Genomic DNA, 72,089 nt, shown 5'->3' with positions numbered 1-72,089 from the left:
TTGTTCCTCCTATGCTTGGCCAAGATTTTTTTTTCTTTTCTTGTATAACCAGTTGATAATGTGATTCCACCAGGGTGGCTTGTCTTTTGAGTTTGTCGTATTCTTAATATGAGTGGGCAAGCTTGCTTTATTCAGCTATCAGTATGGCTATACATATAAATAGCTTGGCATATACTATGAATTTTACTGGGTTTGGGGTGCTTGAAATTTATTCAAGGTGCTGCCTAGTAGAGAGAGGTTAGCCTTGGAATAGTTGCTAAAGAATTTTGGTGTTGCTGGATCCCCAGATTTAAATTTTATTTCAAGCACTACTACATGACTGTCAGATCTAATGAATGAAGACATTACATTGTGTGTAGAATACTGGCCCCCTCCATGTCCATGAGTACAAGGTCAAGGATGTTTGTACCCCTGGTAGGAGAATGGATCAACTCTTTCAAGATGTTGGTATTAACAAAGTTTAGGAATCGCTGGGCTTGTGCGTTAAATGTGGTGTAGGATTCCCAGTTTATAGAGAGGTAGTTGAGATCCCTCATGAACATTGTATTGGGTTGCATGGTGAGGGACTTTAGTACAATGAGATAGGTAGTATCGGTTTCCTGGGACATGGAGGGGGACCTATAGGTTGAAAGGATATGGTACGAGACCCTGTTTATGGTGAGTTGCACATGTATGAGTTTCAGTGGGTCATACAGTTTAACTAGTCTGGATGTGAGGTTGATATTAATATAGATTGAGATTCTTCCACCTTTGGGTTCCTCCTGTGCAGTAGCTGGTCTAAAGTTGTGAAAGACATTATAACCTTGATTGCCAGGTTACTGTCCATATCTGTAAACTATGTCACCATTACAACACATGTCTACACTCTCCAGGGAGAGGAAGGTTTGGAGGGAGTGGACCTTCTTGTTAAGATGAACAGTCCCACCTTCAGATATTCCTTCACAGGTTCAGTTAAGTCAGGAGGTCTATCAGTTTGGCATTACCTAAAAAGGTATTATGGGGGAGGAAAAGGTCTTTACCAATACCTGAAAGCCAGAGGGGATAAGATAAGTGCAGACCATCCCTGGCAAAGCACCATGGTCTGTCAACTGTGTCCCCCCAGGCCGTCAGATATTGTGCTCCCTTGGACTGAAACCAGAAGCTAAGCCAATTGTTAAAATCAATCAATTTCTGTTGGTAAAGTGGCATCATCTTTGGAGAAGGTAGTATGCTGCTCAGTGTTAGGCTCATACCTGCCTGAGACACATAATCAGTGAGCTCGATTATGTCTCACTTCAACAGTCAAGGGAGGTGTGTCTCAGGGCATTAACACCCACATGGACAATGGCAGAGTCATACTGGCACCTGTCATTCAATGACCTGAGTGCTTGTGTGATTTGATTAATCCTAGCCCTGGAATAGCAGATAACTGTGACTCTCTCTATATTCAGGTTTGGTGAGAAAGACATTGGTATTCCTCACTACAGAATTACCAATGACTAAGACATTTGGCTGTGCAGAGGTTTGCCTTAAGGGTGTAGCATTAGAGGCAATGGATACAGTGTCACTATGTGTGGCTGTAGTTGGTGTTTGAATAAAGTAGTTACATGATGGCTGAAGACCCTTTTTTGGTTTTGCTGTGCAGGAGGTCTTAGTGTTACCTGTAAGTGCCTCAGTATAAGCAGTTTTATGTGTAGGGTCTTTACCCTGTGCAGTAGGCATGGTGCAAGAGTCACTGAAAACCTCTATAGGATTAGATTTGATTGTATGAGAGAGTTTTGCTTCCAGCATTAAAGATTACTTACACCACTCATATACTTTATCTGTTTTATTAAGAATAAGTGGGTTGTCAGTATACATGAGGTAATGGCTACAATGCCTCGGAATACCTATTTCAACCAGAATGGCCACAGAGAGTCAGGAAGTGCATATCCATGGCTACTGATCCACTAGGGAGGAGTGTGAGAAATACTGAATAGGTCAATAAGACAAGGGACTTGATAAGAAATACTCGGCTATGTACAAATTAGATGCTCTAGTAGTTAAAAAAATCTGTCAGGACAGTAAGGGTATTTTAAAGGAAACATACACTGTGAGAGATTGGCGCCTACACAGATTACAAGGGGGAATTATGCATAGAGAGTATTTAAACATTGATGTATACAACATATAACTTCTTTCATCCAGACTTTGTTTCTCATAATCAATATAATATCAGCTGCATAAATAAACATGACTGGAATTTTTATTCTTTCATTAGTAATATAAGTAGCACCTTTCATGCAAATTTACATATCTGACTAATATATTCATAACTAATGCAAATGATATACTACTCATAGGACATCCATGACATATAGCTTTCTTAATATTGATTTCTTTGCTTAACTATCCATTCCCTTACATTCTTTCTTTATTTTTATTACATGCAAAACAACATACATTCTTAATTTTCTTACTGTGGTTATACTCTTCCATAATTGTCCACAAAAGTACATGTTGTACTGTATCAAAAGCTTTATTTAAATCTCTTATCATGATCTTTCTCTCATCACTCATGTTTATAATATCATTCACAATTTCCCATACTATGAATAATAATCCCTGATGCCTTTTCCCTCTAAACTATGTATGCTACCTTCCATAATACTTTTCATTTTCCTTTCCATTCTCTTCTGAATTATTTTCATAAAAATCGTATAACCTGTATTGTGCAATACTATGAGTCTCAGATTATCAGTTTTATTTTCTTCCTTTTTCCATACAATTTTAAGCATACCACTGCATAAATCCTTATAGGTTCATAGGTTCATAGGTAGGTACTAGGCTATCGGCCCTAGGGCCTATATAAGCCTAGCCAAACGGTACCCTGGCTTTTGCCACCCAAGAAAATTATTTTCCTGAGCCCCTGTCAAGCAGAGCCACAGAAGTGATCCCCGGAGTGAATTTCCTATCTCCCATCCAATCATCAAGATTTTTCTTGAAGAGTGCTAATGAGGAGCTTTGTTTGATATAGATAGGTAGTTTGTTCCAGAGTATGGGAAGTCTCTGGGACAGGAATCTATCCCTCTAGCATGTCCTGTTTATTGTGGTGACAAGATTTAGATCCCTAGAGCATGTAGCTCGGAGGGATTGGGATTTCTTTAACTGGAGCATGTCCAACAGCTCTGGGTTTGACATAGCTTTGTATGTTAGGCAGAGATCGCTTCTGAGTAGGCGATATGCGACAGAGTAAAACTGGAGTTTTTTGAGACAGTCTGCGTAGGGTATCTGTTTGAGGCTGGTAATCCTCTTTGTGAGGTATTTCTGTGGCCTTTCCAGTTATTGTAGATGTCTTGTGAGGTACATACCAAAAGGGGCATTGTGCTTTATAATGGGTCTAATGAGTGATGAGTAGATGGGAACAATGTGATGGGGTGTGCCAGGTAGAAGGATTTCCTGACTATTGTGGCAATGTGATTATCAAAGGAGAGACTACTGTCCACCTGTGTCCCAAGGTCTCTTATCACACTTTTGGAGTTAAGTAGACTACCGCCTATGTGGTAGTTCATGGGTACAGAGTTTTTACCAAAAGGGATGACAATGCACTTTTTGGCATTGAGCTTGAGGTCATGGCTCTGACACCAGGCATCTGTCTCAGTGAGGCACTTTTGTAGGATGCCCACATCATTAGGAGTTTTGATTATGGCTCCTAGTTTGCAGTCATCTGTGAACTTTGTTACCCAAAGACCTTCTGTGTTAGCCTGTACTTCAGAGAAGTAGATACCAAACAGGAGAGGACCTAGGACTGAACCCTGTAGTACTCCACTTGTCACTGGTCTGAAGTTGGATTTAGAGTATGCTACTTTCACATTGTGGGTTCTGTCAGTGAGCCAGTTGGCAACCCATCTTATGACATAGGGATTTATACCTAGTTTAGTGAGTTTATCTATAATTCCAGAGTGGAGGATGGCGTCAAAAGCCTTGGCGCGATCTAGATAGGCTGTGTGAACCACCTTACCCTCATCTACGGCTTTGGTGTCCGCTTCAAAGAAGTCTATCAGGTTTAGGAGACATGATCTGCCTTTTACAAACCTGAACTGGGTAGGGTCCAGAGTTTGGAGATTACCAATGTCATTGTTTATAAGTTCCATGATGATACGTTCCATAGCCTTGCAGACCAGACTCGTCAGGCTAATGGGGTGGTAGTTCCCAAGGTCTGTGGTGGCCCCCCTTTGTGGAGTGGCATAACCATTGCTGTGCATCATTCAGTGGGCACAAAGCCTGAGGTGAGGCTATGACTGAACATGGTACTTAGGTGGGGTGCCAGTCCGTTCTGTAGTTCATGTAGAACGCGCAGCCTGGGATGTTGTCAGGTCCCATGGATGCTGTGTTCTTGGCTTTGGAGAGTGTGTTTTTTACCTGCGCAGCCATGATTACAGGAACTTTGCATTCTTCTGGTATAGAAATTGGCCCTTTAGGGGGTGAGGGAGGGGTAAAATTAGCACTGAACCTATCTGCCAGGATGTTGGCAATATCAGTGGGTTTTGTATATTTAGTGCCATTGTGCTGTAACTCAGAGCAGATCTGAGTGTTGCCATTGAGATTCTTGACATAGCTATACAATGCTTTGTGGTTGTCTTTAGAATCAGTTGCGATTTTGTTTTTCGTAACTAGCGTTGGAGGATTTTATGAGGGATCTCAGCTTCTTACTGAGGCTGACCACGGAGTTCCTCCAATCATGGGATTTTACTCTTTTTTGCAACCGTTTCTTTCTTCTGTTGTAGAGTTTATTTATGGCAGGGGACCACCAGATTGGCTTCCTTTTTGTACATAAAAACTCCACTTAACCACTTATTTGTAACTTTTAAAAAGTATTTTTTCTGCCAATCTGTAAAATTATTATAAAATTTTTATCCTATTCCATCTGATCCTGAAACTAACTGTAAATAATTATTTATTTACTTATTATTTATTTGACATTTGAGGATAGTCCAACTGAGCAAAAGCCCTTTTTCAGAGGAGGCATGAGGAGAAAAGCTCCACAGTAAAACAAGTTAGTAAATTATAATAGTAAGACACCGTAGTAAAATACAATAGTACTACATGCAGACATTACAGATATAAAACATTGTGATACACATCTATTATACAGAGATTTTTAATTTAAACAGAGGTACAAAGAGTAATATAAATGCAGCTTTGTCATAATATTTGAATAAAGACAAATACAGAGTAAGAAACATACTTAGAATAGTATGCAAGGAAACTGACCTATTAGTAAAGAGGTAGTTGGAAAAAAGGAAGACTGCTGTTAGCACTGGAGATTAATGAGAAGTAAGTATGTTCTGAAGGGGACTAAGGTAGGGTAATAAGAATAGAGGAGGGTTCAGTAAATAATAAGTGAAAGGGGAGATAAAGTAAGTAGGGTGGTTAGATGAAGACAGTAAAGGAGAAGAATAAGGAATGAGCTGGGCTAAGAGGAAATAGATAAGGTAGGAGTTAAGAGAATATAGAACAAGATAAGAAGAGAGTGAGAGTTGGATTACGGAAGAGGGTAAAGAGCTCATGTAGGATATTTACAATGACATGTCCAGGTAGTATTTAGTTAATCTTTTAGAGCTTTCTTGAATTAATGAGTCTGGTTTATTTTCATAGGGACATGGAAAGCTTGTTCCATGAGAGAACTGGTAAGTAGCTCTAAAGTCTTTGTCCACAAGATCTTTTAGGTTTGTAAATTTCTAGGTGATATTGAGCAGAGCTCCTAACTCTTCTGGGGGGTGTATAGGAAGACTAAAGAGGACATGTCAGGGCAAGAGGAGGGTTTGTACAGGATAGAATGGATGATGGTGAGTTGAGAAAGTTGAAGATGGTGAGGGAGTTAAGAGCAAGACAGTGATGTAATTTAGATGGCTTATTTGATGCAAATCTGGCTACTTTATTATCGGTGGTTTCAAGTTTTGTGATGAGATGAGATTGTAGGTTAGTAAGGATTTGTGAACTATAGAAAAGGTTAGGGAGGAGGCAAGCATGGGCAAGTGTCTGTCATGACTCATTGGTTATGAATATTTTATTTCTGTACAGTAGACCTAATTTTTTATGGGTTTTCTTGATACAATGGTACACTTGTAGGTCAAATTTAAGTTGGTCATCTATAATGGCACTGAGAAGCCTAGCCTTAATTACTGTGTTTTTAAAGAATGTAATGATGAATGTGGATTTGTGATGAGACAGTGATTTAGGGAGGAAAGGTAGAAGTTTAGTCTTTTTTGGGTTAATTATGAGTTGGATATTGGAGAGTCATGTTTCAATAAGGTTGAATGATTTTTGTGTAAGGGTATATAGGTCAGGGAGAATATCAGAAGTGGTGATGACTGAAAGAGTGAGCAGAGAGAGTTTAGAATTAGCATGTCTAATTACCTTATCTACTACGTATAAGGAAATCTAGTTTTCCAGTTCTGCAATTTTCTTGTTCTGCAATTTTTTAAGATGCCATTGTTTTTTATACTTTTTTCCTATCTTGAAACATTTTCTTTACATAATTCATTGTGATATATATAATTTGTTCTTGAGATCTTCTTACCTCTCCTCTATCATCTTCCATTTCTCTCATTATACTAGTATTCTCTTTGTTACTCAAATAAGCTGATATTTCGTATTTTACCTTGTAAACAATATCTTTGCTTTAATAATTTATCAATGTACCAGTTCATGTCTCTGATTTTATAATGCGTCTGCACCCCCTATATTAACTGTAATTTGCTTATCTTATGTATCTGCATCCTGAATTGTAACTTTAATCTGAAAATTTAATGTTTACTATGTAAAGTTGGAGCTTTTCTCCCCGGGCTGCCACTGAAAACGGGCTCCTGAGCCCAGTGGACCCCCCCAGTCATCAAACTGAAATAAATAATAGATAATAATGACTTAATTTTCACTTGATTATTTTCATAAATCCTCCATTCTGTCACAGAATATTCTCTATTGTTCCTTTCCAAATAATTTAAAACATATATATTGTTTTACAAATTTATTTTTTCCAGTTTTCCTATATTTAACTGCCATTGTAAAAAAAACATTTTTCATATTTTTTCTTTCAAATCTAGCAACCGCTCAGACTAGTTTTTATAACCCACTCTAATGGAAATGTGATCTTTCCATAAACACATACTTATTTTTTCCATTTTCATGCCATAATTTCTTACTTATTCTTTTTATTCATTTTCCCAATCTGATATATTCATTATTTTTTGTATTTCTATCCATATGGATGAGTGATTTGAAAAGCCTGTTACAAGTGCACCCTTCATTAATTATATTTAAACCTTAATGTATAATAAAATAATCTATTTCCATCGTATATATATGCCTCAACTATATGTCCACAAACTTTTATTCCAAATCTTTAAATTGCCACATTTTATAACTTTAAATTTTTTCTTAATATTATTTCCTATCTTCTTCTTTTTTCCTCTCAAATCATAATTAAAATCTCCAGTTAATATTATACTCATATTAATTACTACATTATCCAAAATTTTATGAAATAAATTTTCCCTTTCTTTACTTGTAACATAGACACGCAATGTTATAATTCTGCATACTTGACTATGCTATCTGAGTTCTACAATAGTTAACCTTTCCATCATTGCCAATGTTATGCTCAATATTTTCACTGATGTTCTACAAAGTACAACTATGTCTGAACATAATTCCTTTCCTAGGTTCCATATTGTATCCCCCAACGTTTCTTTGTTTGTGATCTCTCTTATTGTGTAAAAAATCTTACATCTTCCAATATTATTGCATCACGTCACACTTACTACAGCAATATAGGATACCTATTCATCTACTTATACTTTTGATACTATTCACATTTACTGAACACACTCTAAAGTTGTGCTATGTCTATGTTGTTTACCAGGAATTGTGTAAATTTGAAGTATTTATCTCATTTGCATTATCCATGTCCTTACTTTTTCTCTTTTACACTTATCCATTTAAACTTTCTTTTCTGTCTCTTACTCTTTTGCCAACAGAACTCTTTTTATCTTTCAATATTTTAGAATTTATATCTTCTTCATAACTTATTTCATTACCTTCTTCTATATTCTGTTTCATTTTTCTCTTTATCCTTAGCTTTATTTTTACCCTGATCTTGCTTCCTTCTTCCTCTTTATCTTTTATTGGGACTGTTTGCTCTCTTCGTACACTGTCCTTACTTTCATTTTACTCTTCTTCATCCTTTTTCTCTAGATTATAATCCATCCATAAATACCCAATTTTGTTACATTTATAACATTTCAATTCACACTTTTTTGTATCATGACATGTTTCCCCACAGGTATAACATTTCCTCTTATCACAGTTACTTATCAAATGATCATCTTTTCCACATGAAAAAAAGCATGTATTCAGTTGTCTCCAGTAATTTACAACAACTATATTACCCTCTACAGTTATCATGCTAGGGGATATTAATATTTTTTTCTGTCTCCATTTTCAGTACAATATGACAGCCCCATCTCCCAGTCCATAATCCTCTGTTATCACAAACTTTGCTAATGTCCATAATTTCTTTAGAAAATTTGTTTAAATGTCTGTTTAAAGTCTCCTTTTCAACTTCAGTTTGAAATTGAACATGCACTTTCTTTTTTGCTTCTCTTTGAAATGCTTTAACCACATAAGAATTCCATGGATTACAGTTTTTTGTTCTCATATCTCCCCCCAAAAAAACAATCAGAACAGAACCAGTCTCAAAAATAATGTTGCAAAATGTCTTTTTATGAATAAGAATATCAGCTTGTACCTCCTGAGCTTTCTCTCCCAATGGGAACATTAAATTATCTCAAATGACATATCTACCCATTTCTTTTTCTTCTCTGTTTTGAATTCTTACCATAAATGTCCTTTGATTGTTGACATTTCCTTTTCATTGTTAGTCTTTCATCACTTTCCCTGCAGTTTCTTTAACAGACATGGCATATGATTTCTGTCTGGCAATCTTCTTTCAAAATAGCTTCTGATTCTTCCAACTGAATTTTGTCCATAATTTCACCCCATGAAAATTTTTTTTCACTCTCTGTTTCGCTCTGCAACAATTCACCCAAAATATCATCCTGCAACTCTCCCAAATGTAGGGTTGTAATAACACATGAATCATTGTTTTGAACATTTGCTTCTGATGAAACAAACAAATTCTGCTGAAAACGCTCCCCAGCATCTTGTACAGCTTAGAACACTGCATCAGCATCCACCATCTTGGATCTCCTTTCATACTGTTCTCCCAGCCGCCAGCGAGCTAGGAACAGAACAAGCATATTCCTAATGAGTAGAAGACGTTCCCCAATGTCCTAGACAAATTTCCCCTAATAGTATAAATACTACCTCAGTTCTCCCCTGAAAAGATGCTACTAGATTAGTGGGACTAGCCCAGTCAATTAAATCTACCGCCTAATCCTAGTAATTTAGTTTCTGTTTCTATTGAAGGTTTCATTATCTATATCACTGATATTAACAAACAACTTAAAAGGGCTAACACTTCAATGTATCTGCCCTAATCTTTACTCCTTCCACTCATTTGGAATTGTTTGGGCCTCAAACTTAGCAGCACTAGGGAATTCTATGAAAGTTTTCAAGAGACTAGGTAGATGGTCCTCCAATTCTAACTTAAGATACATACATCCACACAGCAACAACTAATTTAGCAAATGTTATTTTACTCTAGGTAAAAGGATTGTCCTCATCCCTGATTATCCTTTCATTTCCCAAGCTCACCTTCTCACAGAAGTCCACCAGACTGAGCAGGCAGGACCTGCCCTTGTCAAATCAAAATTGGGTTGGGTCTAGAGTCTGGAGACTTCCTATATCATTGTTAATCAGCTCCTTGATTATCTTTGCATATCAGTCTTGTCAGACTTATGGGTCGGTAGTTTCCTGGGGCCGTTGATGGCCCTACCTTGTGTAAAGGGATAACTGTTGCTGTCCTTCACTCTATTGAGACAAAGTTTGTCTGGAGACTGTGTTTAAATTAAGATCTGAGTGGGTCTCCTAAATCATGTTTAATATGCACCCTGGGACTCCATCAGGGTCCATAGATGCTGCATCTGTAGCTTTAGAGAGTGCAGTGATGACTTGTTTGTTTTTGATAACAGGCAAAAGAATTATAGCGGGTATTTCATGGGGAGTGTTCACAGGTGATGAATGGGTGAAATGTGAGCTAAATTTATAGGCCAGCAGGTTTGCTATGTTTCCTGGCTAAGTAATGCCATCTATAGGCAACTCAGCCTACTAGTTTATTTATGCAGGGGTGCAGTCGAATCGTCTATCAGCAGTGTGCAGGGCTGAACTGCAAATGATTCTAGTAATGTCAGGTATGCAGAGTATTTTTCATGGTTCCCAGTTGGGGACATGTAGCTTGCATCAAATGGAGGAGAATGGTCAGCTGGACATGGAGTACCTAGTGTGATTGGTGTAAATGGAACCTCATTTGAACCTGATGCTTTTCCTCCTCCTCCTCTATCATTGTACAGCCTCCTTGTTTTTTTTTTGATAATCAAGGAGCTGATTAACAATGACAAAGAAAATCTCCCAATTTGACCCAACTCAGTTAAGGCAGGTCCTGCCTGCTCAATCTGGTGGACTTCTTTAAGAAAGTGAGCAAGGCCATGGGGGAGGTAAGACAGCATATACCACCTACCTTGACCTGGCCAAGAAATTTGACACAGTATCCACTCAGTTATTATAGATAAACTTACAAAACCGGTTATAAACCTCATCTCCACCAAATCGATCAGAAAATGGATCAGAAACAGAACACTTTGTTAGACTGGGCAAATCCACAATCATCAAGAGGCCAGATCACCAAGTGGCATACCACAGGGCTTAGTGCTGGGACCTCTCCTATATGGGATATACTTTCCAGATGTCAAGGCAAATGTAGATGGCCTTTGGCTGACCAAGTCTGCTGATGACTCCTCAAATGATGATGATATCCTACATAAAGGTCTGTCTCTGTGGGGAGCGACTGGGAAGGGGAATTTGGGTTAGGGAGTAATGGGGAAGTTTTAGGGTTAGGAAATGATTGGAGAATTTAGCTTAAGGGAGTGATGAGGGATTTCAGGCTAAAAATAGGAAGTGGTATTTTAGGGTAATGAAGTGAGGACTCAGTCAGCAAACTGGGTGGGAGTTTAAGGGTTAGAGTTAGGGTTCTAATACGGCTATACAGTTTTATAGGGTCAGGTGCTGAGAATGAGACTTTGAGCTTGTAGGAGTTTGGTCACTTCCTTTCTCGAGCAAGTGTGTCATGAGCTACTAGCATGCAAACACCTGTAGGAAACATATTCAATATATATATATATATATATATATATATATATATATATATATATATATATAAAATGGTGTGATGCCCATGCACTGGCCCAGTATTCAAGGAGCCTCAATCCTTACCACTAGCAACAGTGAGGGGTATGCACATTGGGAAGGATAACAATTATACACACAGTAAAGTACAATTTCCCTTAAGAGCACACAGAGATCACAGTCAGTCTGGGGCTGGTTTCTCCCTTTCTCTCCAGATCCCCAATAAGACTCACAACTGGCACAGCTATAGAGTGAAGTCCTTAGCCAGGGTCCCAAGCCAAGTCCTCACAGCACTCCCTCTGTCCAACTAGTGCTTCGTGTCCCTGCCCAAGTAGCTGACTTAGCCACATCACATACTAATTGGGTTGTAGTGGTTTAGATAGTGAATTCCTGTAGCTTGCGTACAGTGATCACTAACAGTGTTTTTGTACTTTAAATCAGCCAAGCAGTGAATATTCAGAGTTCAGGTCGCAATTGTTTTATTTCTTTTGTTAGCTTAGTTAGTCAGGGAGAGCAGGCAAGCATGTCAGCAGAGGAGTATGCCAAGCTGACAAGGAGCCAGTTGGCTCAGTTGTGCCAGGCTAAGTGGCTGGTGCATGGAAGCCTGAGTAAGACAGACATGATTGCAGCTTTGGTCACAGCTGCATCAGAAAACAGCAATCAGGAGGATGATCAGACTGGCCACAGAGATGTACAACACTCAGAGAATGGACAGCTCAACCTTTCTGCAGAGGACTTAAAAATCCATCTGGAGCTAAAGAGACTTAAGTTGGAGGCTAGTAATTTGGAAACAGAAGCAGCAGAGAAACTGAGACACCTACAGGCTGAGGAGAATGAGAAACTGATACACCTGGAAGCTGAGGAGAAGGAGAGGCAGAGGCAGCACGGAGAGGAGATGCTGATTCTTCACCAGAGTCATGGAGGTAATGGGGAAGGGAGTAACCGGACCCCAGAAGCACAAAAGGTCAGTAAATTTCTTCCGCAGTTTACAAGGGGGAATAATTTTGATAGTTTCATTCATATGTTTGAGAGGGTATGTAAACATTATGATGTTGACCAAAGGCTCTGGGTACAGTTCCCTACCCCCTTACTTCATGGTAAAGCTGTAACTGTGGTGTCTAAATTATATAATCGCAAATTTTTTGATTATATTGCTGTTAAGAATTATTTGTTAGAATTTTTTAAGCTAGCAACTAAAGCTTATAGGAAAAGGTTTCATGAGCATAGACGCAAGACAGATGAAAGTGTGTGTGAATATGTTGATGAACTGAGCACTTATTTTCATAGGTGGGTGAGTGGATATCAGGTCACCACTTTTGAAGAGCTGGCAGACTTTTTGGTGAGGGAACAACAAGTCCTTAGCACCTTGCCTGAGGACATGAGGCTCTGGTTAGCTGATAGACAATGTGCTACTTCAGATGAGTTGGGGAAGAAGGGAGACCTATACCTAGCAAGCAGGGCATCCCTGCACAGGAAAGGGACCCCCAGTACTGCTCATGGGTCTAAAGGAACCCATGGTGGGCAGCCCAGACTGCCTCAACAGAATCTGCCAGTAGCAGGGGAAGCCACTAGTCCAGGTACACATCCAAGACCTAGGGTTAAATGTTTTGAATGCAACCAATGGGGCCATGTGGCATACAGATGTCCACGGAGGCAAGATGGGGAACAAAAGATGAGGGAGCCAGAAAGTAGGAAGGACAAAATGCCAACAGTAGGTTGTCTTGAGACAACAAGGGTACCAAACTACCACCAGATGTTCTATCCCATTGCAGTGAATGGCAAAGAGGCCATTGCTAAGAGAGACACAGCCTCTGACATAACCATTTTGAAGCCTGCAATGTTACAGAGGAGCACTACTTGCCTGGGCAGTCTACTCCAGTCAGAGCTTTAGGAGGGACCCCATTGCAAATATCTTTGTCTAGAGTTCACCTTGACTGGGAGGGTGGAAAAGGAAGCCAGAAAGTAGGTGTGTTTGAGGATATCCCTGCAGATGTTTTGATAGGGAATGATTTTGATAATGCAGTAGCATGTGCTCATGCAGTTATATGCAGTCAGGCTTGGAGACAAGCATGTAGGTCTGGCAGCTTGAGGGAGACCCAGTCAGACCGCATACATGCAGCCAGGACTGGTGAGGTGGTTACTTCAGGGAAGGAGCTACTCTGTAGCAGTGAGACTGGAGGTAAGCCACAGCTGCTTGTGGGTACTGTTGGTCCCTTGGACAGAGTGACTGCATGGGCTGAGGTGAGTAGTAGTACCCAGACTGACACTGAGGCACCACTGTCAGAGGATTACAGACTTCCTGTGAAAGGGGAGTTGGGAAGGGTTACAAAGAGACAGTTGAGACAGGCTAAGCTCTCAGACCCTAAATTACAAGGCCTGATGCAGGGAGCTAATGAGGCACCTGATTTTCAAGGGAAGGGGAATCTGTATACTGGGACAAAGGGTTACTGTACAGAGAGTGGACCCCTGAGGGAGGGCTGGAAGGTGAGGGGATACAGCAGTTGGTAGTGCCTAGAGCCTACCATCTGGTTCTTCTAGCCATAGCCTATGATATTTCCTTTGCAGGTCATATGGGCATAAAACGTACAAAGAGACATATTATGCAGAACTTGTATTGCCTGGAATTTCCAGAGATGTAACAGGGTACTGCAGGACCTGTGAGCAGTGCCAAAAGGGAGGCAAAGCAGGAGACAAGGTGAAAGCTCCTTTGATGCTTTTGCCTGTGATTGAGGATCCATTTCAGAGGGTAGCTATGGATACTTTGGGGCCTCTGAGTATCCTAAATTACACAGGGAAAAAGTATATCCTTGTGGTAGTAGAATATCCTACAAGATACCCAGAGGCAGTGGTTTTGTCTTCCATTGAGACGGAAAAGGTGACAAATGCTTTGTTAGAGATTTTCAGCAGGGTAGGTTTCCCAAAAGAAATACTGACTGATATAGGTGTCAGTTTCATGTCAGACCTGCTGGCTTGTCTGTGGAAGTACTGTGGGGTGAAGCACCTAAAGACCACCCCTACCATCCCCCAGACTAATGGTCTTGTTGAGAGGTTAAACTCTACACTCAAATCGACGTTATGGGCATTTACAGACCGGTTTAAGAGGGAGTGGGACAAATATTTGCCCAATCTGTTGTTTGCTTACAGACAAGTTCCCCAGGAATCCACGGGTGTTTCACCCTTTGAGTTGCTGTATGGGCATAGGGTGAGGGGACCTCTAGATTGAATTTGTGATGAGTGGGAAGGTGAGTGTGAATCTCACAAGGAGTCTGTTGTGGCATATGTCCTAAACCTTAGGACAAGGCTCAGGGAACTCGTGGGCTTGGCCCAGGAGAACCTAGCAGAAGTCCAACAGCAAAAAAAGGTCTGGTATGACAGGAATGCTCAAGATAGAGATTATGCTGTAGGGCAGCAGGTAATGGTTCTCATTCCTGTCAGACACAACAAGCTGCAAGCAGCCTGGGAGGGACCCTACAAGGTGGTAAAAAAGGTAAGTGATGTTAGCTACATGGTCGAACTGCTAGGCAGGAGGCAGGGGCACAAACTGTACCATGTTAACATAATGAAACCTTACCATGATAGGAAGGCCCTTGTGCTGAGTATTTGCAGTGGATTGCAGGAGGAGTCTGAGGGAGATCTGGTGACTGATCTCCTCAGTGAGGCTTGGACTGACACCTCAGTGGAAGGGGTAGCAATGTCCCAGCAGCTATCTCCTACCCAGGTTCAAGAAATCCAAGCAGTGTTACAGGAGTTTGGGGACATGTTTATTGGGAAACCAGGGTGCGCCCACCTGGTGCAGCACCAGGTGGATAGAGGATCCCAAAGGCCTATTAGGCAGGCCCCTTATAGGGTGTCTGGGAGAGTCAAACAGACTCTAAGGGAGGAGATACAGGAGATGTTGGAACTAGGGGTAATTCAAGAATCCAACAGTCCCTGGGCCTCCACAGTGGTGTTGGTGCAAAAAGAAGAATGTAAACACCAGGTTCTGTGTGGACTACAGGAAACTAAATAGTCACACAGAGTCAGATGCTTACCCCATGCCTAGGACAGATGAGGCTCTAGAGCAGCTAGGTGGGGCTAGGTATCTTACCACCACTGATCTTACCAAGGGTTCCTGGCAGGTGCCCTTGACTCCCAGTGCTAGAGAGAGGTTAGCCTTTGTGACTCCTTTTGGCTTGTATGAGTTCACAAAGATGCCCTTTGGGATGAAAAATGCCCCAGCGACTTTCCAGAGGCTGGTAGTTCATATACTAGTAGGAGCCGGTGGGTTTGCCCTTGCTTACCTAGATGATATTGCCATCTACAGCCATTCCTGGCAACAGCACCTTTAGCATGTCAGGGAGGTGCTGGGCAGACTACAGAGGGCAGGATTGACCATTAAGCCCAACAAATGTCAGGTGGGTATGGCAGAGGTCTCCTACCTGGGCCATAGAGTGGGGAGTGGTAAGATCGACCAGAACCTGCCAAAGTGAAATCCATTCAGGTATGGCCTGCACCTGTTACAAAAAGCAGGTGAGGGTATTCACAGGGACAGTAGGGTACTACAGAAAATTCATCCTCAGTTATAGTACCATAGCTGCTCCCCTAACAGACCTGACAAGAAGAACATGCCAGATAAGGTAGTGTGGAACACAGCATGTGGGCAGGCATTCCAGAAACTTAAAGACGTTTTGGGAGGACCCCCTGTGTTAGCCAGTCCAGATTACAGCAAATAATTTGTTGTGCAGGTGGATGCTTCAAACCATGGGGTGGGGGCTGTACATAGCCAGATTTCTTCAAAGGGAGAACAGCACCCAGTGGTTTATCTCAGTCATGGACTCCAACCCAGGGAGGAATGCTATGCAGCTGTCTAGCCATAGTGTGGACACTGCAGACATTTCAGCCTTATCTATATGGAAGGAAATTCACTGTAGTTACAGACACAATCCCTTAACATGGTTGCACCAAGCCAGCCAGCAAAATGCTAAGTTGCTAAGATGGAGACTAGGGTTGCAAGCATATGATATGTCAGTGCAGCACTGCAGTGGGATTAGCAATGCCAACACAGATAGGCTCTCAAGACAGGGAAATGGGTAAGGTATACTCAGACAGACCTAACCCTCTCAAGTAATGTTTCACAAGGGTCACTTGAAAAACTAGCTTGAGTTCTCAGGGAGGGGAGAAATGTGAAAAAAACTGAAAGGTTGCCAGCCCAGCCAGATAAAATCTTGTAAATAATTCTATGTGATTTGTAAATATTAATATAATCCACAGGCTGGTTTTACAAATGTAAAAGAGAACTATATGTTATAATTAAACTATATGCTGTAATGAGCTTCAAAACTGTAACCACAGTGCACTCTGCTGAAGAAAGCTGGTAAGTCGAGTGTTGTATGAGTGTTTGATCTCAAACTTGGAGCTTTGATGTCTGGACCAGCAAATTCTTTCTATTGTTTTGAGACCATAGTTAATTGCTAGATTTTACATGTATAATGTCTTTATTGATGTGGTTTCCTGGAAATGTGCAAGATTACAAAGATATGTTAAACTCTGAGTTTATGTTATCCTGGGAAATTAAACCAGAGAAGTATCAAGAATTATGTAATCTAAAATGCGTCAGCAGTTATGTATTATCAATTTAAGACTTTCTCAGAGAGAGAGAATTAGAGCACTTTGCATTTCTCTTCAGAATGGACAACATCACCAGCACTCTGCCTTTGCTCTATATGTAAGTAGAATTTAGAACAGTATTGCTCTTAGAGGTAGACAGGACTTTAGTCAGAGTTAGTCTAGATATTTTCTATGTTTATGTCAGACTATCCAACAATATTGTTTTAAAGCATTTTCCTGTGATTTCTGAACTCTTGACTAGCACTGTATTGAATTGAAAAGATTTGTCTTATGTTTTTATTTATTATTAAATATTTTTAAACCTTTCAACTGTGGCTGTTTTGTGTAGAGATAATTTAAGCTCTAGAGTACTTGCATGTATTTAGTGATACTGTACTAAGCCACTCCAATAGTCTTAAAAGTTCTGGTCACACTTACTATTTGGTTAATAGTATTGCACAGTAAAATTGGGCACCCTTTGGTAAAGGCCTTATTGGTAGCTGATATTACAGGTTCTGGTGGCAGTGGATTACTAACTTATAGGCTGGGAAGAAGGGGCATACCTAGTGAACCTGTGCCAACCAGTGTCTGTGTGTTTGTATGTAGATCATATCTCAAAGTGTGTGTGTGTGTGTGTGTGTGTGTGTGTGTGTGTGTGTATGTGTGTGTGTGTGTGTGTGTGTGTGTGTGTGTGTGTGTGTGTGTGTGTGTGTGTGTGTGTGTGTGTGTGTGTGTGTGTGTCAGCTACCTGGGCAGGGACACGAACAACTGGTTGGACAGAGGGAGTGCTGGGAGGACTTGGCTGGACACACTGGCTAAGGACTCCACTCTATAGCTGTGCCAGTGGGGAGTCTTATTGGGGATCTGGAGAGAAAAGGAGAAACCAGACGCAGACTGACTGTGATCTCTGTGTGCTCTTAAGGGAAATTGTACTTTACTGTGTGTGTTTACTTGTTATCCTTCCCAATGTGCATGCCACTCACTGGTGCTAGTGGTGAGGAATGAGGCTCCTTGATTACTGGGCCAGTGCACGGGCGTCACAAATGGGATATAATTTTTAAAGCGCAATGGTTAAGGTATTCACCTCCCATGCACAAAGTACAAAGTTCGATCCTGACCTCCGGCTAATGCATGTATGGCCTTTGCATATTCTCCTTGTACTTCTGTGGGGGTCTTCCCCCATATCTAACTCATCTATGAATGGAAGACATGACAAGACATGAAACTGACTGGAGAGAAAATACAAAAAATTACAGAGGGCTCTAGTACCCCATGATAAGGTACATAAGGAAAGCTTACTGTGGAAGTCCAGGAAGTCATCAAAAGAACGGAGGAATACAGTGGGTCATAGAAAAGACAGACTAGACATGGCTAGTCAGTAATACTGGATGGCTAACAAAAAAAGCTATAAAGGGAGTTCTACCAGTTTCTAGAAAGGTGCCATAAAGAAAATATCAGGTTGCAAGGCAAAGGCAGAAAGATAAAGTCAGACACCCTTCTGTTCACCAGGCCCACAGGACATCAACGGTACATAGAAGGCTAATGAGAAAAAAAAAAAAACAGAGAGGCTGTACGATGATAGAGGAGGAGGGAAAGCAGCAGGTTCAGATGAGGTTCCATTTACACCAAACAATCACACTAGGTACTCAATGTCCCGCTGAGCATTCTCCACCATACCATCGCTAGCTACAGTTCCCCAACTGGGAGCCATGAATAAGACTCTGAATACCTGACGTTAGTAGAATCACTTGCAATTCAGCCCAGCACAATACTGATGGATGATTCAACAGCACCCTTGCATAAATAAATTAGTAGGCTGAGTTGCCTGTAGATAGCATTACTTAGCCAGGAAACATAGCAAACCTGCTGGCCTATAAATTCAGCTCACATTTCACCCCTTCATCACCTCCAGACACTCCCCATGAAATACCTGCTATGATTCCTTTCCCCGTTATCCCAAACAAACAAGTCATTGCTGCACTTTCTAAAACTAGAGATGCAGCATCTATGGGCCCAGATGGAATCCCAGGGTGCCCATTAAATAGCTTGAAACATGATTTAGGAGACCCACTCAGATCTCTATTTAAGCACAGTCTCCAGACAAGCTTTGTCTCAGTGGAGTGGAGGACAGCAATAGTCATACCTTTGCACAAGGGAGGGCCATCAACGGACACAGGAAACTACTTACCATAAGTCTGACTAGGATGATATGCAAGGATAATCAAGGAGCTGATTAACGATGACATAGGAAATCTCCAGACTTTGACCCAACTCAGTTTGGCTTCATCAAGGGCAGGTCTTGCCTGCTCAGTCTGATGGACTTTTTTGAGAAAGTGAGCAAGGCCATGGGTGAGGTAAGACAGCATATACCCCCTGCCTTGACCTGGCCAAGATATTTGAAACAGTATCCCACTCAAGTATTTTAGATAAACTCACAAAACTGGGAGTAAACCTCATCTCCACCAGATGGATCACCAAATGGATCACAGACAGGACCCTTTGTTAGACTGGGCAAATCCACAACCATTAAGAGGCCAGTTCACCAAGTGGACTACCACAGGAATCAGTGATGGGCCCTCTCCTATATAGGATATACTTAGGTTCATAGGTTGGTACTAGGCTATCGGCCCTAAGGCCTATGCAAGCCTAGCCATAACAATTCCCTGGAATTTTTTTCCCACAATATTTACTTCTCTGGGCCCCTGTCTAGCAGGGTGACTGACTTGATCCCCGCAGTGAATTTCCTATCTCCCATCCAATCATCAAGGTTCCTTTTGAAGAGGGCCAATGAGGTGCTCTGCTTGACATGTATGGGCAGTCTATTCCAGAGTATGGGGAGTCTCTGGGTCAGGAACCTATCCCTCCAGAATGTTTTGTTCAATGTGATGATAAGGTTTAGATCCCTGGAGCGTGTGGCTCTGAGGGATTGGGATTTCTTTAAGTGGAGCATGTCCAACAGCTCAGGGTTTGACATGGCCTTGTATGTTAAGCAGAGATCGCCTCTGAGTAGACGATATGCCACAGAGTATAGCTGGAGTTTTTTTAGATGGTCAGCATATGGCATCTGCTTTAGGCCTGTGATTTTTTTAGTGAGGTATTTCTGTGGCCTTTCCAGCTGTTGCAGATGTCTTGTGAGGTACATCCCAAATGAGGCATTATACTCTATAATGGGTCTAATGAGGGATGAGTACAGTGGGACAATGACCTCCTTTTTTCTGGATGAAAAGCCCTTAGTGATGAGGTGTGCCACGTAGAAGGATTTCCTGACTGTTTTGGCAATGTGGTTATTGAAAGTGAGACCACTGTCCACTTGTGTCCCTAAGTCTCTCATCACACTTTCGATGTTTAGCATCCTGCCACCTATGTGGTAGTTCATGGGTACATGTTTTTTTCCAAAGTGGATGGCTATACATTTCTTGGCATTAAGCTTGAGCCCATGGCTCTGGCACCAGGCATCTGTTTCTGTAAGGCCCTTTTGTAGAATATCCACATCATTTGGGGATTCAATAATGGCTCTCAGTTTGCAGTCATCTGCAAACTTTGTTAGCCAGAGTCCCATAATGTTGGCCTGTACTTCAGAGAAGTAGATGCCAAACAAGAGTGGTCCCAGGACTGAACCCTGAGGTACTCCACTTGTCACTTGTCTGGAGCTGGATTTGGAGTTGGCTACTTTTACAGTCTGGGTTCTGTAAGTAAGCCAGTTGGCAACCCATCTAGTGACATAGGAATTTATACCCAGCTTAGTAAGTTTATCTATGATTCCAGAGTGGGGGATGGTGTTGAAGGCCTTGGCGAGGTCCAGATAGGCTGTGTGGACCTCCTTACCCTTGTCCACAGCTCTGGACACCGATTCGAAGAAGTCAATCAGATTCAGGAGACAAGATCGGCCCTTCACAAACCCAAACTGGGTGGGGTCCAGTGTCTGGAGGTTGCCAATGTCTTTGTTTATAAGTTCCATGATAATGCGTTCCATGCCCTTGCAGATCAGGCTTGTCAGACTGATGGGATGGTAGTTCCCGGGATCCAAGGTGGATCCTCCCTTGTGGAGCGGGATAACTGTAGCTGTGTGCCACTCAGTGGGCATGAAGCCTGAGGTGAGGCTATGATTAAACATGACACTTAGGTGGGGTGCCAGTTCATTTTGTGGTTCATGTAGCACACAGCCTGGGATGTCATCTGGTCCCATCGATGCTGTATTCTTAGCTTTGGAGAGTGCTGTTTCTACCTGTGTGGCTGTGATTATTGGAATTTGGCAATCTTTTGGTACTGAGATGGGCCCTTTAGGGGGTGAGAGGGGAGTGAAGTTGGCACTAAATTGATCTGCCAGGATATTGGCAATATCCTTGGGATCAGTATATTTAATGCCATTCTGTTGTAGTTCAGAGCAGATCTGAGCATTGCCATTTAGATTCGTGACATAACTATAGAATGCCTTGTGGTTGTCTTTGGAGTCTTTGGCAATTTTATTTTTGTAACTAGCTTTTGAGGATTTTATGAGGGATCTCAGCTTCTTACTGAGGCTGGTAAGGGAGTTTTTTGCATCCTGGGATTTTCCTCTTTTCTGCAACAGTTTCTTCCTTATTTTGTATAGTTTGTTTATAGCAGGGGACCACCAGATTGGCTTCCTTTTTTTTGGAGAAGAGCATCTTGGTTCTATTTGGGATGGCACGATTCATGCATGAGTGGATGTGCTCATACAGTGTCTTAGTGTAGGATTCTGCAGTCGAACTTCCAGATCCTGTCTGCGTGGGTGTTGTGAAGCTTGTCACTTCTGACTTCAGTAGCATGAAGTTGGATTTGGAGAAGTTTTTAAGGAGGTTTCCTTACTGGCGGTGGGGGTGGGATGTGGATGTCAAGGGTGATTTGCTTATGGTCAGACCTGACCAATGAGGGGGTGACCACTGGTGTGGAGCATCTATCTCCCATGTTGGTAATGACCAGGTCTAGGATATTGGAGCCCCTGGTGGGACAATGGATTAGTTGATCCAGGGCGTTGGAATTTATGAATTCCAAGAACCATTGGGAAAAGGAGTTGGTACCTGAGTAGTTTTCCCAATTAATGGCAGGGTAGTTGAAATCACCTAGTATTAGGATGTTTGGTTGTATCTTAATATTTTCCAGTATGTTTAGGAAGGTGTAGTGAGAATCTTGGGGTATAGTGGGGGATCTGTAGAAAGCTACAATTTGGATTGCAGTCTTACCTAGTGCTAGTTGCACCTGGAGAATTTCAGATGCATTGTGTTGGGCAACTAGCCTGGAGGTGTGAATATCCTTGGTGTATATGGACACTGCTCCACCTTTAGTGTTTTGGTCTTGGTTTTGTGGCCGAAAAGTGTGGTAAGAATTGTAGCCTGGTATTGCAGGAGTGCTCTCTGGAGCCTTGAACCAGGTCTCATTCACTGCACAGATATTGATGTTCTCCATTTTTAGGAGTGCCTCGAGAGAGTGCATTTTGAGGTTTAGACTTCTAGCATTGAGTAGCATCACCTTCAGATTTTGCATGCTTGTATCTGTTACGGTGCTGGTTTTAACCTTTGAACCTTGCCTAAAAAAGGCACTATAGGGGTGGCAAGAGCTTTAGCCAGTAACCTGAATCCCAGGGGTGACAGGTGCAGACCATCTCTGGCAAAGCATCGTGGTTTGTCGATCATGTCTTCCCAGGCAGACAAATACTGGCTCCCCTTTGAATGACACCAGAAGCTTAGCCAATTGTTGAAGTCAATCATTTTGTCCTTGTACTGTGGTATCATTCTGGGTGAAGGCAGGATGCTACTCAGGGCTAGGGTCATACCTGCCTGGGTCACATGATCCAAGAGCTCTTCCATGTCTCTTTTCATGTAGTCCAGGGAGGTACATCTCAAGTCATTTACTCCAGCATGGACAATGACAGAGTCATATTTGTACTTGTTGTGGAGTGACTTGAGTGCATGCATTATGTGGCGGATCCTGGCACCTGACAGGCAGCTGACTGTAATTTTCTCAGATGTCAAGGCAAATGTAGGTGACCTTTGGCTGATCAAGTCTGCTGATGACTCCTCAAATGATGCTGATATCCTTCAGAACTATCTGCCTCTGTGGGGAGCAAGTGGGAAGGGGAATTTGGATTAGGGAGTAATGAGGAAGTTTTAGGGTTAGGAAATGATTGGAGACTTTAGCTTTAGGGAGTGATAGGGGATTTCAGGCTAAAATGATCAAGTGGAATTTTAGGGTAATGAAGTGAGGACTCAGTTAGCAAACTGAGTGGGAGTGTGTTAGAGTTATGTTTCAAGTAGGGCTATGCAGTTTTATAGGGTCAGGTGCTGAGAATGAGACTTTGGGCTTGCAGGAGTTTGGTAACTTCCTTTTTCGAGTAAGTGACAGTGAGCAAGTGCATCATGAGCTACTAACATGCAAACACCTGTAGGAAACCCATTATATATATGAAGGTACATAAAGAAAGCTTACTGTGGAAGTCCAGGAAGTCATCAAAAGAAAGCAGGAATGCAGTCGGACAGAGAAAAGATAGACTAGACTAGGCTAGTCAGTAATACTGGATGGCTAACAAAAACAGCTAAGAAGGGAGTTCTACCAGTTTCTAGAAAGGTGCTATAAAGAAAATATTAGGTTACAAGACAAAGGCAGAAAGATAAAGTCAGACACCCTTCTGTTCACCAGGCCCACAGGACATCAAAGGTACACAGAAAGCTACTGAGAAAAAAAACAAGGAGGCTGTACGATGATAGAGGAGGTATTATACTAACAAATCTACCCATTGTTTGTACTGCATCATCATTTTGCCTGACTTTTTTAAATGGAATTCTTGGGAAGGTTTTTTTTTAATCCACTTCTTTAAAATGTCCCTGTTCTAAGAAGCAATGTATGAAAAAAATGACTTTAATTGTATGTGTATGTTTAGCCATCATGTAACCTTCCACATCACCTTCTGTCAACTGTAAATTATATTACAAAGACTATGCTGTTAGGTTTTGAGTTGATTATATTTATATTGCCTTTCCCTCATGATTCAAGTGGTGGCTGAAAAGGGTTTTAAACCAGTCCACCAACCTAGTCACCAAACAAACAAATAAATAAATAACAAAAATAAATGACAGCGTTATAACAAAATACCACACTAACGTTAGCTGTTGACCTGTGTTGTGCAATCGATTAACTGAAAAGATGATAATAATTCAAGCACATGCACAGCAACTGTTAGGAGAAGGACAAGCTTTGCATCAGCACGCATTGGATGAATATATCCAGAATCATGATGTCGTACTGACAGTAATATATTAAATGCAATTCTCAGTGATGTACCTGAAAGTTTAACACATTATTGCCCTAAATGACACTGCTTCTATACTTGAAGAAACATCCGTAATAAAAAGCAACAATCCTGCATACATATAACGACAGTGAAAAACGAGAAAAATATGGACTTAAAATTAAATCCATATTTTTCTCGGTTTCCACTACCATTATCTGTACGCAGGATTGTTGTTGTTGCAGTTTGTCTTATTCTTATAAATTTGTTTTTAAACATCAGTAATCAACAAATGCTAAGCCATTTCACAATGTAATTGCACATAAAATATCTTAACTGCATTGCAACTCAGCAAAGAAAAACCCTTGCTGACAAATGCCAATCAGAAATGGCATTTGAAAATGGAGAATGTTAAAACTGCCACAAACATAATAAACTAACAAAAACAGAGAAAATTAAATGATACTACTTTGAGACCCAGTTCATCACATTTATCGTTATGATGATCGGGCTTACTAAGAGAAGCATTTAGCAGCTAATTAAAGAATAATTATAGTGCAAAGTTTCTTTTTATATTTTAAAAAAAGTTAGAAATCATGCCTATGCTGAAAGTACCTCAAACTCACAAAGGAATATTGTGAGAAGTATGGGAGCATCAATGCTAAGTGATTTAGTCTGCAGGAAAGAAAAACATAAATGGAATAGAGGTTTACGCTGATGTTTAAAGAAAGCTGATGCCGTGGGTGGGCGTTAAGAGAGATGTGACAAAGAGGGAGGTTATTATTTATGTGGGTGGAAACTTTTCAGCTTTGGTTCGAGGCAGGACATTGATTTTAGAAAAGGGCGAGTGTCCCTTTAAACTAATGAATGGCTTGCAGGGAGAGCTGTTGTCAGTACAACTGCAATTTGAGATGGAATTTGGCTAACACCTTTGAAACTTCCCTCAAGCACTCTTCTCCCACCCACCTCAGCTAAAGGTGAGCATGCTCAGAAAGGCAAACCTGAAATGTAAACAAAGGCTGAATTAAAACAAAAAAATCCTTGGGAATGTCCCTTTAACCTATAAACAAGTGTTGTTGTAAGCAGGTAGGCTTGAAAATTAAGGTAAATTGATGAAAGCAATGAAAACTGCAAAATTTCTTACATTTGCAAAAATATTAGCTTGTTTTTTTTCATTAATAAATTTTCTCAGGGAGAGTCATGGAGTCTGCAGCTAAAGGCAGTTGTACATTTTGTTCTGAGTGAAACTGACAAATAGTCCTTCATGCATCTGCAGAGTTATTATCTGTTTTATTCTCTGTCATTGCTGACTGCTTTTACATGGACAAGTGCTGTCTGTAGATAAAATTAATCTTGAGAGTTCTGTGAATTTTTTCAAGAGGGAAATGAAAAAAAAAATATATAAGTACAATGGTAAGAAGTTAGTGAAAAATAAAGGTTGAAATTATGGGAAGTGAATAAGGGATGGCAACTACCCAAGCAGTTAATACTTTAATGCATTAAACAGAACAGTGTATAATTTAGTTTTATTTAAAGGTAGCCAGTACATTTTTTCGTAGGGATAAACTGCATATTTTTCTGAAAGCATTTCATATCTAGGAGGAGAATAGATAAGAAAAGAACATTCAGCAATCAGTGTGAGTGGGAACAGAGGTTGTAACATGCACTTTAACATGGGTAATATTGTTTTAGGTTACATAATTCCTGTGGGTTCAGCTGTTGATTTAAGGCAATTGTTCCTGTCTAGAGGGATAAACTTCATTTTCAATGATGTGCATAGCTTTGTGTTTGTTCTAAGTTAATAGAGGGTGGGGATGTTCTGAAAATGTATTTAATTTTTTGTTTGATGGTTTTCATTAAAATAAAAAGTCTTGAAAAATGTGACATAGGTTCAAATGAAGATGAGAAGAAACAACTGTACACAAGTTTAGCCTGTCAAACATTAGTGTGTGCATGTAAGACAAAAGATGGAAATACAAATTAAAAAAAAAAACTGTCATGTATAATAGGTAGGAACAATAGCTTTTTATCATAATGGCTACAATATCCATATTGTCTTGGAATGTAAATGGCCTTATAGATATACACTAAAAGGGGAGTAGTGAATTACATTAAGAAATGCTGAGTGCAAATAACAGTGCTGCGGGGGATTACCATCATAACAGCGAATCTTATATGTCCAAATATTAATTTGTGCAACTCGTATATGCAAATTTAGAACCGCAAATTTTGAAACATTTTTCGAACTACACCATTGTGCCCAACTTCCCGTGCTTGCAAACAGTGCCAACACCACCATTTTCCTGAAAGTACAGCAAACATCCAATGATAGAGCAGTAGAAGTGTCCCATGATCCCAAACCAGCCATTCTGTGATAAGACATGTTAAGATAGGTTGATTATATGCATGTGAACACCATGAAACAACGTCCCTGTCTGGAAATGCACGGAAGAGTATGAATCCTTATGAAAAGGAACAGTATTTAGCAACCAACTTTAAAAATCCCCTTGTTGTGAACTCATTCCTTTTCACCAGTAAATTAGTAAAGCTAGATTCCTTATCAAGCAATCTTCTCCATTTTGGGGATGAAGGCAGGCACAGCAAGTGTCTACACCTCAGATCATCCACATGGTTCTGCTCCAGCTGTACTGCATGCAAAATATCCAGCATGTACAAGGTTTTCTTTCCCATTAAACTTTGTAGTCTCCTGTGCCAACCCTCTACCGCATTCTGACTATGTGGGTATCCCATCACACAGGTATTGTATTGGTTCCAGAAGGAGCTATCAAACAAAGGGGGTACTCTCTCAGAAGTATTCCCACACATACAATACCTACGTGGCCTGCCATCGATGTATGTTTATTTAAAGAAAGTACATAGTGGCTTACCCTCCCCTGGCATGTCATCTTCAATTTCTGCGAATGTGCTACTGATATCTTCAGGTGCAACAAATGCCAACACTGGTATCTCCTTGCATAACATGGTGAAAGACAAACTACTACTGAAGTTACCTGCCAGATGCAATTTCTGGATGTTCCTCTACACTATCTGGCAAAAATGGAACCAACAGCCCTTAGCTAAGGTGTTGGGTAGATGCTTCCTAATAGAATTAACTGCAGCACGTTCGAAATCCGTCAGAACCATGTTGGGTAACAATCTGAGTTCATTATCATTACACAATTGCATTATTAAACCCCAAAACTTGTCATAACAATCCTCACTTTTACTGGGCAGAATCCCATACACCACTAGCACAACTTTTTTGCTCACACCACCATTAAGTGCATAATGTAAGGTATATATTTGTCTGCATTTACTCGTGCTGATAGGGAAAGTGCCATCTGCCAGAATGTATTCCGACTCACACATCATACTAAGATTGTCCCTTGTGGTTATCACAACAACATTGTGTCACTGGGCATATCTGCGCTATACTGTATTAGAAAGGAACCAGTCTTCAAAGGTAATATGTCTGCAGTCATTTCCCTCAGGGAATGGAAATCTTTAAACATGGCCAACATTTGCTTGTACCTTCACCTCCCAATGCTTTGTTTCAGGGCACTACTATTTGGTAACTCATTCACCACGTCCACTGATGTACCAGCTAGCACTTCATCAACTATTTTGCAAGGGTCTTCTACAGACTGCTCTGCACGACATTTGAGTTTGTCTTTCACTCTCACTAGCTCTCCCTGCAACACATCAGGTGCATGGTAATGGGGGTTGCTCTTAACCAGTCTATAGCCATTTATGTCTGATTCTGTAACGCATCTACCCTTACATTTTTCCTTATTTTTACGTGTACAACACCAGTATTGCTTAACTTGTATACACTTTTGGGTCCTGCTTGTACTGTTCACAGTATTCAACATACCCGGCGCATATTCCTGTAAAACACATTCCCCAGCCTGAAAGACATTTGTCAGCACACTCACTATTCTGTGGAACTACACTGAAACACACATATGAGCACGTACAGGACAGGTATAATGCCATTAAATGTAAAACAATTTACCCTTGCTTCTGTTGTTTCCCTGCTACAACATTCACATGCTACATATAAACCTCCTCGTTACTTCATGCACTGTTGTCCATGACATTACATACATGTAACCTGCTTCAAAAGATTTCCTGCCACAGTATAACTATACTACATACAGCATACTCTCTACTCAATGCTGTTTAGTCATATAAAACTGTTATACAGAAACAGCTAGGACTGAATGAAGAACACCTTGCAGCTTTACTTGGATTAATCAGTCTTTTTCAACATTTCATATATCAGAATATAAGCCACTAACCTACTCTCAGTCCTTACTAACATTGCAGTATTTGCACGTTTGGTTACTTTCAGGGATAACATAATGCCACAGACCATACATTAGGAGCTACTGTCAACAACATAGTTTAACGACAACACTTTGCGAGGTAACTGCCAGCAAAACTTGAATTATCATGTCATTCATCAGTAACTTTGATATGGTTGTCACAGTGGCACACATTAACAGCTACTAGCTTGGCATACTTTTTGTTTTTTAAACACTATTTACAGGGGTCCATACCTCCATTCTCCAATGCTATCCGCTTTACAAATTAATCCAGAAAGACGAACTACACAATTCCAGCGTGCTACCAAAGCAGTTGAGACCATTCAGCCTAACACAGAATGAGGAAACTACATATTTACGTATGCAACGGTAGTTAAGGTCATACTACAGTTCTGCGAATGCTTAATGAGTGAATTACATAGTGCACTTGACCTTTAGTTTTTCGAACATATTCAGATCGACATTATGCAATCTTGAAAAGGTACTTTTGACCTTTATGTGTTCGTCTGAGTGTGATTCACTGTTTTAAAGGTAAACCTTGCAGGAGACACATTTTTAAAAGAAATAAGCATGTGAATTTGACAAATAAAGGATGTCAGGATGAATATTCAACAGAATATCAGGGACAAAGAAAACAGGGAGTAATAATGTTGATTGTTAGTCAGGCCTCAATAGTGATAATAGAGGAAAAAGACAATAATAATCAGTTTCTGGTATTAAGTGGCTACTGGCAAAGGAGAAAGATTACACTGGCATGCATTTATATTCCACCAAAAACTGCTATTTTGGAACTTAAGAAATTTTGGAGAGAAATAATCAGTTTTCAGCAGTGACTATTACTTAAAGGTAGGAACTGGAACTTGATTTGCAGTAAAGAGGATGTATCATGGTAACCTAGAAGGGAAATATAACAAATGAGGGAAGATTTCTCAAGAAATTTATGAAAATATTTAGTATGGAAGAAGTGACTTCAGTAGTAGGACCTCATAGAGAATTTACATATTATTCCACAAGATATAATAACTGGGCTAGACTGGATAGACATTTTATTTCACAGGAACATGTGCATTTTATTTAATACTTCAACACACATCCAATAACTATTTCAGATCATGCACTGATAAAAGCTATGATAAAAATGCAGGTTAATGAAATGAAACTGAGAAACTGGCACTTTCCACCCACTTGTTCAAAAGAGAAGAATTCAAGGAGTGGGTAGTAGAAATTATTCAGAAGTTATTGGGGTAGATAAAAATGTCTTCAAAAGTGATAGCTACTGAGTGGGATAAAATGAAAATGTAGTTTAAAAACAGAGTAGAAATAAAAGAGAAAGAAATATGGATAAGATGTAATAGAAATTGTTCAGATGGTCTGACAAAGATTAAAGAATTACAAAATAAGAGGAATTTCACAGAACAAAAAGAGACACAACCACAGAGTGCTAAAAGAAAATAAGGGAATATTTAGATATTATGCATGAGTTTAGAAAGATTGCTTTGAAGCAACTATTTTTGATAACATATAGAGCACAAAAAAACTAGCTTAACAACTTAGGCAACAGAAAGTAGAAAAGGTTGTTGCCAAGCTTATAGAGAGTCTATAACAATAAAAATAACCATAGAGCCTATAGTGGTATTAGAGATATTATGGAACTTTTATGAAACTAAAATTGGAACTAAAATGTGTATAAAGCAGAGAAATGTGGAAATCAGGAAAGAGCAGAAATCAAAATATTTATGGAAGATTTAATTTTTCCAGGGTTGAAATTAGGTAACACTCAACAACTAACAATTAAGACAGGAAGAGATGAGGTAGAAATGGCCATGTATAAATTGACCTACATGAAAGTATCCAGGACAGATCATGTTCCCATGGAAGTTTGGAAGTTAGGAGGGAAGAAACTGATAAAGAGCTGGAATATTTTGTGTAACACTATTTTAAAAACAGAGGAAGAACCAACATTTTGGAAAAAAGCTGTGGAGGCTGTGTTATCTAAAGATGGTAAAGACTCACCAGACCCGACATCATATAGACCCATTTTAAACCATGATTGTAAAATGTTTAGGTCTGTACTAGCTAAAATAATGGCAAATAGTGTTGCAAAAATTGATAGATATGAATCAATGTGGTTTTGTGGAGACAAGGCAAATATGTGACAACATTAATAGAACAAATATGATCCAGAGGAAAGGAAAATGTAAGAAAATACTGCTGTCCTTGGTGGATCTTGATGCAGAGAAAGCATTCAGCAAAGCAAGTTGAGATTTTATGAGTAGGGCAATGGAAGCATTTGCATTCAGGAAGAATATATGAAGGATCAGAAACAAAAATTAAAGTGTGGGTGGGGGTTCTCTAATAACTTGTGTCTGAAGAGAGAAATCAGGAAGAGATGTCCTCTTTCCCTTTATTTGCTTTTTATTTAGAGCCATTGACAAAGAAAATAAGGGACACATAAATTCAAAGATATAATTGGTATGGTAATCAAGAAAAGTTGTCTTTATTTGCAGATATTATTTTGTACCTCATAAATCCAGAACAGGATATCTCAGATCTGTAGAACATTTTGAGACAGTTTCAAGTTTTTCAGGATAAAAAAATAATGAAGATAAAACTAAAGCTATAGCCACTAATTATGTACCCATGCACAAATTGGTTCAGCAATACCCAAATTTATGGGGGAAAGATAAGATGAAGTATTTAGGTGTATGGATTAAAAAGGCTTCTGTTATAGCAGCTAAGGATATATGTGAAGAAACTAAACAAAAACTAATACAAAAGCTGAGAAACTGGAAGCTGTTATTTATGGATACGGATAGAGGCATACAAGAAGAGAAAACATTTTTAGTCCCTTTAGTTTTATATAAAGGTCTGGCAAATTGTTGAGAATAATAAATAAAGGTTGAAGGAATTTATCTGGGATGGTAAGAGGGCATGAGTTAAGTGGGATACATTAATCATTCCAATAAAACAAGGTGCTTTGGGATTACCTGATTTGAAGGGTTATTTTAGAGCTACAAAGTTAAGGCTAATATGTATATAGGAATGATGGCAAAGCAGGAAAGAAGGTCAAGAAATAAGGATGGAGTGGGATTTTGTATATGGACCTTTAAGGAGAATAATAGCAACCATACAAAATATTATATTTATAAAGCAGCAGAAAGTATTCTAAGAACTAATCCAACATGAGAACGGGGAAAGGAGATTTTGACAAAAGGGATGACTGCAAATAGGGATGCAGAAAATAGGCAACAGGGGGTTGGAATTCACTGGAGAAAAATACCAAAGTAACCAAGGTATGGGTGCATATAACTAGAGGGGGAAAGATAATACAGTGAGATGAGGCAAAGAAGATAATTGGACTGCAGGCTAGAGACTGTCTTTCCTATCCGAGACTGGTATCAGAGTATAGACAAAGAGAAAGGGATGGGGGAATCATAAGTGAAAGACCTGCTCTGGTAGAGTTTTTAGTTGAATTCAAAATAGGAGCTGCTGTTACAAAAAGGATAATTAGTAGAACATATAAAATGTTGCACTGCAACTATAAAACTCAATCAAAGAAGGTTTGAAAAGTTTGGGAAAAGAGAAGGGAAAAGTAATTTGCAGGGAAACAACGGAAGGACATATTTATGGTTCCCAAGTATACAACAAGTCCAGAAGGTTTATGATTTTTGCAAGGAAGTATTTATATAGACAATTTTATACCCTACACAGACTTCAAAGAATGTTTCCACACATAGAAAGCAAATGTTGGAGATGTGATGGTGAAGAAAATATGTTTTTGGAGTGTAATGAACTGGCAGATATAAAAATTCCCTACAGAGTCCTCTGTCAAAAATATTGGGTGAGCCAATAGCTGTAACTAAGGAAATTCGTATGTTTTACCGGGAGGTATAAAATTGCAACAATTAGTGTTATCCCCTCACAGCAAGAGGTTCTCTGGTTCGATTCTCGGCTGGGGTGACTTCTGTGCAGAGTCTACATGTCCTCCCTGCATTCACATGGGTTTCCTCCGGGTGCTCCATTTTTCTCCCACAATCCAAACACATACATCTGAGCATCTGTCCTCAGGCCTCCACTGAAAATGGGCTCTGTGTCAGCTGAACTTTTCCTGTAAACAAATGATAAATAAGGTAAATAAATAAATAAAGAAAGAAATGATTCTTTTGAGCTGGGACACAGGATCTGGATAACACCCTCACTGACACCCTTTGCACATTGTCAGTACACAATTATCAAACTAAGCAGCCCCATCAGCATCTCCTTCTGCATTTCCATCAGATCCTTCATTAATCAAGGGTCTACAACCTCCTCCCAACATTTGCACTCTGGACTCCAAAACACTCTCTGCTCATTTTCAACTTTTTCTGTATGTAAGTCACTATCAGTCCACTTCCTTGTTTATTTCCTCTTTCTTTCCCAGTCCAGCTCTCCTATTTCTTACTGCTACAAAAAACACTGTATTATAAGACTAATGAAAAGTACCTATTGTGTTCCTTAGTTTGAGTCTTTGTATTCTAATTATTGTTGCTCCTTAGTTTCAGCAAGAAAAACTGGAAACTACTCTGCAGTGTCTCACTTTTGCACCTGTATAATCTCCTCCCAATTTTTTCTGTCTGCTTCTTTTTTCTTATAACCCATATGACAGCCTTCACCCTCTTTTGTATCTTGTTTTTGGGCTCCAGTGGCACTCTGAACATCAGCTTTGTTTCACATACCCGGTACCCAGGATGGCATGATCCTGAGTCACTCTGTCTATGGACTTCACACTCCACTCCAGGGCTCCTCCACTCCATAGGGAACTCCTGCATTGGGAATTAGCCAAATCCAGCTTCCCTGGAACAAGCAAGCATGGCTGGCTGCTGATATCCATTCCTCCCTGTTTGCCTCCTCTGGTACCAGGAGCACTACTGTAAACAATGTTATCTGGATCATAGTCTGGGTTTCATCCTCAAGCACTACCTGCTCTTTTCTTTGCCTTTTCCCCATTTTCACGTCCTTGTGAGATCTCAGATCCAATTTCTTAGCTAATACTAGTGCATTTCTTGTCTTATAAGCCAGGGTTGCTATTTTCCCTACCAGTGGTTTACCCATTGCTTTACATGCACTTCAAGTGTCTTGTCATCCCACACTGTTCAGCATTTAATACACTACATTTTCTTCCATGCATCCATGCCTATTCTTATTATTTTTCCATAGCCTTTTGAAATTCAACACTCCTTTATACTCTCAGACTTTCATATCAGACAAGGGTCTCCACCCTGCTTTCTGCAGAATTGTGAACCACATATTAGGCATGGCTACCATTTCCCACCAGCTGTCTAACCTACACTTTCCCTATTTACTCCATAAAGGTTAAAGAATAGAATAAGAAGGATCCACTGCAAGCCACCAAATGCTACTATCCCAAAGGCATTTCTATTGCAATACTCTATAGCTATGTAATGTATTGTATTTTGTAAGTGTTACCTGGGTGACTGTTTTGGGTACTGAATGTCACCGCAATATAGAATATGTCAGATTACTCTCATTCCACTGTATAACACTCACTCTGTCTACATTCCTCTAATTGTAATTTTGCGTAATAACATTTAATGCAATCATTTTTCACCAATTTGTGTTCAGGGGCTTTGAAATCAACAAGTTATAGGTCTTCTAATCAAGAATGCTTCCCACCAGACAGCAGTTTCACTCTCTGTGTCAGCCCTTTCTACAAGGGCCTTTGTTGTCACCATTCATCTTTCTACCTAAGAAGCAGAAGTGTCCCAATCCACAGTGAGCAAATTGAAATCTCCCATCAAAGTTGATCTCCTTTTTTGTCCTGCAGTGGATTTGATGGGGGGGTTGTTTCAGGGGTGCAGGCCTTTCTCTTTTTGATCACCACCATCCCTCCTTCAACATCACAGAAAGTGTAGTTATGTTGATGCATGAGTGCATGAATAGCTGGATCAGTGGTGTGGGAAATCATAATATAATTTAGAAATAAATCAAGGGTAAATTTCAGACTTCTGGCCAGATATTTTCTTCAATTAGACTTACTTAGGTAATGCTTGGTTTCTGTCTCATGCTATGACCATTAGTGGGAAACCTAGCTATAAAACAAAGCATGCCCTTTCCTCTTTCTACTCATTTTTGATGCTCATGGCTAGGCATCAACAAATACTGTTGTGGTACGCTATAGAATATACTTACACGAAAGTTTCAAAAAAGTCTAAATTCTCAACTTTATCTTTAGTGCTTAATCCTAATTACTTGACAAGTTCACTGAGAGAGAAAAGGGATATGTGAATCATATTAACAACATAATGAATGTAAAGCAAAATTAATTCAGGCCATCTCAGGGGGCAAAGAGAAATAAAGCCCTGATGTTTATACCAGATTATCTGGGTTAAACTACTGTCTCAGTTGCTGGAGGAGCTGGCACATGGGGAGATGGGAAAAGAATAGCACTTGCTGGCTCACTCGCTTCAGAGGGAGGGTCAATGGTTGGTCCATTTGTAGAACCAGAATGACCCAAAAAAGCTTTGTAGAGAACATAGAAACAATGTAAAAGGAATAGAAGCACCACCAAAAAAGAAGAAACAGACACATTTTGTAGAAATATGTATGAAGACCCTGTGGAACATAATAAAAGTGCTGAATGGATAGAACAATTAAAAGAAGCAGTAAGGAGTTCTAATATAGAGAATATGAAATAGGGTGCATAAAAATCGACTGCCAATCATTAGTGGAACGGAGTTCCGCTGTGGCGACCCCTAACTGGGAAAAGCCAAAAAGATAACGAATGGCCAAATAAACTGAAATAAAATTAAGAAAAGCTCCTAATTGAAAAAGTATTGCTTTTACCATGTCTATCTTTCTATGTGATTGAAAAAAAAAACAATTATGGAGATAGAGCAAAAGGGTAACCAAAGAAAGTCATGCTAAAGAAAGTCATTTTACAAAGAATCATTTGTTGCTAAATAAAACCACAACAGAGAATTGCAAAAAGGGAGAGAATCTAAATTTGACATGGAGAGATTACAAAAAACATTTGACAGCACCCCACATTCATAGATAAAGGAAAGCTTACAGATGTATAAGATACACACTGCCTTAACCAAGTACAGTACAGGACCATGAAACACTGGCAAACCAATTTGCAGTTAATCCATAACAATGGGCAAAATATTATCCCAGGTATAAAAATTCAAAGGAGGATTTTCCAGGGTGATTCTTTGTAGCAGCTGCTTTTTTTTTTTAAGTCTTGCCCTTAACCCATTAAACAGTTTATTTAACAGATTAGGCTATATGGTTACATTTTGGCTCCCTGAAAACAACCTTGTTTAAGAACTTCTCATCTACTTTTTGTAAATGACTTGCAACTATTGTTTATCAGATTAGAAACTGAAAACACAACTGCAAGTGGTTACAAATTTCTCAGATGATGTAAGAATGTCATTTGGTCTTGATAAATGTGCAAAAGCAAAGTTTAAAGCAGGAAAGCTGCAACACTAAGAAAATATCAGTCTGGAACATGAATGCAATATAAAGGAGGGATTTGGGAACTGATGAAAGATCTGCAATAAAACATGAATTATATACCAATAAAACTCAGTAAGGAATACTTAAGCAGACTACAGTTTATACTGAAAATTGCCTTGCCATCCATAAATAAAATCCAAGCTATACACCAATTTGTTCCTCCAGCTCTATTTTACAATTCTGAGGTGATTGACTGTCCCCAAAAGGTAGTAAACCAGTTTGACAAGAAAACAAGAAAAAATGCTTCATGCTTATCAAATGATATACAAAAATCAGTGTACACCAAGATTATATATTTAGGTTCATAGGTTCATACTAGGCTATCTGCCCTAGGGCATTTATAAGCCTAGCCAGAGTGTGTTTGGCTTTCGCCACCCATTTTAAATTAATTTTGCTATGCCCTTTTTCGAGGTTAGTATACTGTGCCTCTGTCTAACAGTGACACAGAAGTGATACCTGGGGTAAACGTACGATCTCCCATCCACTCATCAAGATTCCTCTTGAAGAGAGTCAATGAGGGACTCTGCCTAACCTGGACTGGGATTTTATTCCAGAGAGAAGGGAGCCTCTGGGTTATGAATCTGTCCCTCCAGCATGTCCTATTTATTTCAGTGCTGAGGTTCAAGTCTCTCAAGCACGTAGCTCAATGGGATTTGGACTTTCTGAGGTGCAGCATGTCCATTAATTCCGGGTTGGATATTGCTTTATACGTCAGGCACAGATCGCCTCTGAGCAGGCGGTATGCCACTGAGTAGAGCTGGAGTTTCTTTAACCGGGCAGCATATGGCATCTGTTTGAGCCCTATGATCCTCTTGGTGAGGTACTTTTGGGGTCTTTCCAGTTGCTGCAGGTGTCTGGTAAGGTACATCCCGAAAGGGGCATTGTACTCAATTATGGGCCTGATGAGGGATGAGTAAAGAGGCACGATGACCTCCCCTGATCTAGATGTGAATCCCTTCATGATTAGGTGGGCTATATAAAATGTTTTTCTAACCACTTTGGCCATGTGCTTGTCAAATGAAAGATTGCTATCAACTTGGGTCCCCAGGTCCCTAATTACTTCTTCTGTACTTAATGGATTACCACCTATGTGGTAATTTGTGGGCACTTTGTTTTGCCAAAGGGGATGACTATACACTTTTGGCGTTTAGCTTGAGGCCATGGCTCTGGCACCAGTTGTCTGTTTCTATGAGGCCCTTTTGGAGGATGCTTGTGTTGGCTGGAGAGTCGATTATGGTGCCCAGTTTGCAGTCATCTGCGAACTTAGTCAGCCACAGTCCTTCCATGTTGGCCTGTACCTCCGAGAAATATATACCGAACAAGAGAGGTCCCAGGACTGAGCCTTGTGGGATGCCACTTGTAACTGGTTTGGAGTCTGACATGGCTCCAGCAATTCTAACCATGTGGGTTCTGTCCTTGAACCAGTTTGCAACCCATCTAGTGACATAGGGGTTTATATTTAAGCTGGTGAGCTTATCTATAATGCCCGAGTGGGGTATTGTATCGAAGGCTTTGCGAGGTCCAGGTAGGCTGTGTGGACCACCTTCCCCTCGTCAATGGCCTTGGTGACTGTTTCAAAGAAATCAACCAGGTTTAAGAGGCAGGATCTGCCCTTAACAAAGCCGAACTATGTAGGATCCAGTGTCTGTAGGTCCCCAATATCTTTATTTATGAGGTCCATGATGATCCTTTCCATAGCTTTGCAGACCAAGCTAGTGAGACTTATGGGGCGATAGTTTCCAGGATCCATTGAGGCACCACCTTTGTGGAGAGGGACCACTGTTGCTGTACGCCACTCTTTGGGTACATATCCTGTAGTAAGGCTGAGATTGAACAGTAGTTTTATGTTTGGGTTTAGCTCTTCTTGGAGTTCATGTAGGACGCAGCCCGGGACACCGTCTGGTCCCATTGATGCTGTGTTTTTGCTTTGGAGAGGGCAGGTCTTACCTGAGGATCTGAGATGGCAGGGGGGCAGCAGTCTGCTGGGATAAATATTTGCCCTTTTGGTGGGGGAGTTTGCACTGAACCTGTCAGCTAGGATGTTGGCAATGTCTGTGGGTTCGGTGTATTTTTTGTCATTTTGGACTAATTCTGAGCATATCTGGGAATTCCCACCCAGGTTCCTAACATAACTAAAGAAAGCCTTGTGATTATCCTTAGTGTCCTGTGCAATTTTTCTCTCGAAGCTGGCCTTAGACGATTTTATGAGTGCCTGTAGTTTTTTGCTAATACTGATCAGAGATGCCTTCCCTTTTTGGGATTTTGCTCTATCATGTAGTAGCTTCCTCCTTCTTTTGTACAGTTTGTTTATGGCTGGGGTCCACCAGACAGGATGTCTGCCTTTGGAGGATTGGGTCTTAGTTTTATTTGGGATTGCATGATCCATGCATTCCTGAAGGTGTTCATAGAATGCGTTTATAAAGGATTCTGCGGTCTGGGCCATATTTTCCTTAGGCCCGGGGGCTTTGAAGGATTCCACCTTGGTTTTGAGGAGTGTGAAATTTGCTTTAGAGAAGTTTTTCACTGTGGTTTTCAGGGCAGGGGGTGGAGTCGGGATGTGAATTTCCAGTGAGATTAGTTTATGGTCTGATCTTACCAGTGAGGGATACACTTCTGGTCTGGAGCATAGAGTCCCCATGTTGGTGATGATCAGGTCCAGTATGTTTTCCCCTCTTGTGGGAGTGGTAACAAGTTGTTCCATAGCATTTGAGTTTATAAATTCTAGGAACCTTTGGGCTAGGGTGTTGGAGCTAGAGTAATGCTCCCAGTCTATGTTTGGGTAGTTGAAGTCGCCCAATATAATGGTGTTTGGAGAGACCTTCATATTTTCCAGTGTTCTCAGGAAGGCCGAGTGGGGTTCCTGGGTTTGGGAGGGTGGTCTGTAGCAGGCTATAAACTGGAAGGCAGTTTTACCAACTGTTAGTTGCACATGGATAGTCTCTGATGCTTCGTGCTGTGCCACCAACCTGGAGGTGTGGGTATCTTTGATGAATATTGATACTCCCCCTCCTTTTGTGGTACGGTCCAAGTTTTGGGGCCAAAAAGCATGGTATGAGGTATAACCTGGTAGTGCTGGGGTGCTCTCGGGAGCCTTGAACCAGGTTTCTGTTACTGCACAGATATCGATGTTCTCCATGCTAAGGAGAGTTTCGAGTGCGTGCATCTTTCTTGTTCTAAAGGAGGTATGGGCCTCCTCAAAATTGATTATGTGTATAGATCTGCAGTCATGTGACTGCATACATATCTAGTGAGGAGCTCTTCCAATCAAACCATACTGAAACTTTTCAAACATGAGTTGAAGGAGTTTAAAATGACTTCTCTGCTTAATTTATCAAAAGCATATCTGTGTTAAGTGGAAATGCCAAAAAAAGTATAAGGAGAAGGATCAGATGAGAAGGAAAGAAATGCGGAAAAGGCATAAATATTCTGGCAAGTATAGAAATATCTTAAAACAACCTCATGTCGACCAGGATTTGACAGAGGAATGGTTAAGGAGAGATGAACTGAAACCAAAAGATAAAAGGTTAATAATGGCATCCCAAAGTAGCGGACTATGTATGTGTTGATTTACAAAGTTCACCACGGTGGTGCAGTGGTAGCGTTGTTGCCTCACAGCAAGAGGTTCTCCCATTCGATTCTCGGCTGGAGTGTGGGGAGTGCCTTCTGTGTGGAGTCTGCATGTCCTCCCCGTGGTTGGGTGGACGTTTGAAAGACATGCGTAAATGGGCGTGCCTTCATTGAAGGTTGAACGTCGAGCTGGCACCTCGGTTTTCGTGAAAATCTACTGCCAATCATTAGCGGACCGGAGTTCCGCTGTAGCGAACTCTAATCGGGAAAAGCCAAAACACAAACAACATTGCACATGTAGGAGAAACAAGCAAATGCAGGTTCTGTAAAAAAGAACCAGAAATAGTCACACATATTGTTGCCGGGTGTAATACAGTCATAGCAGCGAGCCTGTATACTGAAAGGCACAAAAATGTGGCAAGACTGTTACATTGGTGATTGTGCAAGTACTACAATATTGAAGTAGTTAAGGAGCATTAGAAAAATGAACCACAAAGTATAGTAGAAAATGACAAAGTTTATATCACATGGGATCACCCATTACCAACAGCTCAAAAAACAGATGTGAGAAAACAGTAGTCCAGAAAAAAAAGATAAAAGTAGAAATCATCACTGAAATTGCTATACCCCGTGATTTCAGTGTCTTATGTACAGACAGGCACAAATACCAGGATTTGTATGTAGAAATGAGAGCAGTGTGGAAGGATATCCAGACAGTTCCAATAGTAGTAACAGCAACAGGTCTAATAAAAAAGAATTTAGAGTTTTATATGCTATTGATACATGTAACTCCGTATGAATTTTAGAAGAAGTAAATTCTGTGCAGATTGTGGGTGCGGCAAAGAGCATACTTGGCTAACACCAAAGAGAAAAAACACTACTAATTTCATGAACTTTAAACATATCCTGACTTGGGAAGGGGGTCCATTCCCATCATTGTACTAGAAAACAAAAAGACTTGTAGAAATTAAAATGGGAAAAATGAAGAAATGGGGGTCCAAAAAGAAAGATGGAATGAGTCTGAATGGAGATGAAAAGCAAAGCAAAAGAAAAAGAGTGGCATTGCTGGAAACGAATTCACCCTCAAGTCAATGTGAGTACCTTTACATGGTGGGCCCAATTCTTATGAATTCTCACAAAGATGCCACTGATATATAGTTTACATTTTATATATCATAGAGAATGGTAGGTCAGAAAATAAAAAAGAAGACTAGTTACACAGCTCCCAGGATAAAAAGTGTCCACTCATGTTGTATGCACTGGAGACAGGATTGGGAAAAAAAAATCAACTTAAAATCTTCAAAACATGGAAAAATTCCTGCCAAAGGGCTAGACCAGGCTCAGGTCAAGGATGGGTCTCCTGTACAGGAAAACGTAGTCCACTAAACTCATATAAACTGATAGGCCAGGCAAGAGGCATAGGGACAACAGAGTGGACCATTGAGGATAAGGAAGACACTATGTATTGTTACTATTACAGGAAAAAAAGAATCTCCAGTAAGAGGATATGTAGCAACAGTAGGAGAGAAATTAGAAGAAAGAAAAATATTTGCACAAGGAAAAGAGTCAAAAGCCACAGACAATAATTTAAGATCCTTAATACTCCAATTTAGTAAAAAACATTACCTAGATGAAGAAACATTGAGACACTTGGAAAAGAACAGGTCAGAAAACATAAAACAAGATAAGGAAAAAATATGAAGGTTATTGGATGTTATAAAAAAGAAGGTGTACACAGGAAAGAAATCAAGATTTCATATAGTGTGATATTTATACAGAGAAGAAAGCCAAACTATTCAATACAAAAAAACACTAAGATCACAAAGGGGGATGTAATATAAAAGAAGAATTTTAGCAAGGTGAAATTAAACAAGTAGAAACTGATGTGACAGAACATCTGCAAGGTGAAGGAATTAATGTGGAAACCCTGACACTGGCAAAATTGCAGCACAATTGGACAGTCAGTACTCACATGGAAAAGCAGCAGAGAGACCATAATGGATCTGAATAAGATATGCCACAGGGAGATATTCTGAAACTTTCTATAGCAGACTCAGAAGAAAGTCCAATTAGACCTGTACAGCAATGGAAAGAGCAGGAAATAGCAAAAAATCTGACAAAGGCAATATTACAACAGGACGGGCCAATGAAGCCCCAGGAGGAGGAGCAGATTGAGCAGAATCCATCTGAAAAAGATATGTCACAGTGTAATGTCTGGGAACCTTCTGTAGAAGATTTGCATGAAAGTCCAGTTGTAAGTGTACATCAAGGGAAACAGCAGGAAACAGAGATAAAAAAGGATTCTCTCAGTCCAGAAGAGAATTGTCTAAGGGAAGACCCATTTGATTTAACAGAGCTGGACAATTATATTAAGATAAATGTAAGAAATAGATTAAAAAAGTAAATAAGACCCAAAATATTAGAATACAGGTTAAACAGATGAATACAGCAAATGGGACTGTTAACAGAAATTCTTCTGACAGAAACGAGAGAAATAAGATATACTACTGGGCAGCTAGACTAATAGATAAAAAAGTGAATCCAAAAATGCAGAGTAACAAAGGAAAGGAAGGGAACAAGTAGAACATCACCACTGAAGCACTGAACGGAGAAAGATAAAAAGAAACGAAGGCAATACATGTCACTGTTAGAAGAATACAGAAAAGGAAAGAGGTCATCACCACACTGTAGATAGAGAGATGTGGCAAAAGCAACACATACTATTAAATCAGACCAGGGTTTATCATACACTATTTCAAATAATAAACTAAAAATATCAGCACAAGCAGAAAAGGTAGAAGGCATGCTGATAAATGCAAAAGAAAAGTACAAAACAAGCAATTCATCAATTCATTGATGACCCAAAAAAGGTTTTACAAATAAATGGGAAACAAAGCAAAAGTAATTGAAACAGCAGAAAAAAAAGAATGAATATGTACATTTTGGAGAAGCATTTTATGGAGATCCACTGCTTCCAATATCTTCTCACGTTGGAGAATGCAGATATCTGTGCAGTTACTGAGACATGGTTTAAAGCCACAGAGAGTACCCCAGCAGTGCAAGGCTTCAGTGCCTTCCAGACATTTAGACTAATAAATGCACAGACAGGGACTAAAGGTAGTGGTCTCTCAATCTACACCAATAACGAGCATACCTGTAGCTGGTTAAACAGAATGTTGCAATAGAGTTCCACCACTTCCAGATTACCAAAGACAAAGCCCAATCTTACATGACACAAATTTGTAGATGCAGAGATCCCTAAACTTTGAAAACACAAACACCCTGATCCAGTTAGTGCATACTCCTACTAGAGGTACAAACATATTGGATCTGGTATTTACAAATATGGGAGAATGCTGTCCCCTCCCCTGTGTCATGTCCTCTCTGGTAAGGTCAGATCACAAAGCAGTCTTCTTTGAAATAAGACATTCTGAAACCCCAGCAAACCATGTGACAGTTAGAAACTATTCCCAGGCAAACTACTTTTTAATTAAGTGTTAACCTGTCAAAATTTCAAGCCACTCCAAACTCAGATAACACAGCAGCCTATACTGAATTATTCACAAAAGCTTTGCATGACTATGTCAATGATTGCATACAGCCTACTGTGCCTAAAAGAAGTAAGCTTAAAACTGACTCAAAACACAAACCACTTTGGTGGAATCCAAAAATAAACAGGTTGTACAACAAAAGCAAAAAGTCATAGCTAAAACTGGGATGTTAACACCAAAAAGATAAAAACTCTCTTATCAAACTGAACAGACAACTAAGAGGACTAAGTTCAACAAAGCAATTTTGAGATGAAGATAGAGTCCCAGGCCAAGAACAACCATAATGCCTTCTAAAGGCGGCACACAACAGTGGTCTGCACTGTTGATAAATGAAGTCATGTTCACAGAAATGGGAGATATAACAAATATTCTGGCTGACAAATTCAGTTTTAACTTTACCCCCAGACACTTCCAGGATAACATCTAACATAACTCATCCATCTTTCAGTAGTGAACAGGTTTTAGATACACTCTCTAAGGCCAAGAATACAGCTTTGATGGGCCCTAACATCCCAGGATAGCTCCTGAATAGCCTGAAATGTGACATATCAGTACCATTGGAGTCACTAATCAACCATAGCCTCAGCAAAGGCTGTGTGCCATGCAAATTGAATATTACAGCTGTCATCCCTCTGCACCATGGCAGACCATCAGTGGATCCTGGGAACTACAGACTCATTAGTCTGACTAGTCTCATATGCAAAGCAAAGGAACAATTACCATGGAATTGATTAACAATGACATAGGAAACATTCAGACATTGGACCCAAGTCATCCAACCCAGTCTGGCTTTGTCAAAGGCAGGTCGTGCCTACTGAACCCGGTAGTCTTCTTTGAGAGGGTCTCCAAGGCCATGGGTGAGAACAAAACAGTGCATACTGCCTACTTTGACCTAGCTAAGGCATTTCTTAAAGTGTCCCACATGGGCATTGTAAACAAACTCATAGAATTAGGTATAAACCCTTATGTAACACACTGGATAGCCACCTGGTTCATAGGTTTACAGGATGATACCTGGCTATTGGCCCAGAGGCCCTTATAAGTCTAGCCATGAATTTCACCCATGTTCATACAAAGTCAGCACCTGTTTTCCCTGTCCAGCAAGGACACAGGTGGGATCCCAGGGGGTATATTTTCTGTTTCTCATCCAGCTATCCAGGTTCCTCTTAAAGAGGTCTAGTGAGGTACCCTACTTGACATGGACAGGTAGCCTATTCCACAGATGGGGGAGTCATTGGGACACAAATCTTTCCTGCCAACAAGTTCTATTAATATCACAGACCAGACTGAGGCCTTGTGTGCAGGTTGTGTGAGTAGAGTTTGACTTACGGATATGCAGCAACTCCATTGAGGCTGAGTCTGAGATGGCCTTGTATACCATACACAGGTCACCTCTGAGCAGTCTGAATGAGACTGAGTAGAGGGACAGGGCTTTTAGCCACTCTGTATAGGATAGGTGTTTGGGACCCTGGATTTTCCTGGTCATGAACCTCTGTGATCTCTCCACCTGCTGCATGTGCTTGGCAAGGTACATGCCAAAGGGGGCATTGTACTTGATAATGGGTCTGATAAGGGAGGAGTACAGGGATGTTATGACCTCCTTGTTCCTGGATGAAATACCCTTATTTATGAGGTGGACCATGTAGAAAGCCTTCCATACAATGGAGGCAATGTGGTAGCCAAAAGTCAGGTTGTTATCAATCTGGGTGCCCAAGTCCTTCACAACTGATTACATGCTTAGTAAATTGTGATAATTAGTGGGGACACCATTTTCCCCAAAGAGGATAATGATGCATTTCTTGGTATTCAGTTTGAGGCCATGCTTTTGGCACCAGTCATTAGTTTTTGTAAGGCCCTCTTGGAGGATGTTCACATCACTAGCGGAATTTATGACAGTGCCCAGCTTGCAGTCATCTGCAAATGTGGTCAGCCACAGACCACTGGTTTTGGCTTGCACTTCAAAAAACTGTATCCCAAACAGTAGAGGCACCAAGGCCAAACCTTGGGGTATGCCTCTTTTTACGGGTCTACTACTAGAGGTGGCTTCCCCAGTTTTGACTGAGTGGGTTCTATCAGTGAGCCAGTAAGCTACCCATTTGGTAACATACAGGTTGATGCCTAGCTGGGAGAGTTTATCTATTATGCCCGAGTGGGGAATAATGTCGAAGGCTTTGGCTAAGTCAAAGTAGGCAGTGTGCACTGTTTTCCCTTCATCCATGGCTTTGGTGACTGTTTTGAGGAAGGTGACCAAGTTTAACAGGCATGATCTCCCTTTGATAAAACCAAACTGTGTGGGATCAAGTATTTGGAGGTTGCCAATGTCCCTGTTTATAAGGTCCATGATAATGCGCTCCATGGCCTTGCAGATCAGGCTAGTTAGGCTGATTCATCTATAATTGCTCAGGTCGTGGAAACTCCACCTTTGTGTAGAGGGATGACAGTGACTGTCCTCCATTCTGCTGGGATGAAGCTGGTGCTCAGGCTTTGGTTGAATAGGGTGCCTAGTGGTGATGAGAGCTCTTGCCTAAGTTCATGTAGAACACAGCCAGGGATGTTACTGGGTCCCATGGAGACTGTATTTTTGCCTTTCACAAACAGGAACAAACAGGAACCAAGAAGTTACAATTGGAGAGATCATCTCCACAAAGAGGTCCATCACCTGGGAGTCCCCCATAGCTCTGTGCTGGTTCCATTTCACTTTGGCATCTATTTTTCAGAAGTCAAGGCCAATGTCAAAGGCTTCTGGCTTCATAGTTTGCAGATGATTGCAAGCTAGGAGCAATCATATAAACCCCAAGGCACTAACATCCTACAGGAATGTTTAACACAGACAAATGACTGGTGCCAAAGCCACAGCTTAAAACTCAGTGCCAAGAAATGAATAATAGTACCTTTTGGGAAGTCAGTCACCCAGGGAAACTACCTCATTGATAAAACATTCCTAAAAGTAAACACAGTAGACAGGGATTTAGGGACTCATGTACAGAGTAACCTGGCTTTTGACCAACATGTGTCTGTGGCAATAAGAAAATCATTCTAAGTCACTCAACTTATAAGTAAGATCACGGCAGGGCTAGCCACCTGGCAGTGTAAACCTTGGCACTAGATGACTGCCACTGTTAAAGTGACACCCCAACTCTATGTGCAAAAATGGGAAAAGGGGTTGTGGATGGATGGATGGATGAATGGATGGATGGATGGATGAATAGACAGATGGCATCTATGTCCAGGGAAGTCATCATGCCACTGTATTCAGTCCTCATCAGACCCATCATTGAGTATAATGTCCCCTTCGGTATGTACCTGACCAGGAACATGCAAAAACTGAAATGTCCACAGAGTTTCCTCACAAACAGAATGCAGGGCATAAACATAACATCCTATGCAGATCACCTCAAAGACATATCTCTATACTCTGTTTCCTAAAGACTGCTAAGAGATGATTTATATCTGGCATACAAGGCATTCTTGGAGCCCACACGGATGGACCTTTTGCATATCTGAAAAATGAACAGCACCAGAACTACTAGATCTAAGTATTTAAACCTTGCTTGCAACTTAAATAGAACCTGTTGGAGGGATAGATATTTATCTCAGAGAATCCCTGTTCTCTGGAATATGCTTCCCATACCTAACCCTATCCCTGTTCAAGTGCAAACTGGACCAGTGAATGGGAAATTGGAAATAAATCCCTGGTTTGAAAAATATGGCTCTGATGGACAGAGGCAGCTGTTAAATCATGTTCTAACTTACACCCCTTAAAATAACCTCTAAGGCACAGTAAGCAAGTGGGATACATTTGGGTTGCATGGCTAGGCTTATATAGGCTCTAGTGGTCATTGGTCTAGTATACATCTAAGAATTAATGAATGTGACTTATGAGATGCTGTTGAACACAGCAAAGATGCCAACTAGGAAGAAGAGCTAAAAAAACAGTAAGTAGCTCTAAGGTAGGGGATATGAAATGGGAGGAAGAAACAGCTAGAGAAATTGACATAAAATTAAGAAAAGCTCCCAAATAGAAAAACCCAGGTCCAGATGCATCGCCTAACTTCTGAATAAAGGTGTTAACAGACTTCCACAAAGATTTAGCCCACAAGTAAAAATCATTTACATGCACATCCTGAACAGATACCAACCTGGTTGACAACAGGAAAAAACATAACTCCTGCTTAAGAATAAGCTTTTACGCCATCCGAAGAACTATAGACCAATAAAGTACAGTTGTGTAAGGTGGGCTTACCCTTACCATTCGATGTTCAAATTATTCACTGTTGCAGTAGCCTATGGGTTGTATCCTGCCAAGGATATAGCACCCAACCAGCCTCCCAAAGCTCCCCCCAAAAGAAATAGTCATTATGGCTGCCTATTGGCTAATCCCTTTTGGATGGAAGATAAAGTCAGTCAGAGGGACTAACTATCTTTAAGAATTTCTTGTCCCAAAAGAAAAAAAGGGGAACACATCCTATAACAACCACAACAATTGTAATCAATATAAGACTAACCACAGCAAACAATGACAATCTCAACAATAAAAGTTATAATGCTCACTAACTATGTACAAAAAAAGGATGGTGGGTGGGTGCAGCTACTGCAGCAGTGATGAATTTGAACATCTACTATTATGGGTAAGTGCAACTTACACAACTTACACAACTGTACTATGTTTATCATTCTCCTTGCTGCAGTACGGTATGCATAGATTATCAGAGTTTACCCAGTCTGGGAGGAGAAAGGATAAGGGAACAGGAGTCCTTGGAGAATCCATTTTTTAGTTTTTTGTAAATGTATGGATAGAATACCAAGTAGTTGCCTCTAGAATGCTTCTAGAATCTACCCCTTTCCAATATAACACTGAAAAAGCTAAGACCCTGGTAGACTGGCCACTGACCCTGTCTAGAATGATTTCACCATGGTGGGAGTAACAAAACACAATAGCAAAGGACAACCGTCTAGAGATAATCTGTTTAGACATGGGTTGACCTTTCTTAGTCCCTGTACAAAGCTGGTCAGCTTTCCTGAAGGACTTAGTTCTGTCACGGTAATACATGAGCTGCACATCCAAGGTATGAAGAATCTGTTCTCCTTTGTTTTCTGACTCAGGATAAAAACAGGGAGAGTGATGGCTTGATTCAAACTGAACTCTAAGACAACCTTAGGTATGACTGTGGGGTTAGTCCATAGAATGACCATATCTCTGTAGCAAACCAGATAGGGTTACCCCACCATGACAGCAACTCAGATACTCACCATGCAGATATCAGAGCTACAAGTAAAACAGTTTTCTAAGTAATGAACCTCAACTCAGCCAAAGAGGAAGTTTCAAAAAGTGAGAAAATCAGTTTCTCCAGAATAAAAGTGAGATCCAAAAATGGAGATATTTGTTTGCAAGGTGGCCTCATATGTAACGCCTTTTTCCTAAACTGTTTGACCATAAACAGAGATAGAAGGCACCATGGGCAAAATATCTGAAATGGTCACTAGATGCACTTTGGTAAGAAACATACCAAAGGCCAGATGAGAGTAACTCACACAAATATTTAAGTACAAGGGGTGCAGACTTCTTGATGGGACCCTGGTTATTGCTGAGGGATAAACTAGAAAATTATTTCCATTTGCCAACATTTGACTTTTATTGCCTATTTTAGTTCTTGCATGTTCTCATGAAAAAAGATGTCTGAAAGGTAACTAAATTGAATCAACTAGGCAGTCTGATGCAGTCATTTGTTGTCAGACTTTATCAAACCTCCCTTGCCCTGTCTGAGTAAATCTAGTCTGTGAGAAAATTTGTGGTAATTGCCCTTAGCCAATTCCATAAATAGGGAGGACCAGTTTTGCCTGGGCCAAAAGGGAGTCACCACAATGATTTTTGGTAAATCTTTCCAAATCTTCAAAAGTACATTGGAAATCAATGGAAAGGGTGGAAAAGCATCCCAGACAAGGGGAATGAGAAAGCATCTGTCCCCCACATTTTTTTCCAAGATTTCTGGAAAATAATTTGTTTAGTTGCTTGTTTTGGTGAACAATCTACTTGAGGTGTTCCCCACATCTGGATCAATTCCTGAAATACCTCTGGAATAAGTTTCTACTCATGAGGGTCTGTCTGCTGAATTTGTCTGCCACCATATTTTGATATGATGGTACATAAGACCCCAGAAAAGACAGGGAGTGTTGAAGACTTAACTTCCAAGCCATCATTGCCAAGAAGTGCAGGTGGAATGACTTGGTATCCCCTTATTTGTTTAAGTACCACATCACTGTGGTGTTGTCTGTAATCACCTGAAGAGGTCCTGGATGCTAAAGATGATGCAAGGCTTTTACAGCTTAAATCACAACTAACATTTATGTTCTTTTATCTGTCTGAACTGTCCTATACACCTTGTACTTTCACTCCTATAGAAACTGCACCCCAAATGAAATATGAACAGTCTGTCAAGACTAATTGCTTTGGGATAGGAAGACAGCAAGGAAGTTCTGGACTGAGAGTCATCTGATCCCTCCACCACTGTAGTTCCAGCTTTACAAATCCCAGCACTGGGATTCGAAAATCTAGGGGGGTGAAGATTCTGGGTCCACATGCTTTTTAGGGAAACACTGAATCTTTCTCATATGCAGTCTGGCAAGTGGTAACATTTGGATCATAGACGCCATAAGGACTAGAATTCTGAGGAATTCTCTCACTGAAGCCAGAGTCATAAAACTTTATGAATACCTCCTGATAATGTTACACTCTGTCTTGAGGTAAAAAGGCTTTTTGCATGAGAGTGTCTATAAGGCACCATAGAAACACAATCCTGTGAAACAGAGTTAGGCAGGATTTCTGTATGTTTATCTGAAACCCCAGGTGATTTAGGAAGGAAGAAACCTTTGGTAAGGACTCCTGGCATCTGAGCAAATACTCCACACAAATAAGCAAGTCTAAACAATGAAAAAATATGGGCACCCTGCAGTCTGCAGTGAACCACCACAAGGGCTGGTCACTTTGTAAACACTTTTGGTGCAGTAGATAGGCAAAAGGGTAATGCAGGGAACTGATGGCATGACACAGACACACTAAATCTTAGAAATATCCTGAATTTTTATGCTATTGGACTAGGATAGTAAGCATTCTTGAGGTCTAGATTTACCATAACAAACTGATCTGGGAGAAGGACTAACACTGACTAGAATGCTATTATCTTGAATTTTGAATTTTAACAGGCTGAGATAGGAGAGATACAGAAAGTGCTCCTTTTTGGGATGAGAAACATTCTGGAATAAAAGCCCCTCCCTAAGTGTTATGCAAGACTATGTTCTATGAGACCTGTTTCTAACATGTTGGAGTATCTGAGGAAACAAGAATGTTTGGTTTGGAGGATGACTGCAGAATCCCATCCTGAAAGGAGGAGAACAGACTATCTATTGCCAGTGCTAACCCTCCTGAATCACCTTTAAATCCCATCTCTCTGAAATTATCTGACACCAAGCAGAAGTATTGAGGGACAGATGATTTGAAAGTGGAAGGGAATAGAGGTAGGGTGATGGGTAAAGGTGACCAGGTCTCTCACATTGTCATTCTGAAGCCAATAACTGATGCTTTTTTGGGAAATTTCCTTGTTTTGGGGGTGTGTGGGTTGTTACCCTCCTGTATTTTCTCTTGGGTGCCTGCTTGTTATTAGGCTGAGTTGTCTGCTTATTTTGAACTTTGAAAGGGGTACAGGTTTTAGAAGGGAAGAATTTCAGGACCTGAAAAATCCTAAAAAATCCCTGCAATAATTTACCTCTGTCATCCCATTGTTTGAGTACCTGAGTAGCAGCAGGCCCATACAAAACATCTGAGTTTAGGGGAGAAATCAAAATTTCTGACTTTAAGTCATTTGAAAAGTTTTGGTTATGTACCTAAATAAGTCTCCTCAAAACAGTAGCTAAAGCAGAAGCCCTGAAAACAGTATCAGCACAATCATATATGCTCTTTAAGGCATGTTTAGAAACTTGAAACAAGTTAGATATAATCAGATTCACATAAGATCTGTCTGCAGGGGTCAAGGAAGAATAAAATTCATCCAAGCTTTTAACACACTTCAAAATGAACTTCTACATGTAGCCCTGGTAGTTCAGGATTCTGAAGGCTAATGTGGCAGAAGAAAAAAAAGTCTCTCACATGTTTATTCAGCCATCTTCTCTCCTTATCTCCAGGAACTGTGTTGGTGTGGGCAAGATGATTTTTCACTGCTTGAGCTGTATGAGTGATTGCAGCAGGGTCAGCTGTAAGATGAGCACAGAGAAATATACCTGCATGTGAAACTCTCTACAATTTATGCTTTTTGTAGGACCTAATGGGAGAGAATCAGGAGGATTACAGACAGGATTACAGGCAGCTTTTAATGCACATTCAAAAGCAGGCAAAATACAAGGAGTGGCTGCAGAAATAAGGATTTCTTGTTTGAGTAAATCATAATAATATCTACCATACTCTGGGGAAACATCTGTTTTCAAAGCAAATATGTCCATATCATTCTGGTTCAAAAACATGATATAAAGTTACTTGAACAGGATTAAGTTTATAAATATTTGGACATAGATGAAGGGTCATTAACAAAACATGAACAAATGAGAGCAAAGCTTAATAGGGAGTACTTCAGAAGACTAAAGCTAATATTGAAAACTGCTTTGCAATTTAGGAGTAAAGTCCAAGTTATAAATCAATTTGCTGTTCTTGTTCTAGCTTAGAGCTTTAGTGTGACTGAGCAGCCCAAAAAACATTGAGTCAGTTGGACAAGATGACAAGAAAAATGGTTCATGCTTAGCAAATAATATATATAAAACACTGACCATACCAAGATTAGATATCCCTCAGTCTGAAGGAGGCATGGGCATCCTCAAAGTGACTACATGTACAGGACTGCATAATATTTGTTGACCTCATAAGATCCCAATATAGTAAAAGTTTTAAAACATAAGGAAAGAAGTCTAAAATAATGTGGAGTGGGAATGGAAATCAAACCAGAAGTAAGGAAGAATCAGACAAAAAGTGAAAGTGACAAATAAAACGAAAGAATAACCAGAAAAGGACTAGAAGAAAAGGAAAGAAATTTTGAAATCCCAAAAATGTACTGGCAAGTAAAGAAAACTTCTAGAACAATCACATGATGACCAAAAGTTGAAGCAGGAATGGTTAATGAGAGGTGAAATTAAAACAAAAGGTGAAGGGATAATTATAATGGCCCAAGGTAGTGGGCTACATACATGCTGGGGTACGTTTTTGAAAAGTGGGATATACAGATAAACTCAGGTTCCGTAAAACAGAATAGGAATCAGTCATACATCTCATTGTTAGATGTGATACACTCACAGCTGAGGATGTGTATACTGAAAGGCATAATAATGTGTCAAGACTATGTCAACAGGAGATGGGAGTGTTCTGAAAATCTATTTAGTTTTTTGCTTGAGGGTTTTCATTAAAGCAAAAAAAAATTTAAAAATATGACATGGGTTCAAAAGGAGATGAGAAGAAACAATTGTATAAAACATCAACCTGCCAAACATTTCTGTATGCCTGTAAGACAGAAGGTGGAAATACACACTAAAAGGTGTCATGTATAATAAGTGAGAACAACAGCTGTTTATCATATGGCTACTCTGTCCTTAGTATCATGGAGTTTAAATGGCCTTATAGGTATAGACAGAAAGGAAACAGTACTGACTTAGATTAAGAAATGCAGAGTGCAAATAGCAATGCTGCAAGAGACACATTTAAAAACAAATGAGCATGGGAAGTTGACAAAGAAAGGATTTCAGGATGGATATTCAGCAGAATGTCAAGGGAAAAGGAAGGGGGAGTAATAATACTTAATGCTAGAGGAAAGTGACAGAAGAGTAAAAAAATGTGTAGATTTGTGGTAGTAATAAGATATCGCTAAGGGAGGAGGATTATGTTGGCGTGTATTTATATTCCAACAAAAGCTGCTATTATGTAGCTTAAGAAAAATTTGAAAGAAATAATCAGCATTCAGCAGGGAATATTACTTACAAGTGGGGAACTGGTACTTGATTTGCAATAGTGAAAATGTATTAGAGGAAGCCAGAATTGTATAATATAACAAAACACGGTACATTTCTGCATAAATTTATGAAAATACTTGGTGCGGAACACATAAATTCAGTAGCAGGAATTCGGACAGAATTTATATATTATTCCCCAAGGTACAATAACTGGGCTAGACTGGATAGAAATTATATTTCAGAGGAACATATGTGTTTATTTAAAGCTTCAGTACACATCCAGTAACTACTTCAGATCACGCACTGATAAAAACTAAGACAAAAATGCTAGGATAATAAAGTAAAAATAAGAAACTGAGTTTCCCACCTACCTGTTAAAAAGAGGAGCATTTAAAGAACAGAGAGTGAAAATTATTCAAGCGTTATTAGGGAAGATAGAAATTTCTTCAGAATGAACAGGTAGTGAGTGGGATAAAATGAAAACAGAGTTTAAAAACAGGGTAGAAAAAAGAGATATGGTTAAGAAGTAATGGGAACTATTCTGTCAAGCTGACATAGGTTAAAGTATTGCAGAATAAGTGGAATCTCACAGAACAGGAAGAAGCGCAATTTCAGAGTGCTAAAGAGAAAATAAGGGAGCATATGGATAATACCTCTCAACTGTCCCTGATTTTCAGGGACGTCCCTGATTTTGACTCAAATTTTAACTCTGTCCCTCAATCCCTCCTAAAACTAGTGACTTTTGGAGGAAAGATGATGAATTACACTTAATGAATAATGATAATAATTAAGAGTTATAAACTTCTTTTACTTCAGAAAATGTGTATTAATTCATATGCTCTGATTCTGTCAATGTTTCAAGTTAATAGCACTAATATTTTAAAAGTGTCACTGATTGTCCCTAATTTTTTCTTGACTTGTCCCTGATTCTGTTGAAATTTGTCCCTGATTGGTTGAGAGGTCTGATAATATGCATGAGTTTAGAAAGATTGCTGTTAAGCAACTATTTTTGATAACTTCATAATACAAAGAAAATAACACAATGAATTAGGCAACAAAAAGTAGAAAGGGTTGTTGCCAAATTTAGGGAGCCTATAACAAGAAAAAAGCTAAAGATTTTATAGATGTATTAGAAATATTTCTGGCATTTCATGAAAATTAGTATAAAGCAGGGGAATTTAGAAACCAAGAAAAAAACAAATATGGAAGTCTTATGCCAAGATTAGGGGAAGATGAAACTCAAAACTAATAGTTAAGATAGGAAGAGATTAGATAAATATGGTGAGGTGTAATTAATCTGCAGGGAGGTCTCTTGTAACAGATAACATTCCTATGGAGGTATGGAAGTTAGAAGCGAAGAAAGTGCTACAGATATGAAAATTTTTGTTTAATAGTATTTTAAAAGGAGGGGAAGCACCAGCATCTTGGAAGAAAGGTGAGGGGGCTGTATTATCCAAAGAGATTAAGGATCCATCAGACCCAGCCTCATATAGATCCATTTAAATTTTAAATCATGATTATAAAATGTTCATGTCTATACTAAAAGAATTGCAAAGGTGTTGCCAAATTGATATATATGGATCAATATGGCTTTGTGGAGAGGAAGGAAATATTTGATAGCATTAAAATAACAATAATGATAAAGACAGTGGCAGGATATCAGAAAATACCACTATTGCTGTTGGGTCTTCATGCAGGTTTTTGAAAGAGTAAGCTGGGATATATTTTTTAAGTTGGAATTTTATAAGTAGGCCAATGGAAGCATTTGCATTCACTGATACAATAATAAGTTCATTAGAAGGATATTATGAAGGCCCAAAAGCAAGAATTAAAATAGATGGACTTCTCACAGATATGTTGTGTTTGAACAGAGGAACCAGGCAGGGGTGTCCTATTTCCCTTTAGTTATTTGCTTTCTGTTTAGAGCCACTGGCAAAAAAAAAAAAAAATAAAAGACCCAGAAATTCAAGGATATAATTGGTATGGTAATCAAGAAAAGTTGGCTTTATTTGCAGATTATATTATTATTGTGCACTTGATAAATCCAGAAAGGGACAGCTAGGTGATATCTAGATGCTGTGGACAGTTTCAAGTATTTTGGAGGATGTAAAATTGATAGAGATAAAACAAAGGTAATAGCTGTAAATTATGAATCCACTCATTGACTGGGTTGAGCAGTAATAATATTTATAGGTATAAGAGAAGATGAAGAAACTGAGAAACTGAAAGATCTTGTTTATGGATATGGATAGCAAGGTACAAGCAGTGAAAATGTTTTTAGTTCCCTTGGTTTTATATACAGGCCAGGCATATTTTTCTCAACCAGAGAAGAAGTTGTGGACAAGAGTTAAAGGAATTTATCTCAAAGGGTAAGGGGGCAAGAGTTAAACAGGATAAGTTGATCCTCCCAACAGAACAAGGTGATTTAGGATTACCTGATCTGAAGGGATATTTTAGAGCAACACACTTAAGGTGCATATACATAACACAAACAGAGGGGTATAATTCAAAGTGGAAAGGGATGATGAAGAAGCGGGGGGTTAAGAAATAATGAAAGACTGAGATTTGGGATGCAGACCTAAATAATAACTACCATACAGAATATTACATTCATAAAGTTGCAGAAAGTATTCTAAGAAATAGTACAACATGTGACTAGAGAAAGGAGGTTTTACTGATAGGTAAGACTAGGGATACAGAAAATAGGAAAGAGGGGTGGAATTTACTGGAGAAAACTGGCAAAGGAATCAAGGTATTGGGAGCAAATAACTAGAGAGAGAGAGAGAGAGAGAGAGAGAAAGAGAGAGAGAAACAGAAAAGTAATAGGGATGGATGAGGCCAAGAACAAGAAGTTTGGACTGCAGGCTAGCGATGGTCTTCCCTATCAGTTAAGACCTGCTTTGGTAGAATTTTTTAGTCAAATCTACAATAGAAGCTGCTGTTAAAAAACGGATAATTAGTGGGGCATTGGATGAGATCAAGAAGAAAAAGTTTGGACGGCAGGTTAGAGATGGTCTTCCCTATCGGTTAAGACCTGCTTTGGTAGAATTTTTTAGTCAAATCTACAATAGAAGCTGCTGTTAAAAAAGGAATAATTAGTGGGGCATATAAAAATTCATGATAACTATAACAATCAGGCAAAAAGGTAGACAATCCAAGTTGTCAAGCAAAAACACGCTGCTGAAAACAACAAATTTATTCACAAAAAATTGAGCACTTTCATCAGGGTATAGCAAAAAACTTCTTCAGACTCTAACCATAAAAGCAAATACAAGCCCTTAAATATAATTCGGAACCAATCACCTGACCCAGTCATTAATTAACAATCAAAATTCAAACCTTAAAATTTAAGGTGATACCACCAAAATGTTGATATTTTTTTTTCAATAACAAACTCAAATAAAATAGAATAAAATAAGTTGAGATAAATAGGAGCTGTAGAAAAATATGTTAAAGATGTTAAAAGTAAAAAACATACAAAAGAATATCATATAAATGCATATAAATGTAAAAAATGCTCATAAAACCCTCCATGGCAAATAATAATTTTATACATTATAAGATCTAAGTTTTAATAAACTAGTAATACTTAGATGGTCATTCAACCCAGGTGGACTTTAAGCCTGCAACCTGATTTGCCACGTTAATTCCTTGGCTTCTAATAAATCATTCCAAGGACCCCCTCTAGGATTTTTTTCAATTCTGTCAATGCCAAAGAAAAGGAATTCATGCCCTGTATGTTGTATAACATGTTTGGCCAAATAATTTGTAGTTTTAGAGTGTCTGATGTCAAGCTGATGTTCATAAATCTGCTCCTTAAAGTGTCTTAAGGTCTTTCCCACATAAAAACTAGAACAATGCTTACATGTAGCCACATAGACAATGCCCTTGGTGTTACAATTACAAATGAAAAAGGAGCTAATGGTCTTACCATTAACCATACATTATCCACCTTCCCTAATGTAAGGGCACTGGGAACACCCTCCACATTAATAGGTCCCAATTCTCCTGTTAGTTTTTCCTGGTTGCTCTAAATAACCCTTGATGGCTTTCCCCTTTCTAAAAACCATTTTAGGTTCTTTTCCAATACATTCAAGTACCCCCTCAAAACATGAGAAGATGTTCCAATTCTTCCTTAAAACCTTAGCTATTTCATGTTCAGTGCTGAAAGAAGTAACAAATGCTTGCATATACACATTCCCCTCATCTTTTCCTTGGGTAGCCATCCCACTAAAATGAGCCTCATCATCTCTCAAAATGGGCTTTTAAAACCTGGTATCTCTCCTATCACAGACCTCTGTAAAGATATTAGAAACCAATTGTTCAGGGTACCCATGCTTAATAAGCATGGCCCTTAATTTTTCTCCTTCTTGAGAAAAAAATCTCATCCTCAGAAACCATTTGTGCCAGTCTAACATATTGGCCCTTAATAAGGACTCTCTTTTGATGGTAAGGATGACTGCTACCATAATGTAGGAGACTATTAGAGTATGTAGGTTTACGGTAAATTTTACTGACATGCCTTCTGTTGATATAATCTTTATTAATTTCAAAATCTAGGTAACTTATGCTATGTTGGCTCAAATTAAAGGTAAACTTTAAAAAGGAAGTGGTGTTGTTACAATAATCTAGAAAGGGCTCTATTTCATCCATAGGCCCTTCCCAGGCCAAAAACATGTCGTTCAAAAAACAACAGTACGTGTCCCAATGTTTTTCATACAGACACCCTTTTAGGTACTTCCTTTCCCATTCTAACATGATTATATTGGAAAAAATAGGGTGCAAGCCACCCCCATAGCCACACCACATTTCTGAAAATAATATTGACCCTCAAAGAATACATAGTTGCTTTTAAGAACCGTTAACATGAGAGTGGTTAAAACATAAACATCATTATTACAAAAATCACCAGAAGCAAACAAAAAATCTTGGAACCACTCAGTACCTAAGTCATGGGGAATAACATTGAATAGGTTTACAACATCGATGGTCAAAAAAACTGTTTCATTTTTCTTAAAAAATCCCATGAATCTTTCCCAACATAAGCACAAGCATCTAAGCATTTTTTCAGTTTGATATCAATATATTTTGCCAATGGGTGCATTTTAACCTTTGAGGCATTGACAATGGGTCGTAGGGGAGGGGGTCCGCCATATTTTTATGGATTCTTGAGAGTCCAAAAATTGCCGGGACCATAGGGAACTCACACCACAAAAACTTGTAATCATCAAAACTGATAGCACCTTGATCTAACATGTCTTTCAAAAGGTAATCAATATGTACACAGGAAAGGTTTACCAAATTAATAGAAGCTTCCTCATACATACTATCATCAAATAACAACATATTCATTCCGTTGCAGCAATCCACTGTAGTCATGATTACAACATCCTCACCCTTATCAGGTTTCATAACCCTTAAGGTTTTGTCCATCCAAACTAATTTGTTTAAGTAAATTGAACTCTGTGGCTGTTAGGTTATAATCAACATTGTAATGTGTGTTCTCCAAAATTTTCCTGAGCTCAAACTCATACATTCTCTCTAAAATGATGAGGTGTTTGCAATGGAGGGTTAAAAATACTCCTGCGAGTAAGTTCACATATTCTTTCCTGCCTATTTCTGCCTTTAAACAGTAAACACAAGTTACGCTTTCTAAGATACATTTTAAGATCCACAATCACATTTTCAATTCTGGCTCTTACAGACACCACAAAATTGAACCCCTTACTGAATAAATCAACATGTTCACGTCTAAAAATTTGCTCAGTAAAGTTATAAGGTTTTAAATCACCTTCAGTGTTGGTGATAATACCAGGCCCATCAGAAACCACATCAAAGTCTGTGAAACCATTAGAAAGGATAAAATCTGTATCACAGTTTATCTCTGTTGCCATTGATGATGGTAATTCATAGATCTGCTCCATTCTTTCCGAAAATTTTGTTGCTGTTTGTTCCCATTCTGATTCTTCAGGCGCTCCGAGTGCCTCAGAGGAGCTTGTTCTAAAGGGACATCCTGGTTGTGTGACTCTAACTGAGCCTGCTGATTTAAGTTCACATTACCATCATCAGAGGTACACCTTACGCTGCCAGTAGATTTCGGCAATGGATAGGCACACCCCTTGCTGTAGTCCAGCCTATCCCTTTCCATTTTCTTTAGTTTACGGTTTCTAACATTGTGAGAAATCCTATCGGCTTTCTCAAGTATTTTTTCAAACTTGTCCCCGCTATGCGGGAAAAACAAGTCAGCTTTAATACTTTTTTCCAGTTCTACAATATCACCACTTAAATGGTCAAGTTCTTTAATATTATGTTGGATCATAATCCCCCATTAGCTCACAACTTTGTTTATTGAATAGGTTGAGCAGTTCATAATGTTGAGGGGAATTCAGAGAGCCCATTGGAGAATTTCCATGATTAGAGCCCCTTCGGGACCTGTTTGTTTTTTATGCAGTCCGTGAAATATTCATTCTCTATAAGCAATTTTCTATATTTAATAATTTTAAGTTCAAACTGTTCCATAGATTTATTGAAAGTCAGGTTATTGTCATCTACATTTTAGATTTCTCCTCTCCAGTTCTCATATATCTCTCTGGTAAAAGATCAACATCTCCTTTTCATGCTGATATTGCTTTTCTCTTTTTTCAGATGTCTCTCAGTCTCTTTACATGTGCAACTGCTTCATTACATCAGTGTTCCTTTTAATTAGCTTATTTGCTAATTAATTAGAATTACAATTAGCTCATTTTTGCTAATTAATTAGAATTAAAATTAGCTGTCTGATATATCTAATTAATTAGAATTAGCAAACATTGAAACTAATTAGGCTAATTAGATTTTTAATTAGCAACTTAATGCCGACTGTCTTAACTTGCAACTTGTCAATCCAAGTGTTCAACTTGAAAACAATGTAGTTAATGTCAAATCATAAAAGTTAAACAGTTTCTCTAACCATATCTTTAGCTAAATAATCAACTGCACAGTAAAGCACATTTAAAAACCATAAAACAGTAAAATCATCAAATGGTAATTTTCATCAGTTGGTCTCTGCTGACAAGCAACTCCTGTGATGTATCACTAAGTCTGCTTTGCCTAGCTAAATCAATGTTGCCAGCAGCAATGAAAACCCTTTCAAATGTTGCTGAAGTAGCAGGAATACAGTGGTGCTTAAGATGTAACTTGTATAAGGTTGGAAATGATTCTTGGCACACAATGTCACTCCAGTACATTACTGTCTCCAAGCTGCTGCATGGCGATGACAAATATGATCCCTATTCTGATTCAGTGCGGTTTGTTGGTGTGCTGTTGTTTTCCATCATGTATGAAAACAGAATGCCCAGCTGTGAAGCTGGTGGTTGTTGATGTGATATTGGTGCACAGGCAACTTCTTCTGCAGGTAGTCGATGTTAATATGATTGATTTAATACTTGCATCTCAGTCAATAATACCTGTCATGCTGCACTGCTGTCACCTGTTGTCCACCTCAGTTTGAATCGTGGATTCACAGCTGTGGCGATCAGGCAATGTGCCTGGCAAAACAAATAATCACATTTGTTGCTCAATTATGCCAAGGCAATGTACAATGCTGTAGTTCAATCTTCTCTACGTGTTTCTTCAAGGCAACTATTGTAGGTAGAATCTGACTACTCATCACAACAACTTCAGATGTCAGGCAAAGAGTAGCCACTTCAAATGGACTCAAAAGCTGGTCCATTTCTCATAGTACAAAAAAGTAATTTGGTGTGAGAATAATTCTGAATGGCAGAATATCGTAAACTTGCTGAAGGGTTCCTTCATGATGTAATTCAATCTTAATGACTGCCAAAACCATTGACAGTTTACTGTTCCATCGTGTACTGTTTCAGGATGGAATTTGGATCAACACTTCTGCCTCCAACAACTCTATAGCTCAGCATGACTTATGAAGACCTGACACAAAACTCTCACATTTGGCCAGGGCATTGTTTAGCTTTGGTGAGGCTTCAGCAAGTCTGTAGTGAACTACCAATTGCAAAGTGTGTGCCATGCATGCATAGAGCACAGGTACTGGACTGTTACCCTCTTCTTCAAGTCATTCCCAATCAACTGCACCATGTTCCTCCTCTTGTCCTGCTTCATCTTTATCACCTTCCTCCTTTTCATCTGCAACTATCACATCAACAGGCTTCAGGAATGCCTTCACCATGTTGGTAGCATTATCTGTCTCTATTCTACAACTGTCATCCAACTTGTGAAATGTTCCATAACAGACTGATAAATTACGTAAATGTTTTCTGCCGTATGTGAGCCTGTAAACCTTTTCATGCTCATTAGTTGGGTTTCCATCTTCTGGTTGTGTATGAATGACAGACATACTCCAAAGTATCCATGCATTTGCCAACTGGACCATATATCAGCCTGGCCACAGCAATGCTGAGAATCGTTCATCATTTTCTCAATTGTTTTTCTCACCTGACTACACTGATCATGAACTTCCATGGTAAACTTTGCTCTGGTTTGAATAAGATACGATGGTTGTACAACATTCATTAGAAAATGAAATCCTTCTTTTTCAATCAGACCAAAGAAAGCATATCTAGCAGGACTAATCTGTTGACTGCATCATCAACTCTGTAGCTTGAAATGCTTTGTGACAACGAACACAAATATTTAGTCAGAAAACAAATACCATCTAGATTCTATTGTGGGTTCTTCCTTTTCATGATTCTTTCTGCCTCATAAATGCTGTATTTGCCAGGATTACACAGCTTTGAGTGACTTACAAAATTAGAAGTCACCCTTGTTGGCTTCCACTCACCGGTAATTCTTTTCTTCTAGGCCTTATATGCTCCAGGAATTCTCGTTTTATTACCATTTATAACATTTAGTATAAAATCAGTGAAAAAAGTTACAACATTATCCGGTATTTCTTGAACAAAGTCTGCCATGTTTACAAGCAAACTAAACAGTAAACAGGAAATGGAAGACGGACGTTTTGCGCAATATAGGTAATTAGGTAAAGTGTGATTCGGAACTCAAACTGGAATGGGTTGCTGCTACGGTAAAATGGTAAGTTAATACACTGTTACATTACATTGTTTCATTAATTGTGTAGCTGAGACACCATCTCGATGTACTGCTGCCTTTACTGTGTTTATCTGTTTAACAAGGGATAGCTGAGTCGTCATCTCTATATACTGTTACTTTTACTGTGCTGTTTAGCAAGGTCTCTATTGCTAATCTGACTTCGACTATTGAAGCGATAGCTGTAGACTATGCTGCATTTCTTTTTTTGAAAGTGTAACTGCACTTAGATGCTACTTATTTGTGTTTTGCTAAACATTTTGTTTTGTACCATTATTGTACCTGCTGCTGCATCACTGCTGAATAATTCATTTTACAGTTCACTGCATCTTTTTTCTGTTATCACTGCTGTGTGTATAACTGTCTGCACCCTTATCTCCACCTCGCCTTCCCTCCAAACTAACCTGCATCCACTCCCTTTTCTCATAACTCAGAGGCCCTCTCATCCATCCATCAGTCTTTCTTCACTCATAACACATACTAGCAAGCACATTCATTCCACTCATTCACTCTCACGGACTATCTACCCCCCCACCACACACACGACCACTTAGGCCAGCTTTCTTCTCATTCTGGTTGCCTCCTTGTATCCTAAATCCTCTCCTTTCTCTCTCTTTTTCAGGTTTACAGTGACTATACCACTAATCCCGCAGACCTCACCCTGACTGGAACTACCTGAACTACAGTCCCTACAACTGTGCTTCTCACCTATACTCTATATCTAAAGTATGTCCTATTATGTGCACTAGTTTTGGTGTATATCTCATAGATTTACTGCTCTCACTCAGCCAGTTGCTGCGTGCACATCACTGAACCACTCCTTATCTCGATCCATGCTGCCATTTCCCCACCCTTCTTTCTCCAGTGCTCGTTACCCTAAAGCTCCTTTTCTGTTATGGTCACCCTGTATATCTCTGTTCTTCTGTCTCAGCCTAACCTCCTTTCTCTACTTTATTCTGTCGCACTACCCCTGTTGCCTCTGCTCTGTGACCTCTTTTCCATGAGGAATACTCGGGAAGACTCCCTATTCTTTCTGTATCCCCTCCTTGCCTCTCACAGTTTCTTGGTTCCCATTCTTACTTGCTTCTCTGATTTTTTTTGTTGGCGTTTTTAGGGTTTTCTCTGGGTGTAGCCCTGCTCCATTCACACTCGTTATGCTAGGGCTCACTTTGCAACCCTGCCCTACCCCGAATCCCACCCACCCTCACTTCAATAACTTTTATTTTCTCTGGACACACCCCTTCCTTCCTTGCACATCTAATCATACTCCACTTCCTGCCTGTAACCACTCCCAACTATACACATGCCACTATACATTACATCACTTCCTATTTCTCAACTGACCTCCCTCTATCCCATATCTTAAATTGCACTCTTTTCACCTCACAATGCAACATATGTATATTACCATCCTACTCCTTATATTTCTTTCAATATTAACCTACTAACCTCTCCCACCCTTACACACATTCGTCCACCACATCAACCCCTTAAATAACTAGTACCCCTCACTCTTTTACAATCTCCCCATGTTTTTTAAACCACTATAACATCTGCAACCACAAATTTACTGTATTTAATATGACCCTCTCTACTGCAAACCCAAACCTAAATTATACTATTTCTACACACTGCGCACCCCACTTAATCTTTACACTATTAACTTAATTCTCCATGAGATCAGCCACCCTAATCCTGCCCCCCTCTCCTCCCCCTACCACACACCCTAGAACTCTTCATCCACTTCCCCCTATCCTCTTCAACCACACCCCCACACCCCCACTCATTTCATATCTTCTCCCAAAAATCTAACTATCTGCTCACTAAACATCCAAAGCCTCATTAACAAAATAATTGAGCTGCACTCCTGGATAGCCCATACCTCCCCTCACATTCTAACCCTATCAGAAACCTGGCTAAAATCCATATTACTAACAGTGAAATACTACTACCTGGTTAAAACATTTACTGCTCCAACTGATTCCCAAAAAAAGGGGGTGGTGTTGCCATCCTCTACTCCAACAAACTCAATCTCTCCCCCATAACCTTCTCTATTCCCAGCTTCCACTCAGCTGAACTAATTATCCTGAACTGCCACATCAACTCACAAAAGAAATTTGCCATGGCCTCCATTTATATCCCCCAGGAAATAACATTCCAACCCTCAAAAACATCCTGTTCTGGTTGTCCCGCAATATAACTTATGAAACTCTCATCCTTGGAGATGCCAATACTGACTGGTCTAAATTGACAACTGACTGTCCACAAATCAGTATCAACTTACATGGATTGCACTAACTTATCTCATCTCCCACCCACATTCACAAAACCTCATCTTCCAATCCTATAATTGATTGGATCCTCGCTAACTCCCCTAACCTCTATCACAGCCCCTGTACCTTACCCGACACATTAAGTGATCATCTTCCCACCTCCATCCAAAGGCATTCTGCCCAACTACCCAAATCACACTCTTATAGAGGCTGCTGTAAACTCACTAACTTAGATGCAAACAGATTCAACTCCATACTGTCTTGCATTGACTGGTCCTTCCTCTGCCAGCTCCCTCTCAATGAAGCTGTGCTAAACCTTAACAACATGTTCCTAGATACTCTAAACTCATGTGTCCCTACCAGGAGAATTGGAATTAAAGCTAATTATGCCCCTTGGCTGTCTAAGGAAACCTGATCCCTTATGCGCAAAAGAGATAGTGCTTAGAAAGCCTGGACAAAAACCAAAGCATGATCCTTGTTCAAAAACTACAAAGAACTCAGGAACATTGCCAAAAAACAAAATAAACAATGATAAAAATCCTACTATAACTCTCCTCAAATCAGCTGTACATCCAGCCCATGAACATTCTGGTCCACACTTAACAAGATTCTCCAACTTGGTTGTCCTTCCCTCCCTCCCCTTTCCCAAATAAATCTCCTCTAGAAACTGCTACCCTTCTCAATAATTACTTCATTGATACTGTCCAAAAACTGACTCACATTAACCACAACACAAATTTCTCTCCTACTCCTTCCAACCCACAAAACAGAAACCTCTTTACCTTTCAACCTGTTTCAACTGCCAACATCAAATCACTCCTTTGCAAGCTCAAACCCTACTTTCCCTCCACAGATAACCTTCCCCCTATCTTCCTCAGACTAGCAGCAGAATCCATAGCTTACCCTGTATCCCTTCTAATCAATAGATCCATTCAAGAAGCCACAGTCCCTGATATTTGGAAATCTTTCTTTACCATCCCTTTGCATAAATGGGGCAACTCTACTAACCCATCCAACTATAGACCCATAGCCATATTTTCCCTCTCTCTCTAAAATATTTGAAAAATGCATTCATACTCAGTTGCTCAATTTTCTCCTCCAGGAAAACCTAACACGAACACAACATGGATTTCAGCCAAACCACAGTACTGCAACACCACTCTTATCATTTACTCATACAGTAGCTGAGGCCAGAGATAACAACCAACTTGTATCCTGTCTTTTCCTTGACCTCTGCAAAGCTTTTGACACTGTCTCTCACCCTATTCTTCTATCTAAACTTACTAACCTTAATCTCTCTGCTCCCTCCCTTAACTGGTTCTCTAGTTACCTCTCCAATAGACAACAATCTGTCAGATGGCTCACCTCCTGCTCCCCTTCTCTTCCCATCATATCTGGAGTACTCCAGGGTTCCATCCTGGGCCCTCTCCTGTCCAATATTTTCACCAATGATCTCCACACACCTTGCAAACAATCCTCCCTTACTCAAGATGCTGATGAATCTGCTTATCACCATTTTCAACAATATCTCAGACCTCCATGCTCAAGACACCTTTTTATCCATAGAAAAGTGGGTGTCTGATAATCAGCTCATCTTAAACCCCCAGAAAATAAACTCCTGCTTTTTCTCTCTCATTCTCTCTCTAATCATAAATCAACATTTGTCATCACATCCTCAAACAAGAACACCATTCAGCCTGAATTCCACACTAAGCTCCCAGGTACCATCATAGACAATGAAGTAAAATTAACTTGCATATCCTTCAAAGTATTAAAAAAAACCCACCAAAAACTGGGACTACTTTATCGAAATAGAAAATGTATTACTTCAAATGCTAGACTCTCCCTGGCACAGGCTCTCTTCCTTCCCTCCCTCCTTTATGCTGCTCCAATCCTAACATACAGACTACCACCTTATCTAAACTCCAACAAACATACCACAAAATAACTAGATTTGCCACCAACTCACCTTACAACTCCCACCACTGCCTTGCACTCAACTCGCTTCAGTAGCTGGAATTCTCCCAACTACTCCTACTATCACAATTTCAAACCACACATGCTATACTACACCACCCATCCACCTGCCCATCCCTCTCCTCCCTTGTATCCTCTTACACCTCCATTCATCCTCTCCACACATTCATCCAGGAACTCCTAGATATTTATCAACCTAACAAAAATGTTGGTAAACTGCTATATAAATGTACTGTAGCCCAAGCCTGGAATAAACTTCCTTTACATATAAGAGCCATTCCCCACCAGAAACACTTCAAAAGGGAATATAGACTACACCTATTTAACACCAAGTCTTGCCCCTATCAGAACCCTACCTAATCCGGTACACTAATGTATTATCCCTCTTACTACATACATATCTCACTCCACCTTATCTTAGCGTTGTCTCTCTTTACACACACTCTCACTAAATGAATTATACTCATTAGCTTGAGCTCTACATCACGTGCATATTATGTATATTTTTTGCTGTACTTTAAATTTCCCTCTCTATATTAGAATTATATTCTTTTAAAACAACATCTATGTATTATAAAAGTTCTATTGCTGTATGGTCTATATACAACCCACGGTTTTATTCTTGTTGTACTAAAAAAAGGTTTATGCTTCGCTACTCTAATGTATTGTACAAAATGTTATGTTTCTCTACTCTAATGTATTGTAGCTTATGTACTATAATTTTGCTTATATATTGTAATTGTTTCTGTACTGGAGCTTTTGTCCTCAGGTCTCCACTGAAAATGGGCTCCTGGCTCAGATGGATCAGCCCGGTTAACAAATGTCAAATAAATAAATAAAAAAATTATTACATTTCAATCACTGGTAAATGCATAACAGAAACTTGTTATGCAATTTTATCTCAATTGTAAAATATATCTAATTAAACGTTTAATTAAGACATTTTAATTAGAATTAGTTCAAAACACCTAATTAATTAGAATTAGAACTAGATGGTTATTTATTCTAATTAATTAGAATTAGAATGCTACATTTTCTAATTAAATAGCTAATTAATTATAATTAGCTAATTAGACAACACATTATTACATCGGCTGTCTCAAGATTCAGGCATTTCATCTGTAGTACCAGTGCCTTTAATTCCAGCTGTGTATTGATGCCATCTGGGGATGGATACCACTGCCTTTTTTCTGCATGCTACCTCCAGATTTAGTGGGCTGTGTTCCAGCTATACACAGGGCTATGAATATGTCCTCTTTGGACATAATGGGATATAATGTTCCCTTAGTTTTTCACTTAGCTGTGCCTCTGACATGTTGGACCACTTTTTAGAGCTCATTGTAACTGTTTCCTAAATTAGTGTAACTAAAAAATAAAATAACTGCTTCACAATTTATACCTCTCCACATTTACTGCCTGGATGTAAGGGTCCACACACCTTTGGTGATAAAACTGCTTTGCAGGCTAAATAAATCCAATTACAATATCCTACTACTGTCACCACTATAAAGTCCAGATGCAGCTGGTGACAGATAGCTAAGGATACCTTTCAACTCTCCAGATTTCCACAGAATGTCCATATTTGTGCCTCATATTTTTAGTATGATCCCCATAAAATCTGTGATTTGGTGGCAAATCATTGAGGAATGTAGTCACTAGGTGATGATGGATATTTGAGTTTTGAACTTTACATACTTCAGAAAATGCATGCTAATGTAAAACCTCTTATTCTAGCTTCTTTTTTTAAGTTTGTAAGAGGAATAATTAAAATATGTCCCTAGTTTTAGGCTTTTGTCCCCGCTCCACATTATTTTTGACTTTGCCCAGATTTCTTGAACTAAGAGATTGTAAGGTATGCAGATACTACTTTGAATCCCACCAGTGTCACCACTCCAGAGGCTTTGTGATCAGTGTCTACTGTCATTGGACTCACTTCAATGCCTCCTAATAAATTATCTCTAAATCTAAAATCTGATAGCCATCAGAAGCATTGACTCTTGAGGCATACCACTAAACAGATTATAGTATGAAAAAGGCACACAAATATGAATAATTAAATAATTTGATTGTGTAGCTACCAGCCCAGCTAGCTGGAATGTTGTTAACAATTCTATGTAATTTGTGAACATTAATATGATTTGTATGGTTGTCTTACAAATGTAGGGGAACTATATGTTTTGTGGATATTAAACTACTGGTGAAGAGGTGTGTGTTGAACTGTATGTTAAGTACTGAGCTTCAAGAATGTAACCACAGTGTACCCTACTGGAAAGGAATAGAAATGTATATAAACTATATGCATATGCAAATGTATATTTTGATGGTAGAGGCTGGAACATACAGAGTTAACTTACAAACCCTCATGAAAAGCAAAGAGTTTCAGGACTGTGTTTATCTCAATTTCAAGACATCTAGGAGACAGGATGTCTAGATCTAGAAGTTTCTTTCTATTGTCTGGAAACAGAAATAATTACTAGGTTTCAAATGTAAAAATATTTAACTATTTTATAACTTCAAGTTGTAGGCAAACTTCTGAGAGATAAGTATTTTTGACACAGAGGTGCTAAATTTTAAGATTCTGTTAGCCTGGGAACTGAAGGCAGAAGTGACAAATAGTGATGCCATCCAGCTGACCCAGCAGTAATGTGTTGTTATTAATTTAAGAACTATCTCTCAGAGGACGTCTGTGCATTTTGTATCTTGTCTTGGATCTGAAAACATCCTCTCATCAGCACTTCTGCCTTACTACTAGTAAGTACTAGATTACAGTAAACTCTCTTACAGATAGGAATATTCTAAGACTAGTTTAGATGTTTTCTGTATTTATGTGAGACTGTCCTGCAATGTTGTTTTAAAATATTTCCTGTGATTCTGAACTATGTTGTCACTGTGTTGAGTTATTGAGTATTGTCTTGTTCTTTTATTTATTATTAAATATATTTATACCTTTTAATTGCGGCTGGATTGTTTAGAGATATTTAAGCTCTTAGAGTACTTGCATATGTAGCTGGTGACACTGTAGAGGCCACTCCTAAATAGCTTTAAAAGTCTTGGTCACACTTACCATTTGGATAATAGTAACATTACACAGTAGAATTGGTCACCTTTTGTAAGGGCCTTATAGTAGCTGATAAGAGCTGGCTGGTGGCAGTGGTAACTACATTTTAGTTTGGGCAGAAGGGGGCATAGCTAGTAAACCTGTGCCAGCCTTTCCCAGGAGTGCATGCATGTTTGTATATAAATCAAATCTCAAAGTGTATGTGTCAGCTACTTGGGCAGGGACATGAAGCACTGGTTGGATAGAGGGAGTGCTGGAGGTTTTGGCTTGACTGCTCGACTGAGATCTTAACCCTATAACTGTCCCAGTGGAGAGTCTTATTGGGGATCTGGAGAAAGAGGGAGAAAACAGCCCGAGATGGACTGTGATCTCTGTGTGCTCTTTAGGGAAATTGTACTTTACTGTGTGTGTGTGTACTTGTCATCTTCCCAATGTGCACATCCATCATTGGTGATAGTGGTGAGGATTGAGGCTCCTTGATTACTGGGCCAGTGCAGGGGCATCACATATTAATTGTTTGGCAGTGGTGGGATAGCCACATCACATATTAATTGTTTGGCTATGGCGAATTTGCTACATCACATATTAATTGGCTTGTAGTTCCTTCATTGAAGGTTGTGCGTTAGGCCCGGCAAGCCAGCACTTCAAAATCTACTGCCAATCATTAGCGGACCGGAGTTCCGCTGTGGCAACCCCTAACCGGGAAAAGCCGAAAGAAGAAGAAGAAGTGATGTGGAGACTGAATTCCTGTAGCTTGTGTACAGTGATCACTGAAGGTGTTTGTACTCTTAACCAGCCATGCAATGAACATTCAGAGTTCATATCACAATTGTTTTATTTTTTTTTTGTTAGCTTAGTTATACAGGGAGAGCAGGCAAGCATGTCAGCAGAGGAGTATCACACGCTGACAGGAGCCATTTGGCTGAGATGTGCCAGGCTAAAGGACTGGTGCATGCCAACCTAACTAAAGCAGACATGATTGCAGCTTTAGTCACAGCTGCATCAGAGAATAACAACCAGGAGGACAATCAGGCTGGACATGGAGATGTACAACACTCAGAAAATGGACAGCTCACCCTTTCCACAGAGGACTTAAAAATTCATCTGAAGTTAAAGAGACTTGAGTTGGAGGCCAAGCATTTGGAAATGGAAGCAGCAGAGAGACTGAGACATCTGGAGGTTGAGGAGAAGGAGAGGCAGAGGCAATATGAAAAGGGGATGCTGACTCTTTGTCAGAGTCATGGAGGTAATGGGGAAGGGAGAAACCAAACCCCAGAAAGAACAAAGGTCAGTAAACTTCTTCCACAGTTTCCAGAGGGGGATAATTTTGATAGTTTCATTCATATGTTTGAGAGGGTATGTAAACAGTATAATGTTGTCCAAGGGGTCTGGGTATGGTTCCTGACCCCTTCACTCTATGAAAAAGCTGTAACTGTTCTTTTCAAACTGTCTGATACTGACTTTTTAAATTATAATGTTGTAAAAAACTGTTTGCTGGAATTTTTTAAGTTAACACCTGAAACTTATAGGAAAACTTTTTGTGAGCATAGATGCAAGGCAGATGAAAGTGTGTGTGAATATGTTGCTAAACTAAGCACTTATTTTTATAGGTGGGGTGAGTGGATGTCAAGTCACCACTTTTGAAGGGCTGGCAGACCTTTGGTGAAGGAACAAGCCCTTAGCACTTTGCCTGAGGACATGAGAATCTGGTTAGCTGATAGACAATGCAATATTGTAGATGAGTTGTTGAAGAAGGGAGACCTATACCTAGCATGCAGGGCACACTGCACAGGAAGGGGACACCCAGTGCTGCTCATGGGTCTAAGGGAACCCATGGTGGGGAGCCCAGACTGCCCCAACAGAGTCCACCAGTAACAGAGGAAGCCACTAGTCCAGGTACATGTACAGGACCAAGAGTTAAATGTTTTAAATGCAACCACTGGGGCCATGTATCATATAGATGCCCACGGATGCAAGGTGGGGAACAAAAGGTGGAAGAGCCAGTAAGTGAGAATGACAAAATACCAACAGTAGGTTATCTCGAGACAACAAGGGTACTAAACTACTACAAGAGGTGATATCCTATTTTAGTGAATGGGATAGACGCCATGGCTAAGACAGACACAGCCTCTGACCTAAGCATCGTAAAGCCTGCAATGGTTACAGAGGAGCACTACATGCTTGAGCAGTCTACCCCAGTCAGAGCTTTAGGAGGGACCCTATTCCAAATGCCTTTGGCTAGGGTTCACCTTGACTGGGAGGGTAGAAAAGGAAGCCAGCAAGTAGGTGTGTTTGAGGATATCCCTGCAGATGTCCTGATAGGGAATGATTTTGATAATGCAGTACCGTGTGTTCATCCAGTTACATGCAGCCAGGCTTGGAGACAAGCATGTGGGTCTGGTAGCCTGGAGGAGACCCAGACACACCACACATTTGCAGCCAGAACTGGTGAGGTTGTTACTTCAGGAGCTACCCTGTAGCAGTGAGACTGAAGGTGAGCCACAGCTGCTTGTTGGTATTGATATTCCCTTGGACAGAGTGACTGCAAGGGAGAGGTGAGTAGTAGTAGTACCCAGGCTGACAGTGAGGCATCACTGTAAGAGGATACCAGACTTCCTGTGG

Source organism: Protopterus annectens, chromosome 2.part0, assembly GCF_019279795.1.
Source record: "Protopterus annectens isolate FY-2018-M chromosome 2.part0, PAN1.0, whole genome shotgun sequence".
Classification (NCBI taxonomy): Eukaryota; Metazoa; Chordata; order Ceratodontiformes; family Protopteridae; genus Protopterus; species Protopterus annectens.
This window is presented reverse-complemented; position numbering follows the sequence as displayed.